We start from the raw sequence: 72089 nt of genomic DNA on the forward strand, positions 1-72089 counted from the left end.
GCTCAACCCTTGGTTACTGCCCCGGGAACAGTAATGTTACAAGTCTGCTCCTTTGCATAAGATATGTGTTGCAGCTATAAAAGAACCTTATTAAAGGCCATTTGTTTACTTTTATGACAGTTGATCCAAATTCCTACAGCGCAAATCTTCTTTATTTGGGGAAGAGTTTCTTAAAGTTGAAGAACAAGGATTTGGCCTTATCGTGGCTGCACAAGGCGAGAGATTATCCCGTACGCACAGAGGAAGATAAGCAGGTAATGGCAATATTTTATTATACTCTTAGAATTACAGTGCACCACACGTTAGAAAAATATTTTTTACTTTTGAAAAAATAATGCTTTTTTCCCTTACCCGCTCCCGGGATTTATTGGACGGTCGTAGTACTTGTACCGCCACTGTCCTTGTTAAGTAGGCTTCCTACTTTATTGCTGTAGACCCAGTGGCGTAGCCAACTGGGGGAGAGACCGCCCACCCAGCTGGAAGTTGACACCTAATTGGTGTGCCAGTCCCAGTGGCATGGGCATACTCACTACACTTTTTTTTTTTTTGCTGCCCCTGTACCATTGGAGCAGTACCTGTTCCAGACGCCTAGATCCAGAGTACCTGGCAATGTCCTAAATGTGATGTAATGACGTTGCAATGCTGCAGGTCAGGATCTGGAAGAGAGCATCAGCAATCGACTGAGGGGCCTGGAGGGTGCAGCTGAGGAGAAGCAGGCAGGACTAGAGAAGCACAAGAGGAAGGCATGTATGCAAAAGGGTGGTGTAGAGAACACAGTACATAACATAGAGGCTGAGGGAGGGGAGAGCGAACAATACAGAACACGCTGATGGGATGTAGAAGCACAGTACTGTACAGGACACACAGATGGGAGTGTGGAGGCATACAGATAAGGGGAGGGAAGGGCAAAATTCAGAACATACAGGTTTTTTTGTGGGGGGGGGATATAGGACATAATACAGATAAAATAGGTGAAGGGTGAGAGCACAGTAGAGGCTATATAAACTGGGGAAGCACAATACAGATGGAGGCACAATTTTGGACATAAAGTACAGATGAAGGGGGCTACGAAACAGCACATACAGATGTGGAGGATCCTAATAAGGATCAGGTGGAAAACACCTGAGGAGCCTATTTTTCCAAGTTCACTCTCCCTAATCTCAAAAGCTGGCTATGCCACTGTGTAGACCCCCAGTTTTAGCTACAGCTAGTGATACTGGGTTGGGTATGGGATGTCGGCACTCAGAAGCCTGGCGGTCAGAAGCCTGATGCCGGCATCTCGACCAGGTTAGAGTGCCTACGCCCCCAGGTAAGTAAGTGTAACCTAACCCCTATCCCTCCCTCCCCGGTACCTAAACCTAACCTCCCCCATAGTGCCTAAATCTAACCCTCCCTTCCCGCAGTCTAAACCTAACCCCCCCCCACCCCCCGCAGCCAATCCCTGTCCCTTCCCCTGGTGCCTAACCCCTTTCCCTAACCCTCCCCCTATCCCCAGTACTTGCCTTCGGGATTCCGGCGGTCAGGATGCCAGCACCAGTATTCTGACAATTGTCAAGATTCCGGCATCTGCATTCTGACCGTCGGAATCCCATCGGTTGGCATTCTGACCGCATCCTGATAGCCTTCGCCAGAAGCAGTCTTTGATAAAATAGGAAAAAAAAATCACTGTTTCAAAAATATACCCCTAAATATTTGTAGACTGGTTAGATAAAACAATGATTGTATTTTCCCTAAATATTTGGGGCCTGATTCAGACCCGCTCGCGAGCGTATAGAGCTCATAAGCGGGTCGATGGCCGGGCAGTACGCACGCGCGACGGGGCGGCTGTCGATGTTGATCGACAGCTCGCCCTGTTTTGTAGGCGGGTCGTGGGAGGTGGCTGAGCAAACGGAGGCATTCCCAAAGGAACGCCTGCTATTTGGGGGCGGCCCTACTGACATCACACATGATGTCTGTAGTGAACTTCCTGCTCTATTAGAGACCAATGTCTCAGTGATGCCCCTGCTTCCTAGTGAAATAATGATTCAAACAATTTTTAATTAGAACAAATTGTATTAGTGTAATAGTGTAATAATGTAAATTATTAAGCAGCTTACAGTAAATACAAATTATCTATTGTATTTTTATTACAGGTTCATAAAGAGGCTACTAAGATGCTGAAGTCGCTGGGTGAAAAAATCTAATTGTGTATATATATATATATATGTGTATATATATATATATATATATATATAATGTATATACACACAGGATACGAGATAATTCTACTTTTCTGGTCGCTAACTGTAAATGACTACAGGTTGAGTCTCTCATATCCAAATATTACGATATACGGAATATTCCGAAATTCTGAATTTTCTTAGCATGACTGAGATAGTGAAACTTTTGTTTTTTGATGGTTCAATGTACACAAACTTTGATTAATGCACAAAATTAATAAACATTGTAAAAAATTACCTTCAGGCTGTATATGAAACAAATGAATTTCATGTATGTACACAAACTTTGTGAGCCACAAAATTATTGAAAATATTGTATAAAATTACCTGCAGGCTGTGTATATAGGGTCAAAAAAGGTATAAGGTGGTCCGCGCTAATGGTAGATGTATCTATTGTTATAATAATAAATGTCAATGTATGATATTAAAAAAATATATTTATTTATATAAACAAATGAAATGTAGTCACAATGCTCCTGTGGTTTAGTAACCGCTGTGGAGTACTAGAATTTAAAAATGACTGGGAGCGTTCATAAGTAAGAGTATCAGGTGGGAGTTGTAGCTAGTGGGGATGCAGGTAAAGTCTTTGCTGAACAAAATTGTAAGATTGGCTGGTGGAATGGGTGAGGTGGGTGAGAAATGAGGGGGGGTTGGTTAAAGTCTTGGTTGTAGCATAAAAAAACAAGTCTTAATAAAGAGTTAGGGTATTCAGCGCTGTGTTTGGTGTGGCGGCGTCCCGTATCCCCCAGGTGCACAACTTACCCTCGATGTCTTTCTTCACTCTCCTCCCGGAGAGTGGTCCACTCCGGTCTTCTCCTCGCCGTCTAACGTCCGCTGTGCCTCTGGGTTGCAGCGTGTGTCTGGCGGTACACGCTGTAGGATGCAGCTGGCTGCCGACTTGCCGTGGAAATTCCGGGATACCCGCGATCCCGCAAGGTCACGCGGTCCCCGGGTCTCAGGCTGGTCTGGCTGCTCACTCGACTGTGTGTCTGATAATAAGCGCTGTGGGTAGGGTGGATATGCAGGGTTCCAACGCGTATCGGCCTTCAGGCTTTCCTCAGGGAATAAAGTGTGTATAAGGTGTATATAATACATAAATGCATTCTGTGTGTATATTTGGGTCCCATTCCCAAGATATTTCATTATATGATATGTAAATATTCCAAAATACGGAATATTCCGATATCCAAAATACCCCTGATCCCAAGCATGTTGGATATGAGAGACTCAACCTGTAATTACTGTAACCTTAATACTTAATTTATAAAGTATACACTAATACATTGATTTAAAACATTAAAATTATAAGACTAAGGGGTAAATTTACTAAGAATCGAGTTTGGTCGAGGTTTTTTTTATTTTAACTCTCTTTGACTCGCTGAAACTCGGGTGAGTTTCCCGTTTGTCAACTCGCAAATTTAGTGAATTTAGCTGAAAGGGAGTTTTCCGATGGGGAAGTTGTAGTTCCACAAGTACCAAACGGCAGGTATGCTGGCACCTGTAGTCCCACTGTAAAAAACAATAGTTTCCTTATATTTCTCACTTTATTACCCCTGTACCCAATGCTCCAAGGGTGCGGGGTAGAGCCCCAGGCTTCAGACCAAGCCTGTGGTTTTGGTGGGGGGGGACCCCTTCTTGAGGGTGTCCCCATCTCCCCTAAGATCCCCGGCTTAGTCTGACCGGCTTGGGCTGATAATGCTTTGGCCACGGAGCCCCGGGTGAAAGGGTCACCAGGCTGTGGCATTACAGCCCAGCCGTTTTTGGGTCCGATGCTGGTTTTAATTATAGGGGGACCCCTACGCAATTTTTTTCCCCTTATAATTAAAACTAGGACTGGCCCTGCAACCTGGTGCTTGTTCCTAAATTACGGTGGAACCCTACTCATTTTGTTCCCCATAATTTTAGGAGCCAGGACTGGCTGGCAAGTCTGGGGCTGGTTCGGCTTTTGGGGGGGGACCCTACGCAGGGGAGTAGCGAGGGTGGTTCCAGTGGAGCATGAGCTCCGGGCGCCAAAATTGACAGAGGGCGCCATCCAGGGTTCCTGAATTCATGGGACACTGCACAGCATGATGGCCATCTGTTAGTTTTTTCTTGGTTTACTCTATATCCTAAATAAGTTACGGATCGGAGATCCATTTCTGCTCCCTCAAACTGCCCAGATTGCCTCCCCTCCAGTCCTCCCTCCTCTGTGATCATCTTCTGTCACCTCCCCTTTCCTGTCAGATTGATTACATTCACTTCTCACCTCTTTATTTCCCTCCCCTCTCTACCCTGTGATCGGCTCTTTGCCCCTCTCCTCTCCTTTCTTATTGGCTTCTGTCACTACCCCTCTCTGATTGGCTTTGCCCCTCTCCTCTCCTTTCTTTTCTTATTGGCTTCTGTCAACTCCCCTCTCCTCTCTTATTGGCTTCTGTCACTTTCCCTCTCCTCTCCTTTCTTATTGGCTTCTGTCACCACCTTCTCCTTTTCTTATTGGCTTCCGTCACCACCCTCTCCTTTCTTATTGGCTTCTGTCACCACCTTCTCCTTTTCTTATTGGCCTCAGTCACCTCCCCTCTCTGATCATCACTTTCCTCTCCCCTCCCCTCTTTGATCCCCTCCCTCCTTCTCTCCTCATTCTGTGCTTTAATTGACTTAAAAGTTACACATCTGAGGTAAAATCCTAAACTTCAATTATAAGGTATGAGTTTAAAAAAAAGTCACTGCTTTGCTATGTAAAGTAATGGTGGTGTTCCCAGGCATGACCACACAGTGTTATTTGAAAGGACCTTTAAAAATTATTAGGAGACCTGAAATAATAATAATGGTGGTAGACAGAACATGACATGGTTAGTAGTACTCACATTAATATAGGTGCAATGTATATTTGTGAAGTAGGAGCGTAGCTGAGAAGGGAGCTTCCCATAGGTGTTCCCACTCCAGTGACAGCTGCTTGGAGCAGTAATTGCTGCATTAGCTGTGCACCCTGTGGTATCTCACTCTAGCACATTTATTCTGTCAGTTTAAGTTAAATGCTCAGTATATATAATATACAATCTCCTCTATTGATTAATAACAATGATTCAAATTAGATAAAAGCTAGATCCTAGGTGCTATACATAAATAAAGCAATGCCAAAGGAGCTACCCCTTAGTGTCAGATAGTGCATCACCGAAGCATTCCATTCCACCAATGGTACCTCCATGCCCAGCGTGAAACTGCCATGGTTTGCTGTTTTCTCTACACTTCAGTATTCCTCCGCAGGCTGGCCATACCCCACTGACACAGTTTAGTACAGGGAGGGGGCTATGACATGCACTTTCTCCGGGCGTCATGGTTCCATGCTACTCCTCTGACCCTACGTAACTTTTTTTTAAAATAAAAAAACACTTTATATTAGGTATTCAGGCAGAAACATACACAAACCACACTGATCTGTGTATGTTTCTGCCAAACTCGTAGCTCAGGAGGTGGTCTATAAAAAAACATCAATTTATCAGTGACTTTGCTGCAAACTCACAACAGATGTAAACTCGATTCTTTGTAAATTTGCGGCTGCAACTTTTTCGTACTTCCTAATGTGGCCGATGGTGAGTTTAGTCGAGTTTGCAAACTCACATGAGTTTTAACAGTGAGAAGAGAAAACTCACTTCCAAACTCACGCCTTTTTGGTCTTAGTAAATTTGCGAGTTGAAAAACAGGCTAAAATCGCATGATTTTGCAAACTCACCCAAACTTGATTCTTAGTAAATTTACCCCTAATACTTTAATACTCACAGCAATGCCTGAAAGCCAAAAAAATATCACTTCAAACAAAAATTTGGTTTTTAGTTACAGTCCCTTCACCCTTTCCAGTGTATAATATACAGTATAAAGTGTATGGCCCAGTGAAGTATCTATAATGGGTGCAGGGTTTGTGGTGTACACAGGCCACAGTTTCCCGGAGAGAGCTGTGCATGCGCAGTACAGAAATTATCGGAACATGGCGCAGGTACCACGTTTCCAGAGTCCTGCACGTGTGCAGTAGACTGTCACAGCACCAGAGTCTACTCACAAGTGCGCCACGGTGAGGGTGTGGGGTCTACGCATGGACCCCCTCTTCCCTAGATCCACCCCTGGTATTGCCACATACGCATTTGCCGTACAGTTAGTAACTAGTAGAATATATAGTTTCGTAATTGGTGGACGGTGGTATGAATAGATGCAATGCAAGGAAACCGGTCATAAACTATTCTAATACCTTGTAACGTGTAAGATTTGCCTCATGTTTGGTGCAGCAGATAGAAAATGAATAGAATATTTGGCTTTCATAAAGTGAGATTATTAAGTGTTAATACATCAGTATGCTATGCTGCAAACATTTTCTTATTTAGAAATACACCAATCAGCAATAATTTGTTCAGTCTAGTAAACACATTATGATGATTATATATATATTTTTTTTAATCCAATAATTTTTTATTGAGTTTTTAAAATATGCAATAAATTTACATTATACAACAATATAAACATTACAATAAAAAAAATAAAAATCTTGTGTGTGGTTTCACTTCTTATTATCCAGATAGCATGTGTACGGTATATCATTCATCGCATGCATGTCAAACAACAAATAAGGTGTTTGGGTACATATGTACATGGTAAAGACATTTTGCACAGCATTATTCAAATAGAATTATTATTGTTATTTAAATATAAAACCTTGGGACTAGATAGTAAACAGGCTGGGTGCCATCAACCTTGAACGACTATATGGAGAATCGAGCCATCTTTCCCAAGTATCATAATACTTCCGTACCGAGCTTCTAGCGGTATAAACATACTTTTCATGTGCAGCAACCGCCCCAACCAAAGATAACCAGGTTTCCATATTTGGCCCAGTGGTTGCCATCCAATCCCCTGCTATGCAGACTTTGGCAAGCGTACAGAGATTAATAGTGTAACGTATGACATGTTTGTCGATTATGTCTGCATCTATCACTGCCAGAATGCATGCCTTAGGGGTAAGAATATCCTGAGGTATACCCGTAGAGACAATAACACGGGATACCCCTTGCCAAAAGGAATTTACCAAGGGACATGACCATATTAGATGCCAAAAGTTCCCCTCAGCTGAATTACATTTCGTACACTTTGAATCCGTCCTACCCCCTATTCTCAGTAATGGAGCGGGTGTCATATATACTCTTATGTATTATGAAATAGTGTATCTGCAGATATCTGACAGACGTGGTGGCAATACGAGGGCTGGCGAGAGCCACTCTCCACTCATCTTCCTCTAGTACCCCAATATAATTTTCCCATTGCTGTTTCAATTATAATTAATCAGACTTATGATGCTTGTTCAATAAATTAGAGTATATCGTAGATATTAAGCGACTAGAACAAGCAGACTGCAATAAGGTTTTAATGGGAGACTCCTGTAACGACAGAGGAACTTTAGAGAACTGAGCATTAACAGCATGTCTAAGCTGAAGATATCTATAGAAGAAGTGGTTGGCGACGTCAAACTCTAGCCGCAGTTGATGAAAGGTCTTTAGAGTGTCTGCCTGAATTATCTGTCCAATAGACATTACACCCCACTGACCCCAGGCTTCTCCGACCTGAAGAGCTGAGAGCTCCCTAAAGCAATTAGCATGAGCAAGAGGAGTATCTGGATCAATGCCCTCCGCTTGTAATAGATGTGAGACAAGTTTCCAAATCGTGATGGCCTGCCTAATTATGGGCATCCTAATTATATGTATATTGTCACTCAATATTAGTCGTAATGGTCACAAGCCTGTCTTAGAATGAGCCATGACCTGGGCATGCAGAGAATTATCAGTTTGATCATGAATCCATTCCCATATATGCGTTAATTGTGCAGCAAAATAATAAAATGTAAACAGGTGTAATGCCAAGCCTCCAACATCACGAGGTCTAGTTAAAGTATCCAATTTGATCCTGACCCTTTCTTTTGTTGGCCCAGATCAGTAAAGATAAGAGGCAATCAATCTGTTTAAAAATTTCTGTGGGATATAGACCGGAGAATGATTGAACGTATACAGGAGTTTAGGTTGGAGAACCATTTTAACAAGATTTACTCTTCCCGTTACCGTTAGTGGCAGTTTACTCCAAATTGGGACACAGGACTTAAGATATTCAATTTGCGGCAACATATTCAGTGGCAGATAATGTTGAGGGATATTGGAGATCCATATTCCTAAATATTTAAATTAGTTTACCCATTTTAGAGGAAGATTAATAATAGGAACATTGGGACAAGTCCCCCTGAAAGGTAAAATACATGATTTATCCCAGTTAATCAATAAACCGGAGTATTTCCCAAATAAATCAATAACCTCAAGAGCCTTAGGCATATAAGTAACATATTGCATGATAAATAATAGTATGTTATCCGCATACAGCGCAATCTTATCTACATGATTATATATTTTAAGCATTGGTAGTAGCCCTGGTACTCTCTCACCTTTCCCAATACAGAACTTATGAGGACCATTTCTTCCTGCAATGATAATTATTGTATGTCCTTTTACTGTCAGTGCAAGACATTTGGTTGTGTTATTGTAAACAGCCAATCAGATACTTCCCCATCAACTCTGAAAATCCACCTAGAGTACTGGTGACAAACTGCAACAACAGCAATCGGACTTCGTTATCCATCTCCTTCACAAACGACATCATGACGAAAGATCTAGGGGCGTATACTGTATATCACAATCCGCATATTTAATGTAGATGTGATAAATATTTTATGAGAAAATTTGCGATGGGAAAATTAATATTTTCATGCAAAATTACTAAATATCTCTCCAGTTGCGGTGAAGAGCTGAAAACAGAGTGATAGTTTACGCTTCGGGTCAGCCGCGCGTGCCTCAGTGAGGGGACGCGGAGAGGGTTCCGGAGGATCTTTGTGGAAAACTAGCCCGTGAGCTGCTATAGGCTCATGCCATCTATATAGACAGCCTCTGCAGATATGTACAATTACTTTACTACTTCATAGAACAATTAAAATGGACTTTCACAGAGGGAAAAGGGACTGACAAAGGATCTATGCTAAACAGTGATGCCTAATCCATTGTCTGTAATTCGCTCTTCCTCCTGAGATGCGGGGAAAGGCGCCTCCTGTGTATTAGTATATCCACCTCTATCACCTACAATCCCTAAGGGTGGCAGCAGCGGTTAGCTGTCCCTCCCCTCTGGACTTCTCCCAGAGGGGGAGAAAATGGATATCAATAGGATCAATTACCTGCCAGAACCAAATGTCCTGTTTGCTGCTCTGATTGTAATGGTGATGGAAAGTGTTCCGCTGCCAGTCTGATAGGTCTATCTCTTTCCTACCGCAGAGCATTACCTGTCACACCAAAGGCCAGTTATAAACGTATTCTGCATGTTCCCCTATTCCCTCTTTTCAATAACCATCAGTGGGGCCGAGTCTGATTAGTACGCTGCTGGCCGCTTTAGCGTCTTTTGGCCCAGGCACATCTGCGACATTATGCTAATGCTAGTGATAGCCCTTCCCCTGGTGTACAAACGTGCGCCTGAATGTGCAAGGGCTGGGATGCCCACTGTGTATGTCTGCAGTCTCAGCCATCGGACACACTATCGGAACTTGCTCCAGTCCAATGTTAGGTGCAGAACCTCGTTCGGAGTATGGACTACAATGTAGGCGATTAAGCATAACCAGTCCTGCGACACTCCCATAGCTCTCCCATCAGACGGAATATCTTAGTGCATCTGTTTAGCCACTTCCCAGGAACTCCCAATACATTGCAGAGTCAGTGCGGCTCTATACACAGTCACTGTGGGACGCATCCGCCATGTGACTTTCTAGTGATTTAGGAGCATGCGCAGTCACAAACAAAACGCTAATTTACCTGAACATCAGCATTGTGTGCGGCTCAGAATCTGCCCCGGTGTGTGGCTTCTGCTAAAACATGGATTATCGCTTGCACACATCTGCCCTATCTAACCACACACTATAAAGGTGGCGTATGAGATGAAAGTATTTGCGGCACAACATAAAATCACTGTCCTAATGTCTAGGACTACAGGACATATTTTTCCTATAAGCTCCATGATTATGTAGTAATAATATTACATCATCATTATAGATTTACACACCACATACAGTATTTGGCTGAATGGGGGTTGGTTGGTTGAATGTCACAGGAAGCCATTTTAAAAACATGGACATACATCTGTAAGCAACTACAGCTGTGTGGAGGGGGTTGCAAAATGGTGAATTAAGAGTGGTGAATCGACAAGAGTCAGTTCAATTTTGGAGACATTATGGGACTAATGTATATAGAAGCACAATTTGTGTAATTTTTCACAAAAAAATTGTGTTTTTATTCAAGTACACCTGTGCATCAAATATTTGGAGGGGTGTGTAAGCATGGGAAAAGTACAGATAGGATGTATTTGTGCAAACTGCATTCTGGGCTGACCACGAGACAAGAGCATATACGCCTGGTAGGAGGCGGATCCCTTGCGGTTTTCTCAATCCCTGTTGCAAAATGCAAATTTATGATGATGACAATCAGCGGTCGCTTCTGACTGGATGAATGAATCTGATTCTATCCCATGTATGCTTTTACTATTGTAATTTTACTTCTGCAATCTATTCACATTATTAATACAGTGATATTTACAATCAGACTGCAACAATAAAGCAAATTCAATTTGATCTGTTAAATGAGAATATGCATATGCTTCTGAGGAAGCCGTGAGTACTTACTAGGGGTGTGCACCGGCCACTTTTCGTGTTTTGGTTTTGGATCTGGATCTTTCTTCGTGTTTTGGATCTGGATTGGTTTTGCCAAAACCACCCTTCCGTGTTTTGGGTTCTGGGTTTTGTGTTTTGGATCTGTATTTTTTTTTTAAAAACAGCTAAAATCACAGAATGTGTTGATTTTTCTGCTCCTATGCTATTATTAACCTCAAAAACCTTAATTTCCACTCATTTCCAGTTTATTCTGAACACCTCACACCTCACAATAGTGTTTTTATGTCCAAAAGGTTGCACCGAGGTAGATGGATGACTATGCTAAGCGACACGAGTGGGCGGCACAAACACGTGGCCCATCTAGGAGTGGCACTGCAGTGGCAGACAGGATGGCAGTTTGAAAAACTAGGCCCCAAACAGTACATAATGCAAAGAAAATAAAGAGGTGCAAGATGGAATTGTCCTTGGGCCCTCCCACCCACCCTTATGTTGTATAAACATGACATGCACACTTTAACAAACCAATCATTTCAGCGCCAGGGTCTGCCACACGACTGTGGCTGAAATGATTGGTTCGTTTGGGCCCCCACAAAACAAGCTGGCAATTAATCTGGCCCTGCACAAACTGGCTCTACGGAGGCAAGATGTCGTCCTCATCCTCCTCATTCACCGATTCCTCACCCTCTTCAGTGTTGTGTACATCCTCATCCTCACAGAGTATTAATTCGTCCCCGCTGGAATCCACCACCACAGGTCCCTCTGTACGTTCTGGAGGCTGGTCTCCCTGGAAAAGTTGATAATTCATTTTTATGAACATCATCTTCTCCACATTTTGTGGAAGCAACCTCCTACACCTTTTGCTGACAAGGTTCCCGGCTGCACTAAACACTCTTTCGGAGTGCACACTGGAGGGGGGGAAACTCAGGTAAAATAGAGCCAGTTTGTACAGGGGCCTCCAAATTGCATCTTTTTCCTGCCAGTACATGTACGCACTGTCTGACATGCCTACTTGGATGCTGTCACCGATGTAATCCTTTAACAGACAGACGCATGCTTGTCGCTGCTGCTTTGAGGATGCAGGTGCGGCTACAGCCCACACATTTCACAAAGACAGGAAAAAAAAGAATTTTTTTATTGTTTGTGGAGCGCACTTTGAGGGTTACACCACCCTTTAACAAACAGACGCACGCTTGTCGCTGCTGCTTTAAGGATGCAGGTGCGGCTACAGCCCACACATTTCACAAAGACTGAAAAAAAAAGAAGAATTTTTTTATTGTTTGTGGAGCGCACTTTGAGGGTTACACCACCCTTTAACAGACAGACGCACGCTTGTCGCTGCTGCTGTGAGGATGCAGGTGGAATCTAGACGGGATTTGGAACCGGGGACACACTACCTCCATCAATTGTCTAAATCCCACTGCACTAATGGTGGATACCGGACGCACGTCTAACACCAACATAGCAGTCAAGGCCTCAGTTATATGTTTTGCTTCAGGATGACTGCTGTTGTACTTCATCCTCATCGCTAGGGACTGTTGGAGGGTCAATTGTTTAGTAAAAGTAGTGGTGTTCCTACTTCCTCTTTGGGATGATGAACAACTCCCAGCAGCAGCAACAGCACTAGGAGGAAGTTGTTGTTGATCTTTCCCTATTTTATTTTTATCGGAGAAAGTTTGGTCTTCCATTTATGTTATATTGATATATACGTGCGGCTAAGGCGCACACAAACACATATTTTTTTATTTTTACTGGAGAGTAGTGCACTTTGTGGGTTACACCACCCTTTAAGAAATGAGCCAGCCGGCTCTTTACTTATGGGACACAGGCGCACGCTTGGCGCTGCTCCTTTGTTGATGCACGTGCAGCCACAGTGCACACAATTCACAAACACAGAAAATATTTTTTTATTTTGTTTGGAGTGTACTTTGGGGGTTACAGCACCCTTTAACGGTCAAGCCAGCCAGCCCTTTACTTATGACACAGGCGCACGCTTGGCGCTGCTCCTTTGTTGATGCACGTGTGGCTACTGCGCACACAATTCACAAACACAGAAAATATTTTTTTATTTTGTTTGGAGTGTACTTTGGGGGTTACAGCACCCTTTAACGGTCAAGCCAGCCGGCCCTTTACTTATGACACAGGCGCACGCTTGGCACTACTTTGTTGATGCACGTGCGGCTACTGCGCACACAATTCACAAACACAGAAAATATTTTTTGATTTTGTTTGGAGTGTACTTTGGGGGTTACAGCACCCTTTAACGGTCAAGCCAGCCGGCCCTTTACTTATGACACAGGCGCACGCTTGGCACTACTTTGTTGATGCACGTGCGGCTACTGCGCACACAATTCACAAACAGAAAATATTTTTTTATTTGGTTTGGAGTGTACTTTGGGGGTTACAGCACCCTTTACTTATGACACAGGCGCACGCTTGCACTACTTTGTTGATGCACATGCGGCTACTGCGAACACAATTCACAAACACAGAAAATATTTTTTTATTTGGTTTGGAGTGTACTTTGGGGGTTACAGCACCCTTTAACGGTCAAGCCAGTCGGCCCTTTACTTATGACACAGGCGCACGCTTGGCACTACTGTGTTGATGCACGTGCGGCTACTGCGCACACAATTCACAAACACAGAAAATATATATTTTTTTTGTTTGGAGTGTACTTTGGGGGTTACAGCACCCTTTAACGGACAAGCCAGCCGGCCCTTTACTAATGGGACACAGGCACACGCTTGGTGCTGCTCCTTTGTTGATGCACGTGCAGCCACAGAGCACACAATTCACAAACACAGAAAAAATATATTTTTTTTTAGCACTTGGGGGGAGCACCCCTGACGGACAGAGCACCCCCTGGACAACACTACAGCACCCCTTTAGGACTGGGACACTGCACTGGACTTTGGAGTGGACACAGTCCCTATGGACAACTGACTGAACAACACAGTCCAGCCAGCCCCTATGGACTTTGAAGTAGTGGACACAGCCCCTATGGACAACAACAGCACAGCACAACAGCCAGCCCCGATGCACTTTGAAGTAGTGGACACAGCCCCTATGGACAACAGCAGCACAGCGCAGCACAGCACAGCACAACACTACTCTGCACTACACTACACTACACAGCCCAGCCAGCCCTAACTCCCACCCTCCTTCTTCACTGTCCACAGCCGAGTGAGAAAATGGCGCCGACGCGGGTACCTTATATAGGATCCAAAACCCGCGAGACCCGGAAGGCGGGGTGATGACGTTTTGCCTCGTTTTCAGATCAGAGTCAGGCGGGAAAAGTCGAGCCTGACTCGGATCGGCCTCGGATCGGGGGGGGTTCGGATTTCAGAAATCCGAACCCGCTCACCCCTAGTACTTACCACAGGGAAAAGCAAGCTAAGCACTTACCTACTCGACCAAGCTCTTTCTCACTGGACCAAGCTCTTTCTCACTGGACCTTGTGCTTCAATCTATATCAGCATCTTTTCAGACCAACGTCCTACCAGCAAGATGTACCATCAGACTCATCACATGCGGGACTCTGGGGCTGATTCACTACCGTACGCAACTGCATATGCAATAGCGATTACACACGCGGTTCAACTGCGATAGTATGCTAATCCATTGCGATCGCTATGCCCTCGCAGCATAACATAAGGATGTCCACTTTACTTACCACACATCAGTAATGTTTAGCATGACTGCAAAACCATCAGTACAATTGAGTACCATCATCCGACCTTACTCGAAATTGCTAACAACCGCGCACACTATGAGACCTCAGACTGCGTAGACCATTGCAGTGGATAATTTATGCACGCCCCTGCAATGGCGTTGAAACACACTGGCATGCCTTCGTTCGCCCGACCACCCCTCCCTCACCACCCACAAATGGCACTTTTGTCAATCACTCTGCGATGGGTCTGCGTAGTCACTGCGATCACGGTCCCAATTGCAATAGCTAGTTTGCGCACGTGCACTGCATGCGCAGAACACTACAATCGGCCGATTACATGCTTAATCGTAGTTGCGTATGGTAGTGAATCAGCCACTCTGTTCGGACTTATTCCCTCAATCAGCTGGGACAACAATACATCTGCCAATTGGATGGTAACATTTGATATTTACACCTTTGAGTCCACAATATAAGAGACTTGTATTATCAAAAGCTGTTTTGTCTTTATCAGTGTTTTTCCATTTGGATTTTATTTTCTGTTCTATATTTGCATCTTTATTCTATTATACACCTTTCACACTGCCAGCAATAACCCGGTTTATTTCACGTGGACATGCAGCAACCTGGGTTACTGTGCAGTGTGAAATGACCCAGTTGAAATAACCCGGGTCTAGCGACCCGGCATTTTAACCTGGGTAACGAGCAGGGTTGAATACGGGTTCAACCTGGCTCACGGTGCAGTGTGAACGGGTAACCCGGGTCGATGTGGCCCGGAACCCATTCACAGCATAGGAAGAGCCGGCGCTTGATCTCATCTCCAAACGCCGGCTCGGCACGTGACAGTGGTGACACTTATTGCCTGGTCGGGGCGCCAGTCTGAGCCGGGTCGCACCCGGGATGGACCTGTGTACAAAATCCCGGGTGCGATCGGCAATGCGGTGTGAAAAGAGATTAACATAATACTTAGGTCTTATAACACCCTCTACCGATGTATCTTTACTGTGTATTATTTTGGATTCATTTATTAAATGTGTTCTAATTTTAGCAAGGCGTTTGACACTTATTAGATTTTTACAGTGCTGTTAACCTTATTTCTATATGGCCGCTTCGGCCTGGAGGCTGACACTCTCCTTTATCAGCTGCTCTTACTACTGCGCAGGCAGCACCTTTTATTTGGGGTTCTCTTTTCTTGCCACTATCACCGATCTGGACGCGTCTTGTGATAAAACTACCTCTGCAAGCTAAAAAGATTGCTCCCTTTTTCAAGGCGCATTTTGTGCTTGTAATGTAGACGCACACTCCGTCCAAACTACGGTCCACAGTTGATTTATGTGACTGATCAGTAAACTATAATTGTGGGATATCAACCCAGTTGTATGTGTAAGGCATGCTTAATATTTAATATGAATAGCAAATTCATGCTTAATGGCTTCCCTTTAAAACCAATTAGTCCATTTGCTACTGATTTTATACTGGAGTATTTTTTTTTTTTTAAAAACACAATATTGTGTGTTGTTTGTTACAGAGAGACTTAATTGGACCAGATGCTGTTTTGTCGGAAATATTCTTTTATTTGAAATAAAATTAGCCTTATCTGCTGAGCCTGACTGTGCCAGCAAACTGAGAACAAAAGTGTACTACAGAACATAACCATCCCCTGCATAAATAAACTGACTGCTGTATTTTATGCGATTCAGCTGGGATTTATCAGAAAAAAAACATCCAGGTGTTCTAAGCCACAGATGTTGGCATACGATGGCTGTGAGATGAAGAACGAATCACGTCATATAGTCTGAAATCTAAACACAAGCCATCCTCTATCACACAAACACAATCCATTGTTTTAAGAGTGTCTGCCAGTTGACTGCATTAAATCCTGACTTTTTTTTTTGTTCAATCTCTTTAAACAAGGATAGAGAATTGTGGTGAGCAGGGCTTCATTTGAGCAGTGATGGCATTCTGAGGGACAATGAAAAATGGCTTGCAAATTGTGAGAGGATATAAACCTCAGGGCATACTTGCCTACTTTCATTTTTCCTCCCCGGGAGAAGCCTGCATATTTAAATAGGGGATGGGGCCAAAATAACCGATTCTTGTAGAAATTGCGTCATTAAGCCCCGCCCCCTACTAAGGGACCCCGATCTCCGTGAAAATTCTCCCCATTCTGTCCACTTCACTAGGAAGTGGGCAGGAATGCGGGAGAAGTGTCTACTCTAACCAGGGGTGCGGGGGGTTACTTCGGCCCACGGGGGGGAACAGCGGGACAGTACTGAAATCGGGATATTGGGGAGGGGTGTGCCCAGCGGCGTCACTAGGGGGGTGCGGGGGGTGCGGCCCACACCTGGTGTCACCCTTCAAGGGGGTGACACCAAGAAGAGCAGCACATCACACCCGCGGGCCGCACACACCCCAGGCACCACCGCCGACCATGCTGCTGGAGACACACACTGGGATCCGCCGCGTGATGTCCGTCCTGGTCTGCCCGCCGCCGCCGGGGTGAGCCGCACTGCACATTCACCGCGGCTGGCGTCCAGAGCCACACACAGGCACAGAGGATCTCTCTGTGCCTGTTTGTGCTTCTGGACGCCGGCCGCGATGACGTCATCGCGCACGCCGGCTCCGCTTGTCTTTCTGGGAGCCGCTCAGCCTGCTGGAGAAGGAGGAGGGACTACGGACCTGAGCGCGCTGCGTGTCAAGAAAGAAGAACTTGGAAGCCAGCCAGGAGTCAAGTGCACACTGCGCTGCGCACCCCAACTGGACACACCCAGAGGTAAGTACACAGGGGGGGTCACAGTATAAGGGGGATTACTGGGGGCCGGGCCACCATTAGAGTTCCATGCTGGGACACCTTATAAGGGCACTACTGGGGGCCATGGGACACAATATAAGGGGGCCATGGGACACAATATAAGGGCACTACTGGGGGCCATGGGACACAATATATGGGCATTACTGGAGGCCTGGCTATGGGACACTGTATAAGGGCACTAATGAGGCTATGGGACACTGTATGAGGGCACTAATGAGGCTATGGGACACTGCATAAGGGCACTACTGAGGCTATGGGACACTGTATAAGGGCACTACTGGAGGCTATGGGACACTGTATAAGGGCACTAATGAGGCTATGGGACACTGTATGAGGGCACTAATGAGGCTACGGGGAGGCACTGTATGAGGGCACTAATGAGGCTATGGGACACTGTATAAGGGCACTAATGAGGCTATGGGACACTGTATAAGGGCACTACTGGAGGCTATGGGACACTGTATAAGGGCACTACTGGAGGCTATGGGACACTGTATAAGGGCACTAATGAGGGTATGGGACACTGTATGAGGGCACTAATGAGGCTATGGGACACTGTATAAGGGCACTACTGAGGCTATGGGACACTGTATAAGGGCACTACTGGAGGCTATGGGACACTGTATAAGGGCACTAATGAGGCTATGGGACACTGTATGAGGGCACTAATGAGGCTATGGGACACTGTATAAGGGCACTACTGGAGGCTATGGGACACTGTATAAGGGCACTAATGAGGCTATGGGACACTGTATAAGGGCACTACTGGAGGCTATGGGACACTGTATAAGGGCACTACTGAGGCTATGGGACACTGTATAAGGGCACTACTGAGGGCTATGGGACACTGTATAAGGGCACTATTGGGGGCACAGCTTAAGGGGCATTGCTGGGGCACTGCATAAGAGATGCAATCCTGGGGGCACTGTATAAGGGCACTATGGGGGTCACAGCTCAAGGGGCATTGCTGGGCCACTGCATAAGGGGTGCTACTGGAGGCACTGTATAAAGCATACTTCTGGGGGTACTGCATAAGGGGCACTACTGGCGATACTGTATGAGGCACTACTAGAGGCACAACATAAGGGGCATTGCTGGGCCACTGCGTAAGGGGTGCTACGGGGAGGCACTGTATAAAGCATACTTCTGGGGGTACTGCATAAGGGGCACTACTGGCGATACTGTATAAGAGGCACTACTGGGGGAACAACATAAGGGGCATTACTGGGGCACTGCATACTGGGCACACTGAATAAGGGGCTCTACTGAGGCACTGCATAAGGAGCGATACTGGTGGTAAAGTATAAGGGGCGCTACTGGGGGAACTGTGTAAGGGGCACTACTGGGGGTACAGCATATGGGGCTCTAATAAAGTGGGCATTGCATAATGGGCTCTAATACAGGGGACATTGCATATTGGCCACATCTACAGGGGGCATTGTCTAAAGGGGCACTACTACAGGGGGAACTGCATAATGGGCACAACTATAGGAGATTGCATAAGGGGCACTAATACGGCATTGAATAAAGGGCATTCCATAGAGGTAATGAGAGTGCTTGTCCATCTGCAAATGGAAACTCTTGCTGCCCATTGATTTAACATATATAATAGTGCTTTATAAATTATCCATATGTTAGAGTTGCTCATTTATTATAAACATATTTTCAGAGAATAAAGTGAGAGTTTTCATAGCAGTCTGGAGGAGACAGCCTAACCCCACTCCTGACGCTATTGGAATTGAGTGCTGCCTAGTTTCTGCTTTCACCTTCAAGAAATCTGCACTGTAAGTCTGAGTATGTTTGCACTGATATTGTATAGTATGCTTATTGTTGTGACTTAAAATACATAATACACATTTATATGTTAAAAGCATTGTACTAGTCTAAATTTTTTTGGGTCAGGTTGGTGGTGTGGGGGGGGGGGGTTCAAGGAAACTTTTGAATAAACACCTGGCTGCAGATAAGGGAGGGAGAGAGGGTCCATTTTGTATTACTGCATAATAGATCATATTTCTTTACATGTAATCAAACTTTGATTTATAATATGATCTTACTGTTATGAGTTTAACATGAGGAGGGAATGAGGTAGTAGAAAATGTCAATGGAGGGTTGGTCATTGGGGACGATTCAATTGTTTTATCGCACCCTATCTCCCGCCTAAAGTGACGGGAGATTGGGGTGCGATATTCAATTGTTTTTGGGCACCCATGCATGTCGTGCCCAAATCGACAGGGCTAAACCCGTAAAGCGGCTAAGTCCTGCTTTGGGCGCCCAAACTCCCATTTAGGTGCCCAAAGTGCCGACTTATTGAACATTTCTGCTCGCCTGCCCTGAGCCTTCAGCCACGGGTGCAAACAATTCAATCGCCCCCACTGTCTCTACCCTAAGGAGTATATTTAAATGGCTCATTTTAAATTATTAATTGGTATTGGTATTGGTCTGTGTATTGCCCTTTATGTTAACATCATTATAGATGTGTACTCATACATCTATCCTCGATATGCTATACAGCGCGAGATGCCGGACATGAGTGAGCCGCCAGGTCCAGTGCAGCTCTGCTAACGTTGGGCATCTTTGTTTGCTAAAAATGAGTCTCAGTCACAATGCAAGGAGACTGTGTTGATTAATTTGATATATGACACTTGTATATTGTGTCAGTATACAGATCAGAGCTTGTATTGGAAGAAAGCTGCAGCTGCTACTACTGCACTTTATATACAGGTTCAGAGATTCAGTTGCACACAGATATACAAGTGTCATAAGAGAGCATTGGTGCCCCCCCCATTTTTTAAATGGGTACATAAAATAGTGCACCTGAAAAAAGGCCATGGCCTCATGGGGAAAGGCCAGGGAAGAGATAGGGGAGGCCAGGAGATGCTGGGGCCAGGGAAGAGATAGGGGAGGCCAGGAGATGCTGGGGATAAAAGAAGAGGAAGCTACAAGTGAGAATGATAATAAACAGGAAAATTGACAGGCCCAAACAGCGCCCCCTGCCCTGCGGTGCCCTGTGCCATGGCACTGGTCGCACTACCCTAGTTACCCTGAGTGTCATGCATCAAATTAATCCTCCTTTTACATCCTAGTCACATTACGTTGCAACTAGGATGCATTTTTAGCTAGAAACAAGCAAAGAAGATGCCTGATGCTAGAAGATTCTTAAGCGACCTGGCGTATGAGGACACATCTGTATACATATATTAACATTACTTTATTTTTGTTTTTCAAAATGTTTTGTTTGCCTTTTCTAAATTTTGCATGTTTTTGATAGGGGTGAGCGGGTTCGGATTTCTGAAATCCGAACCCCCCCGAGCCCCCCCGATCCGAGTCCGATCCGAGTCAGGCTCGACTTTTCCCGCCTGACTCGGATCTGACATCGAGGCAAAACGTCATCATCCCGCCTTCCGAGTCTCGCGGGTTTTGGATCCTATATAAGGTACCCGCGTCGGCGCCATTTTCTCACTCGGCTGTGGACAGTGAAGAGGGAGGGTGGGAGTTAGTGCTGTGTAGTGTAGTGTAGTGTAGTGCTGCTGTTGTCCACTACTTCAAAGTCCATAGGGGCTGGCTGTGTTGTGCTGTGCTGCTGTTGTTAATAGGGGCTGTGTCCACTACTTCAAAGTCCATAGGGGCTGGCTGGACTGTGTTGTGCAGTCAGTTCTCCATAGGGGCTGTGTCCACTCCAAAGTCCTGTGCAGTGTCCCAGTCCTAAAGGGGTGCTGTAGTGTTGTCCAGGGGGTGCTCTGTCCATCAGGGGTGCTCCCCCCAAGTGCTAAAAAAATAATATATTTTCTGTGTTTGTGAATTGTGTGCGCAGTAGCCGCACGTGCATCAACAAAGTAGTGCCAAGCGTGCGCCTGTGTCATAAGTAAAGGGCCGGCTGGCTTGACCGTTAAGGGTGCTGTAACCCCCGAAAGTACACTCCAGTCCAAACCAAAAAAAAAATTATTTTCTGTGTTTGTGAATTGTGTGCGCAGTAGCCGCACGTGCATCAACAAAGTAGTGCCAAGCGTGCGCCTGTGTCATAAGTAAAGGGCCGGCTGGCTTGACCGTTAAGGGTGCTGTAACCCCCGAAAGTACACTCCAGTCCAAACCTAAAAAAAAATTATTTTCTGTGTTTGTGAATTGTGTGCGCAGTAGCCGCACGTGCATCAACAAAGTAGTGCCAAGCGTGCGCCTGTGTCATAAGTAAAGGGCCAGCTGGCTTGACCGTTAAAGGGTGCTGTAACCCCCGAAAGTACACTCCAGTCCAAACCAAAAAAAAATTATTTTCTGTGTTTGTGAATTGTGTGCGCAGTAGCCGCACGTGCATCAACAAAGTAGTGCCAAGCGTGCGCCTGTGTCATAAGTAAAGGGCCGGCTGGCTTGACCGTTAAGGGTGCTGTAACCCCTGAAAGTACACTCCAGTCCAAACCTAAAAAAAAATTATTTTCTGTGTTTGTGAATTGTGTGCGCAGTAGCCGCACGTGCATCAACAAAGTAGTGCCAAGCGTGCGCCTGTGTCATAAGTAAAGGGCCGGCTGGCTTGACCGTTAAGGGTGCTGTAACCCCCGAAAGTACACTCCAGTCCAAACCAAAAAAAAAATTATTTTCTGTGTTTGTGAATTGTGTGCGCAGTAGCCGCACGTGCATCAACAAAGTAGTGCCAAGCGTGCGCCTGTGTCATAAGTAAAGGGCCGGCTGGCTTGACCGTTAAGGGTGCTGTAACCCCCGAAAGTACACTCCAGTCCAAACCAAAAAAAAAATTATTTTCTGTGTTTGTGAATTGTGTGCGCAGTAGCCGCACGTGCATCAACAAAGTAGTGCCAAACGTGCGCCTGTGTCATAAGTAAAGGGCCGGCTGGCTTGACCGTTAAGGGTGCTGTAACCCCCGAAAGTACACTCCAGTCCAAACCAAAAAAAAAATTATTTTCTGTGTTTGTGAATTGTGTGCGCAGTAGCCGCACGTGCATCAACAAAGTAGTGCCAAACGTGCGCCTGTGTCATAAGTAAAGGGCCGGCTGGCTTGACCGTTAAGGGTGCTGTAACCCCCGAAAGTACACTCCAGTCCAAACCAAAAAAAAAATTATTTTCTGTGTTTGTGAATTGTGTGCGCAGTAGCCGCACGTGCATCAACAAAGTAGTGCCAAGCGTGCGCCTGTGTCATAAGTAAAGGGCCGGCTGGCTTGACCGTTAAGGGTGCTGTAACCCCCGAAAGTACACTCCAGTCCAAACCAAAAAAAAAATTATTTTCTGTGTTTGTGAATTGTGTGCGCAGTAGCCGCACGTGCATCAACAAAGTAGTGCCAAGCGTGCGCCTGTGTCATAAGTAAAGGGCCGGCTGGCTTGACCGTTAAGGGTGCTGTAACCCCCGAAAGTACACTCCAGTCCAAACCTAAAAAAAAATTATTTTCTGTTTGTGAATTGTGTGCGCAGTAGCCGCACGTGCATCAACAAAGTAGTGCCAAGAGTGCGCCTGTGTCATAAGTAAAGGGCCGGCTGGCTTGACCGTTAAAGGGTGCTGTAACCCCCGAAAGTACACTCCAGTCCAAACCAAAAAAAAATTATTTTCTGTGTTTGTGAATTGTGTGCGCAGTAGCCGCACGTGCATCAACAAAGTAGTGCCAAGCGTGCGCCTGTGTCATAAGTAAAGGGCCGGCTGGCTTGACCGTTAAAGGGTGCTGTAACCCCTGAAAGTACACTCCAGTCCAAACCAAAAAAAAATTATTTTCTGTGTTTGTGAATTGTGTGCGCAGTAGCCGCACGTGCATCAACAAAGTAGTGCCAAGCGTGCGCCTGTGTCATAAGTAAAGGGCCGGCTGGCTTGACCGTTAAGGGTGCTGTAACCCCCGAAAGTACACTCCAGTCCAAACCAAAAAAAAAATTATTTTCTGTGTTTGTGAATTGTGTGCGCAGTAGCCGCACGTGCATCAACAAAGTAGTGCCAAGCGTGCGCCTGTGTCATAAGTAAAGGGCCGGCTGGCTTGACCGTTAAGGGTGCTGTAACCCCCGAAAGTACACTCCAGTCCAAACCTAAAAAAAAATTATTTTCTGTGTTTGTGAATTGTGTGCGCAGTAGCCGCACGTGCATCAACAAAGTAGTGCCAAGCGTGCGCCTGTGTCATAAGTAAAGGGCCGGCTGGCTTGACCGTTAAAGGGTGCTGTAACCCCCGAAAGTACACTCCAGTCCAAACCAAAAAAAAATTATTTTCTGTGTTTGTGAATTGTGTGCGCAGTAGCCGCACGTGCATCAACAAAGTAGTGCCAAGCGTGCGCCTGTGTCATAAGTAAAGGGCCGGCTGGCTTGACCGTTAAAGGGTGCTGTAACCCCTGAAAGTACACTCCAGTCCAAACCAAAAAAAAAATATTTTCTGTGTTTGTGAATTGTGTGCGCAGTAGCCGCACGTGCATCAACAAAGTAGTGCCAAGCGTGCGCCTGTGTCATAAGTAAAGGGCCGGCTGGCTTGACCGTTAAGGGTGCTGTAACCCCCGAAAGTACACTCCAGTCCAAACCAAAAAAAAAATTATTTTCTGTGTTTGTGAATTGTGTGCGCAGTAGCCGCACGTGCATCAACAAAGTAGTGCCAAGCGTGCGCCTGTGTCATAAGTAAAGGGCCGGCTGGCTTGACCGTTAAGGGTGCTGTAACCCCCGAAAGTACACTCCAGTCCAAACCTAAAAAAAAATTATTTTCTGTGTTTGTGAATTGTGTGCGCAGTAGCCGCACGTGCATCAACAAAGTAGTGCCAAGCGTGCGCCTGTGTCATAAGTAAAGGGCCGGCTGGCTTGACCGTTAAAGGGTGCTGTAACCCCCGAAAGTACACTCCAGTCCAAACCAAAAAAAATTATTTTCTGTGTTTGTGAATTGTGTGCGCAGTAGCCGCACGTGCATCAACAAAGTAGTGCCAAGCGTGCGCCTGTGTCATAAGTAAAGGGCCGGCTGGCTTGACCGTTAAAGGGTGCTGTAACCCCCGAAAGTACACTCCAGTCCAAACCAAAAAAAAATTATTTTCTGTGTTTGTGAATTGTGTGCGCAGTAGCCGCACGTGCATCAACAAAGTAGTGCCAAGCGTGCGCCTGTGTCATAAGTAAAGGGCCGGCTGGCTTGACCGTTAAAGGGTGCTGTAACCCCCAAAGTACACTCCAGTCCAAACCAAAAAAAAATTATTTTCTGTGTTTGTGAATTGTGTGCGCAGTAGCCGCACGTGCATCAACAAAGTAGTGCCAAGAGTGCGCCTGTGTCATAAGTAAAGGGCCGGCTGGCTTGACCGTTAAAGGGTGCTGTAACCCACAAAGTACACTCCAGTCCAAACCAAAAAAAAAATTATTTTCTGTGTTTAGCCGCACGTATATATCAAATCGATATAACATAAATGGAGGACCAAACTTTCTCCGATAAAAATAAAATAGAGAAAGATCAAGAACCACTTCCTCCTAGTGCTGAAGCTGCTGCCACTAGTCATGACATAGACGATAACATGCCATCAACGTCGTCTGCCAAGGCCGATGCCCAATGTCATAGTAGAGGGCACATACAATCCCAAATGGCAAAGTTCAGGAAAATGACCTTGAAAAAGACATTTAAATCAGCTGAAGAGAAACGTAAACTTGCCAATATGCCATTTACGACACGGAGTGGCAAGGAACGGCTAAGGTCGATCCCTAGTATGTTCATGACTAGTGGTTCAGCTTCACATGACGATGGAAGCACTCCTCCCACTAAAAAAATCAAAAGAGTTAAGCTGGCAAAAGCACAGCGAAGAACTGTGCTTTCTAAGAAGATATCACAAATCCCCAAGGAGAGTCCAAGTGTGGTGGTGGTTGCGATGCCTGACCTTCCCAGCACTGGACGGGAAGAGGTGGCTCTTTCCACCATTTGCACGCCCCCTGCAAGTGCTGAAAGGAGCACCCACAGTCCACTTGCTGATATGCAAATTGAAGATGTCACTGTTGAAGTACAACAGGATGAGGATACTGGTGTAGCTGGCGCTGAGGAGGAAGTTGGCGAGGAGGATTCTGATGGTGATGTGGTTTGTTTAAATCAGGCTCCGGGGGAGACAGTTGTTGTCCGTGGGATGAAAAAGCCCATCACGGTCATGCCTGGGCAGAAGACCAAACATTCCACCTCTTTGGTCTGGCAATATTTCTATCCAAATCCGGACAACAACTGTCTTGCCATATGTACCATATGTAAAGGTGAAATAAGTAGGGGTAGGGACGTCAACCACCTAGGAACATCCTCCCTTATACGGCACCTGCAGCGCGTTCATAAAAAGTTACTGTCAAGTTCAGAAACTTTGGCTCAGACCGTAAGCAGTCCAGGGACACCTAAATCCCGTTGTCCTGTTGTATCCAAGCGCCTGCAAACCACACCGTCAACTCCCTCCTCGTCAATTTCCTCCTTAGTCAGGATCGGAAGTAGTCCTGCAGGCCATATCACTGGCATGACTGACTCTCCTATCCGGGATTCCTCCGGAGGATCCTGCATTGCTACGCCTACTGCTGCCGCTACTGCTGTTGCTGCTGCTGCTGGGAGTCGTTCATCATCCCAGAGAGGAAGTAGGAACACCACTACTTTTACTAAACAATTGACCCTCCAACAGTCCTTAGCGAGGAGGATGAAGTACGACAGCAGTCATCCTGAAGCAAAACGTATAACTGAGGCCTTGACTGCTATGTTGGTGTTAGACGTGCGTCCGGTATCCGCCATTAGTGCAGTGGGATTTAGACAATTGATGGAGGTAGTGTGTCCCCGGTTCCAAATCCCGTCTAGATTCCACTTCACTAGGCAGGCGATACCGAGACTGTACAGAAACGTCAGAAAAAGTGTCCTCAGTGTCCTGAAAAATGCCGTTGTACACAATGTCCACTTAACCACGGACATGTGGACAAGTGGAACAGGGCAGACTAAGGACTATATGACTGTGACAGCCCACTGGGTAGATGTATCACCTTACGCAGCAACAGCAGCAGCGTCACCAGTAGCAGCATCTCAGAAACGCCAGCTCGTTACAAGGCAGGCTACGCTGTGTATCACCGGTTTCAGTAAGAGGCACACCGCCGACAACCTCTTAGAGAAACTGAGGGAAATCATCGCCCAGTGGCTTACCCCACTTAGACTCTCCTGGGGATTTGTGATATCTGACAACGCCACCAATATTGTGCGGGCATTACATCTGGGCAAATTCCAGCACGTCCCATGTTTTGCTCACACAATAAACTTGGTGGTGCAGAATTTTCTGAAAAGCGACAGGGGCGTGCAGGAGACGCTTTGGGTGGCCCGAAAAATTTCTGGCCACTTTCGCCATTCAGCGACTGCGTGCCGAAGACTGGAGCGCCAGCAAACACTCTTGAACCTGCCCCGCCATCACCTGAAGCAAGAGGTTGTGACGCGGTGGAACTCAACCCTCTATATGCTTCAGAGGATGGAGGAGCAGCAAAAGGCCATACAAGCCTATACATCCACCTATGACATAGGCAAAGGAGGGGGTATGCACCTGACTCAAGCGCAGTGGAGAATGATTTCCGTGTTGTGCAAGGTTCTTCAGCCCTTCGAACTTGCCACACGTGAAGTCAGTTCAGACACTGCCAGCTTGAGTCAGGTCATTCCCCTCATCAGGCTTTTGCAGAAGCAGCTGGAGAAAGTGAAGGAGGAGCTAAGACGGAGCGATTCCGCTCGGCATGTGGGACTTGTGGATGAAGCCCTTCATTCGCTTTGCCAGGATTCCAGGGTGGTCAATCTGTTGAAATCAGACCACTACATTTTGGCCACCGTGCTCGATCCTAGGTTTAAAGCCTATGTGGTGTCTCTCTTTCCGGCCGACACAAGCCTGCAGAGGTGCAAAGACCTGCTGGTGAACACACTGTCAGCTGAAGCGGAACGTGACACGTCAACGGCTCCTTCTTCATTTTCTCCCGCAACTGGGGCTGCCAGGAAAAAACTTAGGTATCCTAAGCAACCCGCTGGCGGTGATGCAGGGCAGGCAGGACCAAGTTTGGACATCTGGTCCGGACTGAAGGACCTGGCAACAATTTCTGACATGTCTACTGTCACTGCATATGATACTGTCACCATTGACAGAATGGTGGAGGATTACATCGGTGACAGCATCCAAGTAGGCATGTCAGACAGTCCATACCTGTACTGGCAGGAAAAAGAGGCAATTTGGAGGCCCCTGTACAAACTGGCTCTATTTTACCTGAGTTGCCCCCCCTCCAGTGTGTACTCCGAAAGAGTGTTTAGTGCAGCCGGGAACCTTGTCAGCGAAAGGCGTAGGAGGTTGCTTCCACAGAATGTGGAGAAGATGATGTTCATCAAAATGAATTATCAGCTCTTCCAGGGAGACCAGCCTCCAGAACGTACAGAGGGACCTGTGGTGGTGGATTCAAGTGGGGACGAGTTAATACTTTGTGAGGATGAGGATGTACACACTGAAGAGGGTGAGGAATCGGTGGATGAGGAGGATGAGGATGACATCTTGCCTCCGTAGAGCCAGTTTGTGCAGGGACACATTAATTGCCAGCTTGTTTTGTGGGGGCCCAAACGAACCAATCATTTCAGCCACAGTTGTGTGGCAGACCCTGGCGCTGAAATGATTGATTTGTTAAAGTGTGCATGTCCTGTTTATACAACATAAGGGTGGGTGGGAGGGCCCAAGGACAATTCCATCTTGCACCTCTTTTTTTCTTTGCATTATGTACAGTTTGGGGCCTAGTTTTTCTAACTGCCATCCTGTCTGCCACTGCAGTGTCACTCCTAGATGGGTCACGTGTTTGTGCCGCCCACTCGTGTCGCTTAGCATAGTCATCCAGCTACCTCGGTGCAACCTTTTGGACATAAAAACACTATTGTGAGGTGTGAGGTGTTCAGAATAGACTGGAAATGAGTGGAAATTAAGGTTATTGAGGTTAATAATAGCATAGGAGCAGAAAAACCTACAAATTCTGTGATTTTAGCTGTTTTTATGCTTTTTTTCAAAAAAATACAGATCCAAAACACAAAACCCAGAACCCAAAACACGGAAGGGTGGTTTTGGCAAAACCAATCCAGATCCAAAACACGAAGAAAGATCCAGATCCAAAACCAAAACACAAAACACGAAAAGTGGCCTGTGCACACCCCTAGTTTTTGAACCCTGCATTGATTTCAATATTGAATTATTAGGGGTAAAATACACACCTTTTCTCATTGACTAACAGGGTATATTTAAATTAACTTCCCCATGCAGTGTTCTGCACTTGTAATTAACCTGGCAGGGTAACAGCAGAATCACATGGTCCAAGGTTTTCCTTCCTTTGCCTGTACTATTTACAATAGATTTACATATTTTTATTTAATTTTGCAAAAAAAATTCTATTATGCATTTTTACATTGTGCAGTGATATTCAATCATGCTGCATGGTGTAAATAAAGCAAAGAGGCCAAGTGGATGCCAGCAAAGGAAGGCAAAAGAAACAAGAAAAAAAGCACTGAAAACGCAAGCTGGATCCATGCTTCAATTTGTCAAAAGACAGGATGATGGCCAGGGTTCATCAAAAGACACAGCTCCTCCGTGTCAGTCTCCAATTGATAATACTAATTCTTCTGATGATTGCATGCATTCTACAGAAGAGCAAGAAGTGGAAATTGCAGAATTTACAGCAGAAAAACAAGGAGTGGAAATGGAAGAATGTCAAGCAGAAGAAAGTGCTGAAAGTGACTCTAGCCTTGATACTGCAACGGAAATGAGTGATGTTATGGAGAAAGATTTGCAAATTTTCCATGATGTTTCTTTCTGGGAAATACCAGTTCCAGATCACTTTCGGGTTGAAATCATCAAAAAGGGAAGTACTTATTTCCAGAACAAAGATGGTCCTTTCAGTGCAGTGTCAAGGCAAGATTCAGATGGAAAAGCAAAGGGTGGTGTACGTCAGCTTTCAAAAGAGTGGTTTTACAAGATGATGCCAAATGGCGAGAAAATTCTACGGTCTTGGATGATTTACTCAGTTGTCAGCAACAAATTATACTGTTTTTGCTGCCGACTGTTTGCAGTTAGTACTACAAGTATGACATCCAAATTTGTGACTGGGTTTCAGATGTGGTGGAAACTGAACCCTAAAGTATATAACCATGAGACATCTGAAGAGCACCTATGTTGCCTTGAAAAGTGGAAAACATTAGCAGCAGGACTTAGGCTGCACAAAACCATTGATGCCAAAAGTATTTCTTTAATGGAAATGGAGAAGAAAAAGTGGAGGGACATCTTGTACAGATTGCTTGATATAACATTGTTTCTTGCCAAGCAGAATCTAGCATTCCGTGGCCACAAGGAAGATGAAACTTCATTAAATAAAGGGAACTTTCTTGAGATGGTTGAGATGCTGTCAAAATATGATCCAGTGCTGAAAGAGCACCTTATGAGATTAAAACAGAGCACATGTAAACTTAAAGTGTCAGTCTCTTATCTAGCACCAAACACTCAGAATGAGTTTATAAGTGCCTTGGCAAACCATGTGAAGGAGAAGCTTGTCATTGACATAAAGTCTGCAAACTGTTTTGGGATCATGTTTGACAGCACACCTGACATATCACATACTGACCAGATGTCCGAAGTGATCAGATATGTAAAAATCAACAATATGAAAGTTGAAGTAAAAGAGGTATTTCTTGGATTTTTTCCTTTAAAGGGGAAAACCGCTGCTGACCTCAGTTCTGACATTCTTAAAACACTGGAAAATGATGGACTTGACATAATGATGTGCCGCTCTCAAGGCTATGATAATGCTGCCACTATGGCTGGAATCCATGGAGGTGTGCAAGCCATTCTTAAAAAAAAGAACAGGAAGGCTATTTTTAGTGGATGTGTGGACCATTCACTTAATTTGTGTGGTCAGCACTTTTTTGCTGAAAATGCATCATGTGTGACATTTTTTGGGACTCTTGAAAGAATGTTTTCTTTCTTTGCTGCTTCCACCCATCGATGGGATGTGTTAATGGAACATACTGGAGTCTCAGTGAAAAGGCTGTCAACAACACGCTGGAGTGCTCATCATGCTGCTGTTACACCAGTTAAGGAGAAGTTTGATAAGTTTGTGGAGGCGATCGAAGCTCTTTGTGATCTACATGAAAATTTGGATACAAGGGGAGCAGCACAAACTCTTTTGCCTGCTGTCTGTGATTTCACCTTTCTGTGCTACCTATACTTCTGGTGTAATGTACTTCAGGAAGTTAATATAACACAGCAGTACCTGCAGACAACTCTTGACAAGGTGGTGACAAAGTTAGAGGCGCTTAAACTTTTTTTACATGATGAACGCAGTCAACTAGTGGAGCATGCAATTGAACAGGCACTTTCAAAGTCAGAAGAATATGGAATTGCAGTACAGAGAAGAGCCAGGGTCAAGAAGAGGTTGGCAGGGGAACAAGCATGTGATGCTGGACTCTCTCTTCAAGAAGAAAATAGGAGGGCGATGCTTGAGTGCATTGATCGCTTTCATTCTGAGCTTCAGATCAGATCAAGAGCCATCCAGAAAATAGCAGCCATGTTTGAAGCTGTTCAAGCGAAGAGTCTTATATCTGCCACTGATGAACAGTTAAAGGTGTCCATTCCAAAATTGACCACTTTCTATGATGAATTATCTGAAAGTGCTCTTTTAATAGAAATACCAAGGCTAAGAAGACACCAGAAAGCAGCAAAGATTGATCTGGAAAAAGCCAAAGATTGGGTAGTATTAGATATTTTGAAATTCATAGCAGAATGGGACTTTGTAGAATCTCTACCAAACCTTTCAAAAAGTCTAAAATTATTTTTGACGATCTGTGTGTCTGTGGCTTCATGTGAGAGGAGCTTTTCAAAGCTGAAACTTATAAAGAACTATTTGCGATCTACCATGGGACAGTCAAGGCTTTCAGACCTTGCAATTCTATCAGTTGAAAGTGAGATGGCAAAAGGCATTGACTTTGATGAAGTGATTCAAAAGTTTGCAGCTGTGAAGGCCAGAAAAGGAAAGTTTAGATTTTTTTTGTGGAGATGTTCATTAAGTGCTAAAATGCTTTTGTATTTGTTACTGTTTGTATTACTTCAAATTAAATTATCGAGGTGTGCAAATGAATACTTTGTGTGATATACTTTGCTGAATATAATAAATTTAATATGGTTTGGCGTGCTGTTCATGAGAGTTTCTCTTAATGTCTTCATCCCTATGTTGCCCTTCCGAATCTTGGCTAACACATGAAAAACCTCATTGCAATGCAAAACCGTTTTACAGTCTAAGTTTGTGTCCAGTAAGTCATGAAACTGTTGAGTCAAATAATTTAGGCATTGAGTTTAGTTTGCATAACACTTATGTAAATGTTATAATGTTTTACCTGTGATATTGTATTTTAAAGATATAACGTTAGTTTTGTTAGCAGTTTATTTTATTACTATTGCCATTGCATTTAGTGATAGTACAAAAACAGTACTAAGGATGGGGGGGGGTGACACCATGAGCTACCACACCGGGTGACACCAACCCTAGTGATGCCTCTGGGTGTGCCCTCTATGGGTGGCACCCCTATTCGACCGCACTGGTCGAACACCCCTAGAGCCGGCCCTGCCTCCAGCAGCTCATATGCACTGCAGTCAGCATGGCTCCAGATACCTGTGCCAATCTACTAGCACCTTATTCAGTCACTCCCAGACCATCTAGCTGCTGTCCGTGCTGCACACGGTGGTTACTCTGGCTATTAGCTGGTGGTCATAACAATGTGACTCGATTGTGTTGATCTTGAGATATATATATATATATGTATACATACAGTATATAACTGTTTGCATTCAGGATGTGCAAGATATAGTCATTTTGGACTTGAGGAGCATTTGCAAATTCTGATAAAAAATGTTTTTCATAGTTCATAAACAGTCCCTAAAAGTATATTTCTCCCCCCAAAAAATATTTCTATACGTCATTTTTGGCTTGAGGAGCCTGCACGCTGCACTCGCCGAGTTTTAAGCGTCTAGTTTCTCCTCTCCCTGATCTCTCATTGAGATAATACATACCTCAGTTTCTTTCTAGGTGACTAAGCTATACAATATTGAAAATGCAATCCAAATTCATCCCGTAGTTTTTGCATGATGCCGAACAGACAGGCAAACAAAAATTCCGAATTTTGTTTGTACATTTCTCCCATAAAAATTTCTATGTACAGACACAACCATTACAACTGTATTATAAGTATAGGGAATGTACAGTATATTGTTAACATTAATTTTACAGTATACTATATTGATTTAGATGGGTTTACATGGGATTGAAGGCTTTGATATTCCTACTAATCCGTATTTTGCAGAGGGTTCCAGGCCAAGATGTGAGAATTTACTCTTCTGACAGTCTAATGGTGCATGCACACTGGACGATCGTCAACGATAATGATATCGTTGAACGATCTCTTGGGTGTGCTGGATGATCGATATCGATCATTCAGCACACCACAAACCCACCAACGATGGCCAATGACCCAGGTTGGCCTGCAACCATGGGCAATGGACGATATCGTTATCGTCCATGCGTGCCTGCGCATCACAGGTCGTTGGCCACCGAAAAATGCACGATATGAACGATAACGATATGATTGATATCGTTATCATTCAAATCATCCAGTTTAATTGTACCGTGTGTATGCACCATTACATGACTATGAATCACTGCTATTTGTAAGCTCTATGGAGAGATAAACATAATTGTTATTGGTTGGCATATTGAAAACCTGTTCTGGCATAAGCTTAATAAGGGTTCTAATCCAGGCTTCTGTACATGAGAATATTTCCACAGCAGCAGAAAAGCATTTAATTAAATTCCAATCTAGATGGTCTAAAGTAAAAACATATGGACTCATTTATCTACGAGATTTATCATACTCAACAAGTTTTAAAACTCGCTCCAGCCAATCAGCTCCTAACTGTTACCCGTTTGAAAAATGACAGTTGAGAGCTGATTGGCTGGAGCATCATTTATCATACGTAACAAGTTTTAGAACTCATTGCTTATGATAAAACTCGTTGATAAATGGGCCCCATAGTTATCTTTAGCTTTCATATTATGACAACCATTTAAGGTATCAAGCTTAGTTAATGGTTTATACCATGATGTTCCTAACACATATGCTCAGATGTCTAGGGTGTATCTTCCACACTGGCGTCACTAGGGGGGTGTGGACCGCACTGGGTGACACCATCCGAGGGTGTGACACCAAAATAGCAGAGCTGCTCTGCTATTTTGGTGTCACCCCGTCGGATGGTGTCACCTAGAAGCCAGAACACGGGGAGAGACTGTGGGCTGCCCCAGCAGCTGCTGGAGTGCTGGGAAAGCCCACTGTGTGCCGAGAACAGGGGCGGTAACGCCCCAAGAGCGGCACACATAAGGGGGCGTGGCTTTGTGGATTGAGGCCACGCCCTTCAACTAAGCCACTCCCCCTTTACACGCGTGCTCCAGCCGCATCGGGTGTCATCCAGGTAAGTGACGCCTCTGATCTTCCAGTCAATGTATCAGATTAGAATGTCTGTGAGCTGGGAGGCACGAGTAAATTAGTGGTAATTAGACACATATGGAAAGTGACCTCATAGAGGGCCTGATTCAGATATGGTCGCAGCATCAATGGCGCACGCAGTTGGCTGATGTAAGTCTGCGCATGCGTCTGAGTAGTACAGCACATGAGTCGCGATCATTACCGCTGAGAGATGCAGTACGAAGTCGGACGCAAGATCTGTGAATTTTAGTTGCTAAGGGAAGGTAATGGGGCTAAGCCGACACAGGCGTATTGTGGGTGTGTCACAGTTGTGTCACTGAAGATGCACAGGCGCTCACACAGGAGACAATACTCAGATGGAGAAACTACACCTGCCATGGGACCTTATTCAGGTTGGATCTCAAGGCTGCATTTGCACGCAGCCGGTCGACTTTTGCGCTCTGTGAATGCGTATGCAACGCAGTCCGCGTGCGCAAACTGGCCGCTGCGATCGGGAAGCGATCGCAGTAAGCACGCATCACATCTCATAGTTAGTGACATGAAGTGACAGTTTGGGGTGGAGAGGGGGACTGGTTGGCGGAACGCAGGCGTACCTGAACGCCGTTACAGGGGCGTGCATAATTAAGCCCCTGCGATTGCACACGCTGGCAGAGATCTAGATGGCGACAAGAAGTTTAGCAGTTTGTACGGCAGGTCATAGTCAATCACAACTGTGCAACTGATTCCAATGTTATTCGATGTTACCGATGGTTTCGCTGACTTGCAGATGCATGTCATGGGAAGTGAGCATCTTTATATAGTGGTGGGCATCTTGGTATAGTGCTGCGGTTGCGGTGTGTATTCATTCATTAGCATATTTTCGCAGCGAGCAGGTGTGTGCGAACACAGCCTTGCGATCCGTGCTGAATCGGCCCCATAGACTGGTGCAAGTTTCAATTGAGCAATCAATGGTGCCTCTAAAGATGTTCTGAGATGGAAATTCACTGTATCAAGACCCTGCAAGTGGGCGTCTCAGTTTTTGGAAAATCAGCAGCAGCATTAGCATAAGACACAGACACGACTGCATCCAAAGACACATCATCCAGTGACATGACCACCATTGTGTTCTGCATCAGAGAGATTATCTGAGTCTAATAACAGATTATTTCTATTGCAGTGCCTCTAGTGGTTCTGTGCGGTAAGTGTTTACAATAATCAGTGCAAGTTTTTTTTTTTTTTTTTTAAAAAGTGAAAATCACAACAAAGACATTTACACAGTTGTTTTCCATGTAAACAGGTCTCAGGGGTCTATTTACTAAGCAGTGTTAGGAGACAGAGTGAAAAGTGATAATGTGCCAGCCAATCAGCTCCCAACTGTCATTTTTCAAACACAGTCTGTAAGATGGCAGTTGGGAGCTGATTGGCTGGCACCTTATCACTTTTCACTCTGTCTCTTAACACTGCTTAGTAAATAGACCCCTTAGAATGAAAAAAAGTCTATATTTAAAATTTTGTGAAAGTACTGTAGTTATAAACGATACTTAAAAAGGGACATTTATTCACTTTTAATGTCCATAAATAATACAAAAAATATATATATGTGGTACCAGTAGAAAGCTCCATCTGTCCAAAGAGAACAATATAACGTTTGCTTGGGTAGACTAAAAAAGTAATTTTTGGCAAAGTTGATGCAGTGTGGCCTCTTGCTTGGCACAGACCCTTGGTACAGTAGCTTAATATTTATGAGCCAATCAAACATGGAGATGCCCATCAATCAAAGGGCAGCACAGACGGTGTAATGGTTAGCGTTACTGCCTCACAGCAATGAGGTCATGGGTTCAATTCCCACCATGGCCCTAACTGTGTGGAGTTTGTATATTCTCCCTGTGCTTGCGTGGGTTTCCTCCAGGTACTCCGGTTTCCTCCCACACCACAAAAATGCACTGGTAGGTTAATTGGCTCCCAACACAAATTAACCTGTGTGTATGTATGTGCACATGTGGTAGGGAATATAGATTGTAAGTTCCACTGGGGCAGGGACTGATGTGAATGGTCAAATATTCTCTCTGTAAAGCGCTGCGGAATATGTGTGCGCTATATAAATAACTGGTAATAAATAAATAAATCACATGTGGGAAGGAGCTGTAGAACGGCCATTACCGCAGAACTTGTTACAGTCTCACTATGACAATAAAAACTCCAGCGAGAGGAAGCAAGAAGATTCTCATGGTGCCTGTGATGCATTGGTGCCCTTTGGGAGTTATTCACTCAGGGCTATGTTGCTAAGGCTTTGATACTAGTGTTTGAGCCAACTAGGAAAGGAATGTGAGATACAATTTGCAGACGATCCTCTATCATAGTGTACTGTTTTATTGAGAGCCTGGTTAAACATCTTCAGCGATCCTCACACCTGGTAAGGTATAACCTGGTTACAAAGCATTCTAGATTCTCTATATGGTATCATGCATACTTCTTTTAATAATTAAGGAACAGGGAAAATGGGAAACAGATCCTGCACAGGATTGGTATTGATAATATATATAATGTGTTATGACCAACTGTAAATTATTCTTGGTTCATATCCATATCAATAATGAAATGTTGATGGTGCTCCCAGGAATATATATGTTCACATACTGAAATTGTTTTTTTGCAGAAGCAAAAGAAGAAAGAACTAAATTCCTTTTTTGGGGCACTCTTCTGTAACTAATGTATAGTAATGTTGTTTAAAACGTAACTTTTAATTCCACCTACTTATCTAAAATATTATTGAAAAAATGACACAATAAATGGCGAAAAATATTTAAATTATACATGCAATATTCTTGGATCATATGTATCACAATGTATATAATCAGCATATAATCAGAGATGACAATAAATGCACATTGAATGCTGCTAACAATTAGGATATGTGGAATCATTAATATGCTGTTACCCGAGGGAATATTATAACAATCTGAACTACTGTGTAAACATCAAATTAGCAGATATTCTCATTCCTGCAATACTGGATGGCAACACTTACTATATCTTCACCCATATTGTATTCTGTATACCAGATTCTGTTTACTTAGACAGATTTCTTTGTGGTTTAGGACCATATTAGAACCCATATTACAATTTGATTGAATTCTTATTTAGTTGTGACCGGATTCCTTGGATACATTGTGATACATATGATCCAAGAATATTGCATGCATACTTCTGTAAGCTTTTACCGACCAAATCATTTGTGGTCTACTCATTTTCTTGTCCTCTACAAAAATGAAATGTTAAATATCATTAGTATTATCAATCAAATCATTTTACATTGACCTTACCAATATTATTAATGTTCTTGTAAAGCTTAGACAGATGATCAGTAGATACGGTACACCCAGAACTGGCACCAGTAACTTCAACATTATGCGCATATTACATATCATTTTATTTTATTTAATTTGTTACTATTTATTTACCATTTCTTATAATAAGATAATTGATGTATAGTATGTGTACTGTATTCTATGCTATGCTGTATGTGCCAACTCTCACATCTGGTTAGTTATAAGCAGCAGGTGCTCAGGTGTTCAACCCTCTAGTGCCTTACCTTCTGCCCCTTAACCAGAAGCAGTTATTACTCCAATTGCACCTATTTGTAGTGATTCTAAAGTTAAAAAGCCATCAAGGCCGACAAACATCACAGTAATGTTCTGCGGAGCTCATTACCATCTATTACGGCAGCAAGCATTCCTGAGGCACTACGTGCACATCACCTATAATTGTATAGACCCCTATGTGTCTGTAATCTAGGTTGGGACAGCCCTCTGGATTGATAATAGTGTTCCCGTTTGCTTGCTTTAGCGGGGCACAGCGCCCTGCCCGATTTTAAGAGGGCAAAATGCACCCTGCCCTTTTAACGGCTCCCCACTAGTAGTAATCCCCTCCCCCCTATGCAGTGCCCCTAGTAGTCGTCCCCTCCCCTTGTAGTGCCCCTAGTAGTAGTGCCCCCCTTGTAGTGCCCCTAGTAAGTCCCCCCTTGTAGTGCCCCCAGTAGTAGTCCCCCACCCTTGTAGTGCCCCCAGTAGTGGTTTCCCCTCTTGTAGGGCCACCAGTAGTGGTCTCCCCCCTTGTAGTGCCCCCCCCCAGTAGACTCACGTAATAAAAAAAAAAACACCTGAATCCCCGCTCCCGCTCCTCTGTCTGTCCTCCCAGGCCGGCCTGCTCTGCATTATGGGAGAGACGTCATGACGTCTCTCCCATTACCCACTGCAGGAGCCGGAAGATGGAGCGGCTCCGGCAGTGGGCACAGCAGCAGTCAGTGAGAGTCTGACAGACTCTCATTGGCTGCTACTTAAAACAAACACACAGCTGCCGGCGCCGCCGGCTGTGTGTTTGTCAGTCACTATGTAGCGCTGACCGAACTCCAGTCAGCGCTACACATGCGGTGCAGGCAGCTGTGTCACAGGGGCACAGACTGCCCGGGGCCCGCATAGCGCTGCGGCCCGGGGGGGGGACATGGCACCCTGCCCCCCAGCCCAGCCCGCCTCTGGGCGCAGTGTCCCGTGGGTGGGAAAAGTTGAGGTGACCGTTCACCACCAGGTGAATAAACACAGTGCGCACGCGCACGGTAGCTATTCACCGTGAGAGGAGAGCTTCGGAGAAGTCCAGCACTTACATAAGGTCACGCCCCTCCCCAGCCTGCCATGCCCCCTTTTCGGGAGTGTGCATGCACCAAAGGCACATACAGAGACTCCCGACCGGCCCACCAGAGCCCTGCCATTCCCGCAGCCTAGCGGGAACACTAGTTAACTCTCATGACTGTCCACTCTGCATCTTCCTAGTATGTCTCTGTCATTTCTCATGCTGAAATTTACCTGTGTGCTATACCATTGGCGTATCTAATGGATGCAGGGTGTGGGGTGCACACCGTACACCCTGCACCCTTGTAATTATACTCACCTCCCATGAGTCCTGCATCGGCCAGTGCTGTAGAATGAAATCACCAATAGATCCATTTATTTTTATGCTTACTAGTGACCAATGGTACATTTGCCAGAATTATGAAATATAAAAATACATTCATCCATATAATGACAATACACTTGAAGTAGCATATTTATCAAAAATATTTAGTGGTTATCCGCAAAAATGAAGTACCACCCATATATATGTAAGTGGAACCTCAGATATCTGCTGCGATTCACTGTTTTCGGACACAAAAGCAGCCCCCTTACTGTAGATTCTAGAGATGAGCGGGTTCGGTTTTCAGAGATCCGAACCCATCCGAATTTTGTAGATCCGAGTAGGATCCAAGCTGGCTCGGATGTTCCCGCCTTACTCGGATCTCTCAAATCGAGGCAAAACCATAGAGACGAAATCTCGTGGCTCGCGAGCTTTCATCTCTATATATAAGGGACGCGGCGGGCGCCTTTTCACTCCGGCTGTGGAGACTGAACAGGGAGGGTGAGTAGTGTAGGGCTGGGGAGAGGTGCTGTGCTGTTCTGTCTGCTGTGTCCTGGGGTGATCCATTCTGGGCTGGTGTTGTTGTGCTGTCTGCTGTGTCCATCTGGGCTGTTGCTGATCCATCTGGGCTGGTGCTGTCTGCTGCGTCCATCTGGGCCCAAGTTCTGGCTCCCCCAAAAAATAAAAATAAATTTTTTTTGTGTAATATATATTTATCTGTGTGCGTGTTAGGCTTAACCGCACAAGATCTAGCAAGTCGGCAATGCAACCTAGTGCTGCCCGACTCCAGTCGTCATCATTCTGGGCTCTGGGCCCAAGTTCTGGAGCTGGAAAAAAAATAAAAACATATTGTCTTTTTTTTCAAATAATTGTCTGTGTGTCTGTACGTGTTAGGCTTAGCTGCACAAGATCTAGCAAGTCGGCAACGCAACCTAGTGCTGCCCGACTCCAGTCGTCATCATTCTGTGCTCTGGGCCCAAGTTGAGAACCGGCAAAAAAAACCCCATAACCATAGTGTATTTTTTTGCCAATTTTTTTTCTGTGTTCGCACAACTGCACATGTGTGAATTTTGTAACCGCACCTTGGCTACACTATTGGTGCTTGTGACACTGCTTCAAGACCGCAGAAAATATGGAGGGCTGTCACATGACAGGAGAGCAAGGCCAAGAACCACAAGTTGTAGCTGCCGCCAGCAGTGCAAGGCCATCAACTTCCTTGTCCTCTATGAAGGCCCATGCCCCAGGGCTTAAGTCATGCCATCGATATGGTAAAGCTACTTTTACTAAAGTAAAAAAAAAATTGAAAGGAAATTTGCCTTTAGATAAACAAAAAATTGGCAATATGCCATTCATTACACGAAGTGGCAAGGAAAGGATAAGGCCTTGGCCTTTCTTTATGAAGACTGCTGGTTCTGATTCTGATAGCCCTTCGGAAAAAACAACTGTGTGCCCTGAGAAATTGAAATCACAAATCCCCGAGGAGAGTGCAAGTGTGTCCGCGGATGAAGATGCCACCACCAGTGGCAGCAGTTCTTGCTAACGATAAAAAGAAAGCCAGAAAAGCAACGTCATGAGTGTGGAATTATTTTAATCTAAATTCTGACGACAGTTGTGAAGGCATCTGTTCCATTTGTAAAGCCAAATTAGCAGAGGAAGGGACGTTAACCATCAGAGCACCTCCTCCCTGTTACGTCATTTGCAGCGAGTTCATGCAATTTGTTTAACAAAATTATAATTTGTTCAATAATAACAAGCAGTCCAGTATCAGCTACCAGCAGTTTGGACCAGCACATGCAATCTCCACCACCAACACCCTCATCATCAACCTCCTCCTTAATAATTGAAGGTAGTCCATCAAAAAAAATTTTGTGGGGGTCCAAACAAACCAAGGAGTTCAGCCACGAAAGTGTCAGTCCTAGTGGCTACAGTGCTTAGTTTGTTAAACTGTGCATGTCCTTTTTAATATCCCACATAAGAGTGGGAGGGAGGGACAATTCCATCTTGCACCTCTTTCCTTTACATTTGGCACAATTTGGGGCATTGCCGACTGACATTATTATGGTTTATTAAACTGCCATCCTGTCTGCCACTGCTGTGTGGCAATGTTTCATAGATGTCCAATATTTTTTTAAACTGCCGTGCGTTTGTGCCACTGCTCTGTTGCTTACGTTAGACAGCCAGCTCGCTACAGCCTTTGGCCTATATTGGTGAAAAATAGTGAAATCAATATTGTGAGCTGTGAGGTGGTTCAAAATGCCTAGAAAATGCCTGAAAATGATTATTAAGGTTAATAATACTGTAGGAACAAAAACAGGCCCAAATTATGTGGTTTTAGCTGTTTATATCATTTTTTGGAAAAAATACAGATCCAAAACCAAAAACAAAACCTAAAAACAAAACCCCAAGGAAAAAAATCCAAAACCAGATTCAGATCCAAAACCAGGGGAGATGCAGATCCAAAACCAAAACACGGGGGTCGGTGCACTTCTCCAGTAGATTCTATGGGGGTGGCTGAAATGCCAGACTTACCAAGCTCATGAATGCAAAGTGTTATATTAGCCTATGCATTACCTATTGGCGTTAACCAATGTAGCCTAGATGTTTCTAGGAGACCCTTCCGAAAGGACCTCAATTCCCATTTTTATCTCCCCCATTCTGCCCACTTCTCTAGGAAGTGGTCGGGATGCAAGACATCCACCCACTCTTTTTGGGGTTCCAGTAGTTTTACTGTGTTTACATAAGTGGGCATGTTTTTAATGTTTGGGACCATCAGATGCAGTCATCGTCAGTGAGCTACTTACACCAGGGTTGTAGAACAATTAGGTCAGAACCCCCCAGGATGCTGCATTTGTGACATGTCATTGACCAGTTTTAAACCTGAACTCTTCCATCAATAAGCCTTTGTGAACAGATTATTTGCTACAAAGCCATAAAAAAACATTATACCTATTTCCTACTATTACTAATACTCAGTTTTGTGAATTAGTAAATTTGAGGGAAATCTATGCCTGCATGAAAACCAGAACAGAATCCATGTGTGACATTTTTCTTGTATGTCATTTTTATATTAGTATGGTATGTCCGTACTAGACTTTTTGCATGTACTATACAGACATACTGTAGACTGACACAAGGTGGCAGTATTTGCATATTTTTGTGCTTCATAAACATCAGTTAGAACTATTTATTTAATACTATGGATTAAGGAGAGAGAGTTAGTTTATAATTTTTCAGTACATCAGTCATTAAAACACGATACAAATAAATACAGTATTTCTAATTGATATTTTTAAAATGTGATGATTTATTAAAAAAAAATGTAGTTTAGTTTGATAAAAAAAATACATATAAAATAAATTATTTTCTTCCTATATCTAAAAATTATCCCAATTTAAAGTATTTCTTTATGGTCAACATTCATGAAGTAGAAACAACACATTGTGCAAAATTTAGTAAGCGGCGGGTTCTAAACCCCTGCGGTTTGATGTCGGTTTGACGGCGGGTTCTAAACCCCGGGGGTTTGGTGGCGGTTTTTCAGCGGTTTCTAAATGACAGCCCTGTTCTATACTATTCTAAAATGTGTTTTGACTGTGGTTTTGCAGTGGTTTTGGCCTTAGTAAATCTGCAGATAGCAAAACCACCGCCAAACCGCTACCAAACCGCCGGGATTTAGAACCGCCGCTTAGTAAATTTTGCCCTCAGGGCCTGATTCAGCAAGGATTGCAAGTGCAAAAACGCACGCACCCGGTCGATTGTTGTCCTCTGCGCATGCGTGCGCGAACCAGCTACTGCGATCGGGACTGCGATCACAGTGACTATGCAGACTCATCGCAGAGTGATTGTCAGGAAGTACCGTTTGGGGGTGGTGACGGGGGGTGGTTGGAGAAATGCAGGTGTGCCAGTGCGTTTGAACGTCGTTGCAGGGACGTGCATAAATTACCCACAGCATTTGCATATGCAGCCTGAGCTCTAGCTGCGTACAGGAAGTTTAGCAATTTCTGGGTATGGTCTGACCTGCCTTAATTGCGCGTGAGGCTCCGATGGTACTCAATGGTACCGATGTTTTCGCAGACTTGCAAGGTATTATGGATGTGAGTAAACGGAAGTGGGCGTCTTTATGTTATGCTACAGCGGCATTGCGATCGCAGTCATCTGCATAATTTTGCAGCATAACTGCGTACGCCCTTGCTGCTGCGATCGCATCAGCGATCTTTGCTGAATCAAGCCCTTAATTTGGAGGGCAAAAGCAGGCAATCACAAATTTGTACATTCATCAAGGCCGTATACCCAGGTAATCTGGTGACTGGGACAAGGTGAGACTGTTGTCTAAAGTCGGGTACAAACCCCACACCAGTGCGACGCAGCGACCATTGTAACGATACGTTGCGCACTGTATGATCCGGCGTACGCCGCCGCAATGTAACGCTACATGCTGCATGTAACTGCACAGCGTCATTCATTGCATCGTCCTATCTGCAGCGCAGGACAGCAGATGGGACGAAGTGTGGAACGACAGATCGGGCATACGCACTATATAATGTGTACGATATACTGTATCATTCCAATTTGTGTCGGGACAATACATTGTATAGTGTATATATGCGATACATCATATAGTGTGTACCTAGCCCATTACAGTTGCCTCCCACCTAGGCTCGAACCAAATCTTTCTCTCCCACAGTATTTCAATATGTTTGTTCACTTTGCCTTCCCCTTCACCACAGCTGTGTGAGCTGACATTAGTGTGCTTATATGCATATATCTGTGTAGACTGACCCATATTCTGTCCAGGAATGGCTCATTACCACATGGAAAGTAGGCCAAAACTGTACAGTCCTGCTAACCTGTACAAGTGCTGTTACAGAATGTAGACAGTGGTGTCTATAGTGCAATGTTTGGCTGCAGACAGCAGTGAGAATTACGGTAGGTCAACCTCACTCATTTTTCTAGGCACCCTAAATTCTTTTAAAATACAGTACAGTGGGCCTCATTTACTAACGATTTTTATCACCAAAACGAAATGTTAGAAAAATGACAGTTGGGAGCTGATTGGCTGGAGCACCATTCATCATACACAGTGACATTTATCACTTGTTTTGGTGATAAAACTCGTTAGTAAATGAGGCCCTAAGCATGGGCACATTGCAGTCGCTTCTCACCGACAGATGAATGGGCGTTACTGGCCAGCAACAGACCTTTCTCTGGTAGGAGAAGCATTACATGGGCGTGCTTTGGGTATGTAGACAGTTTCGACTTATTTTGAGTTGAGCATAAGCAGAGTTCACTCCATTTTCAGTTCCATCTTTTGCACCAGGCTTGGGTTAGGTGTAAGTGCCGTTAGTAGTGACCGGGGTCTGCACTTACAACTGGAGAGCTGGGGACAATGCAAACGGACAGATGCCTCTGACTCAGGTGGAATTTTTGTGTAGGTCTTCCGTTCAGCAGGGGATGGAATTGCAATCACTATACGTACAACTCAGAATTAGCACCAATGTCTTTTGAGTAGATTTTTTTGGGGGGAGAATCATAAGTACTTTCTTACTGACTATTGAACTAGAAAATATATAATACTGTTTATAAACAAGCAAAATCCAAATAACTTCACGGTGATTATACCTCCTCACTATTAAACAAATATGGCTGTTATCAAACCCACACATGTTCTAGTGTTGTAGTTCTGTGAGAGTATGGAAATCTTCCTTCATATAAGAACATATGAATGTTAATTACAACCTACTGTATCTCCAACTATCTGAACTATTACTCCCACTCGCAGAACATTGTTTAACATAGATTATACAGGAATAAATACAAATGTAGCCATCATGGTAATGCACAAAATAAATCACTTAGTAGGATGCCGGATTAAAACGTGCGTCCGGTACAGTCTGTGTGCGCTATGACATTAAGGAGCTCATTCAGACCCGTTTGCAAGCGGCTGCTCGCTCGTACACGGCCGATGTTAAGCGACCGCGCATGCGCACTCTTCATACTGCACTTGCGCGAACTACTCAGCGATTGGAATCCGCTCGCTCGCCAAGCAAAGACAGCCCAGTGTAATGAGTGACAGGAGAGGCCGTTTGTGGGTGGTAACAGGGGCAGGGCACTAATAACGGAGGAGTAGAGGTGCGAACGCAGGCGTGCCTGAGTGTTGCAACGCTGTTTCTAAGGCATGCATAATTAACAGACAGCGTCATAGTACACGTCACCAGCCTTTTTTTTACACTGAAGTCCTCGCAGTGCTTGCGGTAAGGTAAGGCGACCACAAGCGCTGCGAGCTCGTCCAATGGTCCTCAATGTACCAATGTTTTAATACACTTCCTTTTAGATGACGTGCGCTAGTGGGGGTCTCTACATACACTAATGGGCGTCTGCATACACAAAACGATCATTCAATACCATCAAGTAGCATTGACCTTACTCTCATCTAGGAAAATGTGCCCCACAATATTATGGAACCACTGAAACTGTGAACTGTTGGAAACAAGTAGAGGTGTGGAGTTATTTAGGTTGGCACCACAAGTGCGCTCATCAATTTGTACAGACTATGGTGAAGGATGAATCATCTGACTGTGTAACTTTACTCCACTGCTTGGTAGTCATTGCCTGTGTGATTGTTCTCATTTTTACCTTGTACCTCCAAATAATGTACCAATATCCTGGAGTATGTGCTTCCTCCCACCTTGGATGATGATGTGTTTCCCTGTTGATGATGTGCCATGCTGAATTTGCATTACAAAGAAATAGTAGATTTCCTAAGAAGTTTTGCCTTTCAAAGAAAATAAAGAGAGCGTTGTGCATCTAACAGGAATGATAATTAATCAATATATTAAAAAAATGAATCATTGCATAATATCCGACATATAAAATATCACATAAAACCTGAACACATATAGGGCTCTATTTATTACAATCCGCATATTGAATGCCGATTGTAGTGTGATATTAACGACTGAATTAGCATTGCAAATTCAGGCAATATCACAGGGATTTACTACAAATCCCTGCGAATCCCCTTCGGAGCCTTATCACGGTATTTTCGCAAAAAATACAGTGACAAAGTGCCCGCGCATGCGCCGACCTGCTGCCGCTGCTACCCCCCTTGGCACTAAGCCCCGCCCCCGGTGCTAAGCCCCGCCCCCACGATCGTGGGCCCCCCCCCCCGCGACCCCCCTCCCTTAATTACACTTACCTGCATGATCCGGGTCTCCGGTGATGTTCTCCCTGTCTCTGGTCAGGTGATCTCCCATATTGCACTGGGACCCGATCACCTGATGACCGGGCAGCAGTGCACTATGGGAGACCAGCTGACCGGAGGGGAGACATCACCGGAGCCCTGATCATCGGTCCCTGGAGTCAGGTAAGTCATTTTTTTCATTTTTTTACAGTAATCAGCTTGCGGTCTGTTTAGATCACACAGCTGATTACTGGGGCCAACTCTCGGCTCTGCTCTCCCCGTTAGAGCAGGACAGGAGTCCGGTAACCGGGGGAGACCCTGGATAACGCCACCTCCAGAGGTGTTATTATCACAGGGCTTTCCCCGATATTTTTTTCACATTTATTTTTAGTAACTTTGGCCAGATCACATTTCCCATTACAATTATAGGAAATGCGATCTGATTACTAAAAATAAGTGATACTTAGGGGTTGGAGTAGAATTTTACGAATTATACTCCAATTGCCCTGTAATAACTATAGGTGATACTAAAATAATGTGAACACCCTTTTTCACTTTATTTTAGTCAAAATAATGTTAATAAATAGAGCCCATAGTCTTACTTAGCAGGATGTATAACTGCAGCTAAAAAAACAAAACAAAAAACTTGCAAAATTATTTAAATAGCACTATTGCGCATCATGTAGGAATATATTAGTTCTACCTATTGGTGCTCAAATGATAAATGGCCCGGTAACCATGTTGAAACGCTAGTTTCCGCATATTTAAGTTACCGGGCCATTCATCATGAGGGGTCCCTTAGGACACCTTTAGTATTCAGCAAACTCTGAAAACTGAAAGTTTCCGGAGTTTGCTGCTGAGAACAAGCGCCCAGGGCCATCTCTTCCTATAGGCTAAATGGGCAGCTGCCCTAGTGCCCCAGGATTCCAAGAGCCCGTGGCCGATAGCACCCCTACCCCCCATCGCATAGCTGCCACCACTGATAGTCCTGCATGGGGAGGAGGCAGAGGTGGGTACCGGCTCAGTGGGGGAACTAGCGGAGGTGCAGCCGATGCATTGCACAGGGGCCCGCTGTGGTGCAGGGGCCCATAGCTGCCACTGCACCCCCGCTAGTGTCCACCGGGCCCCAAAGCAGTGGCAGATCTAGACTTTTCTTTTAGGGGGGCGATTTACTGTTTAGCAGAGACTCTTCCCCTTTCCAGTCCTGACTTCTCCCCTCCAGTTAATTTAATTAACACCTTGCCTTGCCAGCCAATGAGGTGGGTGTGATAGTGGTACAGTGCCCGATATATCTGTGCCCTAGTTTGAAACCATGAGAAAGCTATATTCACCATTTCCAATAAACCTTTAAATATTACAAACAGGACATATAAGACTTTGTCAAAGCATACACACACATAACCACACATATACACACAGCCACATATGCACACAGATAGCCAAATATATACACACAGCCACATATGCACACAGATAGCCAAATATATACACACAGCCACATATGCACACACAGATAACCACATATATATACATACACACAGATAGCCACATATATACACATACACACAGATAGCCACATATATACACATACACAGATAGCCAAATATATACACACATATACACACAGCCACATATGCACACACATAACCACATATATACACACACACACACACACACACACACACAGATAAGCACATATATACACACAGATAGCCATATATATATATATGCAACACAGATAGCCACATATATACACACACAGATAGCCGCATATATACACACAGCCACATATATACACACAGATAACCACATATATACACACACAGATAGACAAATATATACACACACAGATAGACAAATATATACACACAGCCACATATGCACACACATAGCCACATATATACACACAGCCACTTATATACACACAGTCACATATGCACACACACACAGCCACATATATACACACACAGTTAGCCACATATATACACACAGCCACATATGCACACACAGATAGCCACATATATTATATTATACACACACAGATAGCAACATATATTATATTATACACACACAGATAGCCACATATGCACACACAGCCACATATATACACATATACAAACATTGAAATATAAGAAACTTATGTGCTGTTATTACCTTGTTATGGTACCACTTTATGCCTGTGCCGGGTGCTCTCCTGTGATTACAGCTTCTGCAGCCTGCACTCTGCTTGTCTTCCCCGGCACTCTCCCCCATCAGTCCCCTCTTCCAGTCTCACCAGTCGCTCACTCCCCACAGCCCCTGGACCTAACCAACTATAGCAGAGATGAAGGAAGGTGGTTGATGCGGCGTGCAGGACTCGGGAGCCCAGCATGCTACCCTGGGGGCTGGTCCTTGAGAAAATGGCCGCCACTCCTATTATCTTGCACACAGGCACAGCCAGGGAACACCTGTTACTACTGTATGTTGCACTGTAGTGCCCAAATATCCCCCTGGTGCCTGTAGCAGCGTGACATGAGAGGTTGGTGGATGCTATGGGGATGCGGAGCGCTGTCATGCAGCAGCAGAGTTTGTGCTGTCCTGCTGCAGTGGAGTCTGACTTCTAGGGGGGCGATCGCCACAATCGCCCCTCCTGGATCCGCCAGTGGCCCCAAGTGTAGCAGACCACAGTGAATAGCAGTCTGCCCTACACAGTTTACAAACACACAGCCACCAGCGGCGGCTGTGTGTTTGTTATAGCAGCCAATGAGAGTCAGACAGACTCTCATTGGCTGCTGCGTCGTCCATGGAGGGAGCCGGTTGGAGCTCACTCATGAGCTCCGCCTTCCGGATCCCCCTGCAGCGGGTGATGGGAGAGACGTCATGATGTCTCTCCCATCCCATAGTGCAGAGAGAGTGGGCCCGGAGGAGAGGACAGCGGTGGTCATCGGCAGGAGCGGGGATCAAGTAAGTTGATTTTTTTGGGGGGGGAAGGGTGTGTGTAGGGGGGCACGGAGACTCGCAGAGCATGGGGGGGCGCTACTGGGGGCACTATCGGGGGGGGTCGCCACTGGGGCCACTGTATGGGGATGGTGGCCGCTACTGGGGGCATTGCATAGGGGGGACTAATACTGGGGGCAATACATAGGGGGGATTACTACTGGGGGCACTGTGTAGGGGGGATTACTGCATAGGGGGACTACTACTGGGGGCAATGCATAGGGGGGACTACTACTGGGGGCACTGCATAAGGGGGACTACTACTGGTGGCACTGCATAAGGGGATTACTACTGGGGCACTGCATATGGGGGACTACTACTGGGGGCAATGCATAGGAGGGCTACTACTGGGGGCACTGCATAGGGGGACTACTACTGGGGGCACTGCATAGGGGAACTACTACTGGGGACACTGCATAGGGGGACTACTACTGGGGGCACTGCATAGGGAGACTACTACTGGGGGCACTGCGTAGGGGGACTACTACTGGGGGCACTGCGTAGGGGGGACTACTACTGGGGGCACTGTATAAGGGGCACTACATAGGAAACTGTATAAGGGGCACTACATAGGAAATTTGTCGTACAGACTGTGGGCCTGATTCAGAGCTGAACGCTGTGAGCAGAACACTCGCTCTCAATCAGGGCCCTCCTCCATGAAAATGGAGCGTCCTCCTGGACGCTCGTATAGCTGCGGGTGACCACCCACAGCTATAGCGAGCGTCCATGATGATGGTCGCGATGGTCAAGACCATTGCGACCATCGGGCTTGCGACGGAGACCCTGCGGTAGGGTCTCGCTGCCGCAAGCCCTGGAGTGATTTTGGCTCTATCAGAGCCAAAATCACTCCCACTGGGGTCGGCTTCAGACGGTAGGCGTTCCCATGGGAACGCCTCCGTCTGGCAGGCACGCCCCCGGCACGCCCACCAAAGGGGGCGTGCTGTCAATCAACATCGACAGCACGCCCCCTTTGGTGCGAGACCCGGAGCGATGGAGAGCCCGTCGCTCGCCAGGTCTCGCGCATGCGCACGACGGAGCTCCCTCCGTCGTGCGCATGCGCAGTGGGGGAACATCGACCCGCTTGCGAGCGTACTGCCGCTCACGAGCGGGTCTGAATGACCCCCTGTGACTTGTGTTTTTTTCCTGTAAATGACTTCTGTTCTTCTGCCGATAGCCAACACCCGCCCCCTCCCCCGGCACAGCCTCCTCCAATAGCATCCCATCCCCGTCAGAGGATTGTTTAATAGGGGCCCCAGTGCATTGCTTTGCCCAGGAGCCTGCACTGCTGTTAAGACAGCGCTGCAAGTGCCATCTTCAGACGGCGCTTGTTCTTGGATCCCCACTCCTTCCTATGAGAAAGAGTTCAGGGGATGCGAAGATCACCAGCTCCCTGGCGGCTTTGTGCATGCCCGAGGTCACGCATCCGTAGCCGGGATGACAGGGAACAGGTAAGTAAAGCAGCTACTTCTGTAGCTGCTATACTAACCATGGGGATAAACAGCTTTTTGGAGCAGTTGTCCCCTTATTGGAGCAATGATGAATTGCTCCGGGGTCACTTTTCCCTCACTGCGAATTCAAAACGTCATCATAGGAGGCCATACGCATTCGATGATGAATAGGCCCCATATCTTACTTATTACTGAAGCAGGTGAATGTTCCTCATATGAGCTTAGGCTATTGGGACACCCTGTACTTTGAAGAATTGCCAGACAAGATTGTGGTTACTATGGCTGGCCTGCCATCCAGCATACCTTTCCGCAGCTGCGATATTCAATTTTCATGGGTGAAGCATCAAACCACAGCCACTAACCATTACATCTTTCTTAATGGTACAGATCGGTAAGGAATCAGTATGAAATACCGCCGACCACAGCAGAGTTCCCGGCAGCGGAAGCTCCGACAGCGCTGGAAATCCCGATCGTCGATAAATAAGCATTGACTAACCTAACTCCCTAACCCTCCTTAGGGGTGCCTAACCCTAACCTCCCCCCCAATTGCCTAACCCTAATCCCCCTCTAAGTGCCTAACCCTAACCCCCCCTCCCCGCTGCCTAACCCTAAGTCCCCCCCGGGGGTGCCTAACTCTCCCTCCCCCTAGCCTAACCCTAACCCTCCCGGGGGGGTGCCTAGTCCCCCCCGGGTGCCCTAAACCTAACCCTCCCCCCCTGCGGCTGTCCGCTCGCGGCGCCTGGCATCCTTCGATTGGGATGCCGGGCGCCAGTCTCCCGACGTCGGGGAAATGTCAGGCGTCTACATCTAGACGCCCGGCATTTCACCCTTGCCGGGATATGACAGTCGGGAAGCCGGCTGCCGATATTAAGGCAGCCGGCTTCCCGATTGTATACCATCGGTAAGAATTGGCTGACAAAAAGAAGATGGTTACAATCGTTACCTGTCATAGAGAAAACAAAACGTTTTTATTTACTCTTCAACACATAGTGGAATATTTATGAAGAGGTGAAGAGATATTTTGCCAGTCGCAAATGACTCTACTTTGGATTTTACCACCACCCTATCTACAGTATGGGGACAGAGGCTTAACTGTATTTACCAAGAGGCGATAAGCCACGCTTCTCGCTGGTTATCTTGAGATAACATTACCTATATCTAGGGGTATATTTACTAAAGTGCTGGTTTTGAGAAGTGAAGATGTTGCCCATAGCAACCAATCAGATTCCAGTTATTTTCTTCTAGAAGGTGCTAGATAAATGTTAAGTAGAACCTGACTGGTTGCTATGGGCAACATCTCCACTTCTCAAAACTCACACTTTTGTAAATATACCCTCTAATATAGTCAGCAATGGTGACCAGCAAATCTTCACCGACTTCACTGAATCCCTCTGGGTCTAACAGCTAATGTACATGGGTATATGGCTTCTGCACATGCAGACATAATTTACAATGTAAAATATAATTAAATACATATTAAATACAATCATATTTAAGTCTAATGAAATACAAATAATTGTCCTTTTTCTGCTAAAAATAATTTCCTTCTACAGTCAAAATGGAAATATCACTTAAGTAATGTGAATAGACACATGAGACTTTATATAATATAGCAGCCACATTAATTATCAGCATCCAATTGCCATCATCATCAAGGCATCTGTGTGGGACCAGACTTACATCACCGACAGCACCTGTATATGTGTCTGCATGCAGGTCTACTTCAGTCGTAATTCCGTGAACACCCCTTTGCTCGTCGCCCATTCCCCTGCCTGATTCAGTCTCTCCATCCTTAAGTAGTCACACACATATTGCATGCACAATGGGTGGTGCACATCTGTAGTACAGGAATTTGAGTTTTACACTAATAAAAATACCTCTACATGAACACAACCTTTAATTGTTCCATGAAACAGAACACTTCCATAGCAGATTTTAATAGCAGTAAATAGTATTTGTCCCTAACAGCATTAGAAAGAGCACATTATGATGGAATCCTTATGTATGACCGCTGGCCGCATGGAAGACCGGCAGCAGTGAGGATCCCAACAGGGGATTTAGGTAAGTAAAAGTAACCCTGTCCCCTCCTAACCCTCCCTTAGGGGTGCCTAACCCTAACCTCCCCCCAGTGCCTAACCCTAACCCCCCATAAGTGCCTAAACCTAACTCCCCCGTCCCCGCAGCCTGAACCTATGTCTCCCAGGGGGGTGCCTATCCCTAACCCTAAGTCCTCCCCGGGAGCCCCTAACTTAACCATTCCCCTCCGCGGCTGTCTGCTCCCGCCGGATGGCTTAACTTAGTTCGGTATGCCGGACGTCGGGCTCCCGGCGCAGGGATAATGATAGGCGTCAGGATGTCGACACCTATCATTAGACCCCTGCCGGGATTAGACAGTCGGGAAACTGGCGGTCAGCATTTCGACCGTCGGCTTCCTGATTGCATCCCATTTTGATGCCAGTAATAGGGTAACAGTTAGGTTCCAGTGCATGTAGCTCATCATGGAATGTATTTATTATTCACAGCTCCTGATATTAAAGATTCCTTGTTACCACAATTCATGGCAAAGAAAATCTTTGATCACTGTCTGAAATGTATCACTCCTGAGTTGCTGTGACAGCATCTCCGAAAGGAGCTTGTTCCTGTGATCAGTAATAAGTAATGTAATCTAAACCTTTGAATCCAATACTCTTGCTGCAAAAACATCAGTCAAGTGTCTTGTGTAGCCCATTATTGGCAGGGCCGTAGCTAGGGTAGTGCGGCCGGTGCCATCGCACAGGGCACCACAGGTCAGGGGGCGCTGTTTGGGCCTGTCAAATTTCTGTTTATTATCATTCTTGCTTGTAGCGTCCTCTTATTTCATCCCCAGCATCTCCTGGCCTCTCCTATCTCTTCCCTGCCCCTTCCCCATGAAGCCATGGCCCTTTTTTGGGTGCATTATGTCAATTTGAAAAATGAGGGGGGCGCCAATGCTCTTTCTGGCACAGGGCACCAAAAAGTCTAGTTACGGCTCTGATTATTGGCATTCATAATGTGGTACCTGTCTTAAAAGAATAAAACTCTCAGATATCCAACCCTCTCTCTGACTGGTACTTGACCCCTGCACTATCCCTTTCATTGTGTCATCATTATTTTCTGGTACCTTAAAAAAAAAAAAGTACATTAATGAGAATGTGGACATTTTTATCCACAAATCTATTTGCCCGGCCTATGTTATTATTTTTCTTTGTTGTTATAAGAACCTGCGTTTATTGCAAGACCCAAACAAAATTACCATTTACATCCTCTTCCACTGAAGTCTTCGGTCAAAGTCATGAAGCCTCAGGGCCTGATTCAGACCCGCTCGCAAGCGCATTGCGCTCGCAAGCAGGTCGATGGTGGCCCACTGCGCACGAGCGGTGCTCGAGCCCCGTAGCGAGTGAGACCTTCACTCGCTCCGGTGCTCGCAGCAAAACGGGGCGGCTGTTGATTATGATCGACAGCTCACCCCGTTTTGTAGATGGGTAGGGGGGCGGCTGAACAAACGGAGGCGTTCCCGAAAGAACGCCTGCCGTTTGTGGGCGTCCCTACTGACATCACTCGTGAAGTCAGTAGTGGACTTCCGGCTATATTAGAGCAGGAAGTCCACTCGGCATTGCGAGTGCTGAGACCCTACCTTAGGGTCTCCTCGCAATGGCGATGGTCGCGATAATCACGACCATCTCCTGCCGCTCACACTAGTTGTGGGTGGGCACCCACAGCTTAGCGAGCGGACAGGAAAAAAAAAACAAATAGCGAGCTGCTCTGAATCAGGCCCTCAGTCTTTTCTAAATTACATTTTTGTGTGGCAGAATCTCATCTATATCAAAGAAGGATAGAAGTGGAAGATATCATTTAGTTCATGAGAGGCTCTGGGGCTGATTCTAAATCGGATGGATCACCTTGTACAGATGCAAAAAATGAGTTTTAGCAAATAGCCATGAGCAGAAGCAAATGTACCCATTTTTGTGCATTGCCGAATCATGCTTGTGAAATGGGCATTTCTGGGTGGGAAATGAGCGGCCACAGGGCCTGATTTGCATATGGAGGCAAAGCCCATTGCGACTGCTATTCCGTACACATCGGACTTGCGAAAATACGCTAATGACTTAGCAGATGTCTTGTGCACTGAGATGGGCGTCTCCTATCCGATGCTTGCGTACAAAAGCGGATACTTCAGAGTAAGCCTATGCCTCCAAAGATGCCAGGGCCTCTCCAGCGGTGAACAAATTCACAGAGGATTACAGAAAACGGTCCTGGCACGCCTGCATTTTTCCAATAACCCCCATTATCTCCCCCAAATGATGACTAGCTGTCACTCACTTTGCAAATAAACCGCTGTCACTAATCCATTGTTGCGGCTTTGGTAAAAATCAGTGGCAAAAATCACTCCACTGTGTCCAACATAAACAATGAATCAGGCCCACAATGCAACAGCATGGAACTGATCTATCTGCGAGAGTGTCATGGGTGTTTTGTGGCGTGTGGCTAGAGGCCCGTGCGTATGGCGAAGGGAAGACTGTATGAGACGGATCTCTTGCACCTAGCATGGGTGCTAGATGAAGCAGCATGGATCCTCGCATTAGCCTTATGGAAACTTCGATAAGCATAACATAGTAAAACGGGATTTCGCGGCATCACGCAAACACAGCCACTTTGCACCCGAACCAGGATGAGCCCCTCTGTGAACATTCTGTCACACATTTCAGGCTAAAAAATACCCCAGCAGTCATCTCACTATTTAGATTTTCTGGCATTACCTCTATCAACTAGTTATTGACCACTTATATGATATTTTGAATTACTCTTAGGGGTAAATTTACTAAGATTCGAGTCTGATCTAGTTTTTTTTTTCAACTCGATTAGCATCGCTGAAACTCGGGTGATTTGAGGCTCCTGAAACTCACAAATTTACAAAGAAGTGAACTTAGCTGAGAGTAAGATGGCCGATTGTGAAGTAGATCGAGATATCTCCCCCGGGTAGCAAGTTTTGAAGGAGATTACTCACCCGTGATTGCAGTGTTTTCTCTCTGCCTAACTCTCCCGAGCAAGCAGCATGCACAGATTAGTGAGATATGTGAAGGCGCTTGTGTGTTATACCTGTAAAAATAAGGGTTAAATGTAAAAAAAAATAACGCAGGGTCCCCCCCCAAAAGCATAACCAGCCCCAGACTGCACAGCCAGTCTGGTTCCTAAAATTACGGAGAATTAACGTGCAGGGTTCCCCCATAATTTGGGAGCCAGCACCTGGCTGCAGGGCCTATCCTGGTTTTAAATATAGATGGAGAAAAAATGCGTAGGGGTCCCCCTATATTTAAAACCAGCACCGGACCCAAACTGATCGGGCTGTAATGCCACAACCAGGAGACCCTATCTCCGGGTCTCCATGGCCAAAGCATTCGCACCCCAAGCTGGTCAGCCCAAGCCGGGAATCTCAGGGGAGGCAGGGACCCCACAAGAATTGGTCCCCTCTCTCCCGAAACCCCAGGCTTGTGCTGAAGCCCGGGGCTCTTTCCTGCACCCCTGGGCTGTGGGTATGGGGTTAATAATGTGTTAAATAGCTCAAAACTATTGTATTTTACAGTGGTACTACAGATGCCATGCATGCCTGCAAATCAGCATCAGGAGCCGGTAGCCAATTAGTGGCCGCTAACTGTAGAGCGCCTGCTGACTGCCTCCAGCTCCTGACTCACTGACCAGCCCACGTAGGACCTTTCAGGAGCTGGACCCAATCAGCAGCCACTCTACAGTTAGCGGCCGCTGATTGGCTGCCGGCTCCTGGCAGTTCACACTGATCAGTCAGGAGCCGGGTAGCGTTGTATGTGGTCACAAGGATGAAGGTGAGTATAGGACCTTTATGCCAGGTATTCCAAATGTATTCTACGGGATAAGGGGACAGACCAGCTGGCACAGGTAAGTATGTATGAGTGAGGTAGGTAGGTAGGTGTGTAATAAAGTTTTACTATATACGGTGTGTGTGTACTATGTTTTTTTACTATTTATTGTGGAGGTACAGGTGCCGGCCGCCTGCTGGCACTTGTAGTTCTTGTAGTTCTTGTAGTTCCACAAGTGCCAAATGGCAGGCATAATGGCACCTGTAGTTCCACTGTAAAATACCTTCTTGGGGGGGTCCCCACCTTCCCTGAGATCCCCGGCTTGGGGTGTGGCATTACATCCCGGTGGTTTTGGGTCTGGTGCTGGTTTTAAATATAGGTGGACCCCTACGCATTTTTCCCCCCTATATTTAAAACCAGCACTGGCCCTACAGCCAGGTGCTGGTTCCTAAGTTACGGTGGAACCCTACTCGTTTTGTTACCCATAATTTTAGGAACCAGGACTGGCTCAGCAGTCCGGGGCTGTTTGTGCTTTTGTGGGGGGGACCCTACATCATTTTTTTTTATTATTTAACCCTTTTTTTTTTTACTATATACAGGCAGAAACATACATGGATCACACTGATCTGTGTATGTTTCTACCAAACTCGCAGCTCACAGAGAGGTGAATTGATTTCCCAAATTTTTACAGGAGTGTTGTCCGTTCTCATGAGAGTTTATAAACTTTCCTCTTGGTAAGTTCCCGAATCCTATCTTCACTAACGAAAAGTTACTCGAGTTTAGCCGAGGGTGAAGTGAAGAGATTTTGCTAATGGGGGGTATCCACTAAGCGATTTAAACAAGCGATTGCACAATAACGATGTCGTTATTGTGCAATCGCTTGCAAATCGCGCATGCATCGGGCATATTGTGGATGGAAGCGACCCGCTTTGCGCATGCCTGCGGGTCGCTTCCGGCATCGCCCGTACATGCAGGTCAACCTGTTGATCTCGTCAGGTTCTGCATGTGCGGGGATGAGGGATGTGCCGGGACTGAATGAGTGAACGTTCAGTCTAGGCATATCACTAGCTATACAAACGACAGCACGATTACAATGTCGCAATCGTGCTGTCATTTGTATATCGCTAAGTGGATACCCTCTTTAACTCTCCAGTATTTCTTTCCCGTAGCAAAGGAGATTTCTCTCCCGAGTTTGTAATTAGTAAATTTGCGAGTGGAAAAAAATGCCCAAACTCTCCAGAGATTGCAAACTCGACCAAACTGGAATCTTAGTTCCTTAAAATCTAAGTACCCTAACCCTCCCCTCCCCCCCATAACGCTAACCCTCTCTTAGTGGTGCCTAACCCTTATCCTCCCTCCAGTGGTGCCTAAGCCTAACCTCCCCCCAGAGGTGCCTAACCCTAACCTCCCCACGGTGATGCCTAACCCCCTCTTCCCGCACTCTAAACCTAACCCTCCCGGGGAAGTGCCCAGCCCTAACTTCCCCCCAGTGGTGCCTAAAACTACCTTAACCCTAACCCCCCCTTTCCCCTAGCCCCTTGGTGGCCAACCTTGACACTCCAGATGTTGTGGAACTACATATCCCAGCATGCACTGCTACCATTTTGCTATTAGGGCATGCTAAAACTGTGGCAAGGCATGCTGGGATATGTAGTTCCACAACATCTGGAGTGTCAAGGTTAGCCACCACTGCCCTAGCCTAACCCAAAGTCACCCCAGGGGTTCCTAAAACTACCTTAACTGTGGAAAAAATGCACTGTTAGGGGTGCACTGCTATAGATCATCAATAGGGTTAATTATTATTATAATAATAATATATATAATATAATAATACACTATCCAGTACATAAGGAGACCAATATGTACATATATGTCCAGGACAGTGCTAGGTTCTTCTGCTGCTACCCGGACTTGCTCCAATGCTCTTGAATGATGCCCACATATGAAAAAAACCATTCTGCTCAGACAGGATGGACCTACTGCCACATCTAATGGCTTACTGTGATCGCTGGTCCTGTATATTATTATTATTATTATTATCCTTTATTTATATGGCGCCACAAAGGTTCCGCAGCGCCTTACACAGTACATAAATGAGCACACAAGAAAAACAGTTAATAGTAATACAAAACAATGCAGGACAAGGACAAGGTTATAAACTCAGCTGCAAAACACAAGCAGCAGGACATGAGCAACCAGGTGTTAGGTGCCGTTGTGGGGAGTTAGGAGTAAATGATACTATAAGTAGGGGGAGGAGAAACACGTGAGGATGAGGGCCCTGCTCGTGAGAGCTTACATTCTAAAGGGGAAGGGCAGACAGACAGGGGCGACACAGAGGGGTAGATAGTGAAGAAGGAGCATGGAGCAGTGGGTTAGGATATGTGTTGCGGAATGTGTGTGTATAAGATGACCTGATGTTATGTAAAAATTAAGTCATTCATACATCTATCTCTATGATAGAAAATAGATTGTTTGTGTTATTTACTTGAGAGATGTACAAAGTAAAGTAGAAGCACTTTAATTTGTGTGTTACATTTTAGCATCTATATACAGCCTGACAAGAAATGCAGCTATTATGGGACTGTCCCGCCATCCTAATACAGTAGTGACTACTTTAGTTCCAGCTGCTGGGTGCTATGCCATGCTCCTGTGAGTGGGTGCATCTCACATGCTAGACCCACTCACAAATGGGTGCAGCCATACATGATGTGGTCCCACAGGATGTTGCAGTACCCGGGCCCAGAATTTCTCTTGGCAGCCCAGGAGGTGACAGACAGAACGAGGAGGGAATGGGGCTTAGTAGTGGGGTAACAAGACCATGGAGGGAGGTGGTTGAGAGTGGAGGTATAGGAGAGGTGGGGGAAAGAAGCAGAGGGTTGGAAGCAGACTGATGAGAGAAAAAAAGGAAGAACAGCAAGTGGAGGAAACAGGAGGGGGAAGAGAGGGATGGATAAAGTAGAGGATTATGTGGACATAGAATATGGGGGTTGTGTGAAGTAAGGGTGTTCATGCTGTGGACAAGGTAATAATTGAGATGTAAACTGGAGTGGAGTCAGTGTGGATTAAAGTTGTTAAATGTTCAAAAATACATGTAAAGAACAGTGCTGCTAATGTATGAGCACAGCTCCAAAAGTGATATATAAAGGAGAGGTATGTGAGTAGTGGGTGCAGGAATTAGTTTTTAAACAAATGATTAAAGTGGATAGATGTGACACAATTGGAAAAGGCAATACAAATGAATGAGGACAAAATTACAATGTACCCGAGCTGATCCAGTCTGAAGTGTTCTGATCAACAAAGATCAATCAACAAGAGCAGCACACAGACAGGGGAGCACTTGCAGTGTCCAAGCAGTGAGTGCAGTAAGTAGTTGCCTGGATATGCATACAGCAGAAGATGTTGATTTTGTTCATTCACATAAGTGTGTTGCTTCTTGTTGTGCAGAAATTGTGCTGGTTTTGAGTTTCTTTTCACTTAGTTTTCCTCCAGTTTAACTCCAGCGTAACTCCGACTTAGTTATCAAATTGTATTTACACTTATAATCAGAACACTTAGAATCTTAACACAGACTATGGCAGCCACCGGCTATGCAGCCTGTGGGAGCAGTAATATCTAAAGTTACAAACATGTGTCTCTGTGCTCACTGATTGGGACCCCACCCCGAAAGCTCTAACACACACTAAATTGGGATGCAATAAAGTCTAAGATAAACAATTTGTGAGAAGGGGGGAGGCCAACAAAGATTCACAATACATTCCTAACTTCCTTTAGATAAATTGCTCTTAGTATAGCAGTAGTTGTAATTTACCCAGTATAAATTTTCAAAACTGTGCTGAGGCAATCACTAAAACAGCATCTGATGGGAGCAGTAGTTGTAATTTACCTGTGGAATGCAGAGAAGAAGTCACATCAGTCTTTGCATGGTGCGCATATGACAAATTATACAACACAATATACTTTGTATGACGCATATTAAAGCTGGATAAGTGCTAATTCTGCCCTCTTCATGGACTGTCCACACTCGCTCTAAAATCAAGCATTTGGAAACCCCCCTCTAGAAATCCTGCGTTTGCCACTGGTTTACCTTCTTTTGGGATGCCGGGCGTCGGGATTTCGGCGCCTGGCTAAAGATAGGTGTGTCGGTTGGGCTTCTAGCACCGGGATTCCGACGTTCGGGATTCCGGACGCCGGTAAATGAACTGCATCCCCCTTAAAATATGCCATCAGGTAGTGACAGGTCAGAGAGGCATGCAATGTTTTATGAGATCTGCTAATAACTATTCATCAACAATTACTCCTTCATCAGCATCATTACCTGGTCTTACTTTCCACCCTCAGTGGCATTAGCCGGTCTTACTTTTTTCTGCCCTCAGTGGCATTACCTGGTCTGGCTTTCAGACCTCAGTGGCATTACCAGAATCGGTATGCTATCCCTGCGGCCACATGGCCGGGAGTTCGAATCCCAGCAGCCTAACAAACCAGCAGAAGCCCGACAGCGCTGGAAATCCCGATCGTCCTAAGGTAAGTATCTACGATCCTAACCCCCCTAACCCTCCTACGGGGTGCCTAACCCTAACCTCACCCCCAAGTGCCTAACCCTAAACCCCTTCTAAGTGCCTAACCCCCCCCCCTTCCCCACTGCCTAAACCTAAGTCTCCCGGGGGGGTGCCTAACCCTAAGTCCCCCCCGGGTGCCCTAAACCTAACCCTCCCCACCCCACTGCTGTCTGCTCGCGGCACCCAGCATCCCTTCGATCGGGATGCTGGGCGCCTGTCTTCCGGCGTCGGGGAAATGACAGGCGTCTAGATATAGACGCCCGGCATTTCACCCTCGCTGCCACGATATGACAGTTGGGAAGCCGGCTGCCGGTATTAAGGCAGCCGGCTTCCCGATTGTATACCGCATTACCTGGTCTGGCTTTCAGGCCTCAGTGGCATTACCTGGTCTGGCTTTCCTGCCTTAGCGGTATTACCCTGTCTGGCATATAGGCCTCAGCGGCATTACCTGGTTCTACTTTCTGGCATCAGCGGAATTACCTGGTCTGGTTTTCCGGGCTCACCGGCATTACCTAGTCTGGTTTTTCGCCTGCTGTCCTTTTTTGCCTTGTTCTCAATTCTACCTTTTTATTCTATTCTATCCAGATTAAAAAGTCGCTCAGATCACATTCCAGTCAATGCATATGGTTCTGTCTGTCAGCATGTATTTTTGTATCTGTACTACTTTCAACATGCATTTCTCATAGCCATTTCTGACCTCGCAAGCACCTGACTGCCCTTGGGTCTGCTGTCTGTTTGCTTTTTTGATGACTTGTTACTGAGTAGGCATGTTCTGTCCATCCCAGTCTGACATTCACTTTGTATTCTGACCATGTACAGTACATGTGCTGCCCATCCTGACCACTGACCTGGACTACATCTATGTTCCATCCAGGGTACGTGTGGTGAGGTCAATGAATGGGGAGGCAATGGCTAGTATCAGATCCAGATTTACACACTACTTGCACAGATCTCCCCATCACACAAATCCCCCCCCCACATACACACTCCCCATAGCAGATTCCTCACACATATTTACCACTAGCACTAAAGATTTCCCCCACACACACACAGATCTTCCCCTAGCAGCAGACCCTCCTCACCCTTTTCTCCTTTGTGTGTTTCCTCCATCTGCATATTCCAATTTCCTTCCCTTCTCTGCTGCTGCTGAGCTCGATGGCTGAGTATTCCTGGACTGGTCACCTGATTGTCAGAGGTGTCCATCAAAGCTCAAGGCACCCCCCCTCACAATGAGGCATGCCTCCATTAGCTCTTTTTCTCTGTTTTATTAGCTGCTTTGTGTCCAAGCCCCCAGCTCCAGGCAGTGTCTGAGCTATCAGAGGTGAGGCTGAGCTCTTACTGCCTTATCTCTCGTCTGAGTCTCACCCTGTATTTCAAGGGAGTGCTGCAATTTTGGTGAGTTTTGTCTATAAAAATGATCAGAATAATACAAAGAGGATGTTTATATATTATAAATATCTTCTTTGTATTATTCTAATCATTTTTATAATCAAAACTCTGCAGTCTGACAGGGAGTATGACAGGGGAGGCTCTGCCTACCCTGCCTACCCTGACTGCACGTCCATGGTTTCATCATGCTATATACTGTAGTTAATTAATTGTCAACAACCACCTATTGGGTTAGACAGGGGCTTTTGTCAAGTAGAAACTTTTTAACTGGGATCACTCCTAAATAAGAGAATGATGTCAATATGACTAACATCTAATTATATATGTCACCGCTTTACCCCTAGGCCACATACTTTGCTGTGACACTTGTACATCTAGGTTTCTTAGAGTCATTGTTTTTATTCATCAACTTTCTGTGTCATGGTGACAGTAAATCATGTAAGGAAGTATGCGTGGGAAGTAAAGGGTTATGTTATGCAATACACTGCTGAAAAGTGACACAGTAAATGAGTTGGACAACAATGGCAGGTATATTATTTATACTGTAGTATTTGCCCAGCAAGCAGGTTTTCATAATAGGCTGATGTGTCTGCAGAAGTCAATGAAATGACAGCCAAGACGGGCTCCCGCAGTAGGGTCTATTTACTAATATCACATTTAGGTGCAAAGGGCTCTATGCTCTAATGTACAGTAGATAGACAGGGGAGATGATGACAGGAGGAAGTGAGGCCTAATTTGCCAGGCCTGGGCTTCTTTAAGGGGCCCTGGGGATGCTGTGCAGAGGGAAGAACGGCCCCCCACTCGGCACGCACCCACAGTGCACACTACTGTAGTTTTCATTTTTTCCCCCGCAGTGGGCATGACCACGCCCTCATGATTTGGCCACGCCTCCCCCATTACCCAGGCCGTCATTGCTCTCTACAACTTTGAAGATAGAGCCCCAGTGCTCTGTTTTTTTGGAGCAGAGCAATGCTATATGTAATTTTGAGTTATTATAAATATAAATTACATAGTTCTGTTCATTACAGGAGCAGATTTGCTTCCACCAACTCAGACGTAACAGGGGATTTCAGTGTGAGGATGATGGCAGGGAGCGATGTAACATGCCAAATGGTAATGATTAAACTCCCTAAGTGTGCACCATTGCCTTGCCCTGACTATGTCTCTGGCCACCACCCTCAGTGGGGAAGAAGTGTTGCACAGTCATCTAGAGGAAAAAATGTGTTGAAAAAGTAAAATATAATTTAATGCTAAAAGGGAACTTTGTTGAGGAGTAATTTACACATGTGTTATGAGAAGTGGTCAGCGTTCCTCATTTTTCTCATCCTTATCTGGTGTCCTGGAACCCACATTGAATATTCTTGATAGATTAACGGGTAAACGAAAGAAGTTTAAAAAAAAATGATATTAGTCTCAAACCTTGCACATCTGTTTTTGAGCAGCCACAATAGGGCTAACTAAATCCATGCTTCAAGGAGAATCCTTTAGTTTAGACCAGGGATGAGGAACCTCAGGTCCGGGGGCCGTATAAGGCCCCCGAAATCATATGGTCTGGCCCTCGGAGCTTGTTTCTGCTAGCCTCATCCAGCTAGCAGGGTGCCTAGAATGGCACCCTGCAGCCAGAATCTATGCAGTAGTGCAGCCTGGAGCTTCCTTAGGACGCTTCAGAAAGTCACACCGCTGCCCTTACAGCTCCCCAAAGTATACTCAGGATGCTCTGGGCATTGCTGTAATCACCAGCGATTGTGGCCCCGCCCCTTGTGACATCACACGGAGGGGGTGTGGCATGCGAGTAATGTTATATACAGGTTGAGTCTCCCATATCCAAAATGCTTGGGACCAGGGGTATTTTGGATAACGGAATATTCCGTATTTTGGAATAATTGCATATCATAATGAACTATCTTGGGAATGGGACCCCAATATACACACAGAATGTATATATGTGTTATATGCACCTTATACACATAGCCTGCAGCTCATTTTATACAATATTTTCAATAATTTTGTGGCTCAAGCAAAGTTTGTGTACATACATGAAATAAATTTATGTTTCATTTACACCCTATACACACAGCCTGAAGGTAATTTTATACCATATTTTTAATAATTTGTGCCTTAGACAAAGTTTGTGTACATTGAACCATCAAAAATCAAAGGTTTTATTATCTCAGTCATGCCAAAATTATTCCGTAATTCGGAATATTCCGTATTTCGGAATATTTGGATATGGGAGACTCAACCTGTATATCTAAATGGTCCTAGGCAGAAAAAAGGTTCCCCACCCATGGTTTAGTCCCATGGAATAAAGAATTTACTTCGGCTGATAGATTTTTTGAACAGCTACAGTTGCTCTGCTGATAGCGCACAATTATTATACTTTAACAAAGGCCATAATGAGTAGAAAATTACCTGCCTCATGGTAGTATTTTTTTCACGGGCAGAGTTCACCTGCAATAATATAACAGTCTCTTCCTCCAACCTGTCACTGTTCTTTTGTATCCATGACTCTCACCCAAAGTTATCCGGCTTCCCTGGTGGTCGTCCGACTCGTCCTTCAGATGACCCTGAATTGGAACATTTTTCAGATCATTAAAAGTGGATTTGGAATAAAGCACAATATTCCCTTAACCCTGCGTCAGGCGCACCTCTGGGACTCCCAGGCGCCTGTTATAAAATCGTCGTAAGTACCTAATTAACTCAATTCTAACTAGGGGTGTGCATCGGCCACTTTTCGTGTTTTGTGTTTTCGTTTTGGATCTGGATCTTTCTTCGTGTTTTGGATCTAGATTGGTTTTGCCAAAACCACCCTTCCGTGTTTTGGGTTCTGGGTTTTGTGTTTTGGATCTGTATTTTTTTTTAAAAAAGCATAAAAACAGCTAAAATCACAGAATTTGTAGGTTTTTCTGCTCCTATGCTATTATTAACCTCAATAACCTTAATTTCCACTCATTTCCAGTCTATTCTGAACACCTCACACCTCACAATAGTGTTTTTATGTCCAAAAGGTTGCACCGAGGTAGCTGGATGACTATGCTAAGCGACACGAGTGGGCGGCACAAACACGTGACCCATCTAGGCGTGAAACTGCAGTGGCAGACAGGATGGCAGTTTGAAAAACTAGGCCCCAAACTGTACATAATGCAAAGAAAAAAAAGAGGTGCAAGATAGAATTGTCCTTGGGCCCTCCCACCCACCGTTATGTTGTATAAACAGGACATGCACACTTTAACAAACCAATCATTTCAGCGCCAGGGTCTGCCACACAACTGTGGCTGAAATGATTGGTTCATTTGGGCCCCCACAAAACAAGCTGGCAATTAATCTGTCCCTGCACAAACTGGCTCTACGGAGGCAAGATGTCATCCTCATCCTCCTCATCCACCGATTCCTCACCCTCTTCAGTGTGTACATCCTCATCCTCACAGAGTATTAATTCGTCCCCGCTGGAACCACAGGTCCCTCTGTACGTTCTGGAGGCTGGTCTCCCTGGAAGAGTTGATAATTCATATTATGAACATCATCTTCTCCACATTTTGTGGAAGCAACCTCCTACGCCTTTCGCTGACAAGGTTCCCGGCTGCACTAAACACTCTTTCGGAGTACACACTGGAGGGGGGGCAACTCAGGTAAAATAGAGCCAGTTTGTACAGGGACCTCCAAATTGCTTCTTTTTCCTGCCAGTACAGGTACGGACTGTCTGACATGCCTACTTGGATGCTGTCACCGATGTAATCCTTTAACAGACAGACGCACGCTTGTCGCTGCTGCTTTGAGGATGCAAGTGCGGGTACAGCTCACACAATTCACAAAGACAGAAAAAAAAAGAACAATATTTTTATTGTTTGTGTAGCACACTTTGAGGGTGTCACCAACCTTTAACAGACAGACGCACGCTTGTCGCTGCTGCTTTGAGGATGCAAGTGCGGCTACAGCCCACACAATTCACAAAGACAGAAAAAAAAAGAACAATATTTTTATTGTTTGTGTAGCACACTTTGAGGGTGTCACCACCCTTTAACAGACAGACGCACGCTTGTCGCTGCTGCTTTAAGGATGCAGGTGCGGCTACAGCCCACACATTTCACAAAGACTGAAAAAAAAAGAACAATATTTTAATTGTTTGTGTAGCACACTTTGAGGGTGTCACCACCCTTTAACAGACAGACGCACGCTTGTCGCTGCTGCTTTGAGGATGCAGGTGGAATCTAGATGGGATTTGGAACCGGGGACACACTACCTCCATCAATTGTCTAAATCCCACTGCACTAATGGCGGAAACCGGACGCACGTCTAACACCAACATAGCAGTCAAGGCCTCAGTTATACGTTTTGCTTCAGGATGACTGCTGTCGTACTTCATCCTCATCGCTAGGGACTGTTGGAGGGTCAATTGTTTAGTAAAAGTAGTGATGTTCCTACTTCCTCTCTGGGATGATGAACAACTCCCAGCAGCAGCAATAGCACTAGGAGGAAGTGGTTCTTGATCTTTCCCTATTTTATTTTTATCGGAGAAAGTTTGGTCCTCCATTTATGTTATATTGATATATACGTGCGGCTAAAGCGCACACAAACACAGAAAATATTTTTTTATTTTTGCTGGAGAGTTGTGCACTTTGTGGGTTACACCACCCTTTAAGAAATGAGCTTGGCGCTGCTCCTTTGTTGATGCACGTGCAGCCACAGTGCACACAAGTCACAAACACAGAAAATATATATTTTTTTGGTTTGGAGTGTACTTTGGGGGTTACAGCACCCTTTAACGGTCAAGCCAGCCGGCCCTTTACTTATGACACAGGCGCACGCTTGGCACTACTTTGTTGATGCACGTGCGGCTACTGCACACACAATTCACAAACACAGAAAATATTTTTTTTTTTGGTTTGGACTGGAGTGTACTTTGGGGGTTACAGCACCCTTTAACGGTCAAGCCAGCTGGCCCTTTACTTATGACACAGGCGCACGCTTGGCACTACTTTGTTGATGCACGTGCGGCTACTGCGCACACAATTCACAAACACACAAAAAATATTATTTTTTTAGCACTTGGGGGGAGCACCCCTGATGGACAGAGCACCCCCTGGACAACACTACAGCACCCCTTTAGGACTAGGACACTGCACAGGACTTTGGAGTGGACACAGCCCCTATGGAGAACTGACTGCACAACACAGTCCAGCCAGCCCCTATGGACTTTGAAGTAGTGGACACAGCCCCTATTAACAACAGCAGCACAGCACAACACAGCCAGCCCCTATGGACTTTGAAGTAGTGGACAACAGCAGCACAGCACAGCACAACACTACTCTGCACTACACTACACTACACTACACAGCCCAGCCAGCCCTAACTCCCATCCTCCCTCTTCACTGTCCACAGCCGAGTGAGAAAATGGCGCCGACACGGGTACCTTATATAGGATCCAAAACCCGCGAGACTCGGAAGGCGGGATGATGACGTTTTGCCTCGATTTCAAATCCGAGTCAGGCGGGAAAAGTCGAGCCTGACTCGGATCGGCCTCGGATCGGGGGGGCTCGGGGGGGTTCGGATTTCAGAAATCCGAACCCGCTCACCCCTAATTCTAACGCTCTTAAAGTGATTAGTGACCTTCATTAGGATATACAAAGAGAGAATATATGGAAATCTGATTCACAAAACCACATTTATTAACCTTAAAGCAAGTAAAACAAAAAATACTAAATTTTAAGAGGCGCAGTGTGTCTAAGAGGCCACCCTGGACAAACCTACATATTTCCGCAAAATACCCACAACCTTTGTTATTTTCATTCATAAAATGAGCAATATACACAAAATTGTGAGAAAATAAAAAGAAATACGCACCATCAAAAGTTGGACGAGTTCGGGCGCAATGAGCCTGAGAGGCCAGGAAGGTCAGTACTGCACTCCACGCAGGCGGCGGGAAAACTGACTGGGGGGGTTTCAAACAGCAACTACAGATAGGAAGGTACTAGGTGGGGCCAGGGGCGCCGAGAGGGGGGGGGAGCGGGTACAGTTTACCCGGGCCCGGGCTTCCAGAGGGGCCCGGCGGGGGCCCGGGTCTGGCGCTGCCCCCCCCTCACTTCCTCCCTCCCTCCCTCTGCAGCAGCCCAGCACACAGCGTGTGCTGGGCTGCAGCGGGAGATTGCTTGCGGCTGCTAAGTAGCAGCCACAGCAATCTCCTATGCCCGAAGGGGGGAGCGATCACACTGATCGCGCCCCCCACTGGCTTTGCGCCGGGCTGAGGGGCTCACAGCGCCCCCTCCCCAGCGCCGCTGCAATAACTCTTTTATTTTTACAAGGGGGCGTGGCCACGCCTTCTGAAATTAAGCCACGCCCCCTCTTTACCGGGGCCCCGCGTGGCTCTCTACGCCCCTGGGTAGGGCAGGCGGTGGGGCAGGCCCCTGCGCCCCGTTGCGGCAGAGAGGTGAGCGAGAACAGCTTTGTGGCACCTATCAGGCCAGCTGCGCCTGACGCAGGGTTAATTACTGTACTGTATTTCTGACAAAATAAATTTTCCAATAGAAATAAAAAATAGATTACTAGGAATATAAGGCAATTAGACAACCTCTGTCAAGTTTATATTAATAAGGCATATTTGTCCTTTTAACATTTCTAGAATTATATAAATCCAGTGTCAGTCCAATTAAAGCTACCTCCTTCCATGAGAATCCCGAGAACATTTCATGTCCCATTATTGAAACCCATTGTCAAGCCCGATTTTGGGAAGGTTTCTTTTAAAATAACCAATATTATAGCGTATGGCAAAGAAAAAACTATTGTTCTTTGCACAATATTTAGCAAATTGGAAGGGTATGGTCCTGAGGAAAGGCCATGGATAAATAACAGAGGAATGACAAATATTCCAAGATAAATGTCCCAGGAGACCACAGTTTAGTGATTATCTGAACACTCGTCCAGGGGATTACTGCTAGGAGTAATGTCAGACTTACTAGACACATGAACAACAATGTAGGTTTTATTGAGTTAAATCACAATATTAGATAAATTTGCTTTAGAGGTGTAAATAAATACTTGTGTCCAACTGAAAATAAAAGTAAGTCTAATTGGCCAGTTCTGTCACTTTAAGTAATACATTTTGATAAAAAAAACTTGACAGTATATACATATACCTGCTACAAAGTTGTTTAGAAACGTGTTGCCAATATTTGCATTCTATAAGTCACCTATAGGTTTTATTGCTCCCACTTCACTTACTTCATTAATTAAATAAAGACACAGACAAGTCTAAATGTCTATTAATTGCTATTTACCTTCTAAACCATATAAAATAACGACACGGACAGGTGAGTACATTTGCAAAAAGGGAGGTCTCAGTGAAATTTATTAATCAAATTGAATTATTGATTGAATTATTGAATATTGCTTAACCTATTAGCAGTGGTGGCGAAAGGCAGTGCACCTCGGCCGAGCTGTATGAGTACATTATTAAATAACCGCTGGGGGTGGAAATCCCACCCCTTGCGCACAACCGACCTGGGTAGAACCAGTTCCCCCTAATTGGCCCAGGACTGGTCCCTCCATGAGATGGTGATCTCTTTTAAGGTAGTGACCGACTCGCCGTTCGCACAGGAGAAATGCTAATCAAGCCCTGTTGTGCAATATATTAGCTGCCGAGAACCACAGCCTTCCGCCTAACGTTCCTCCCATGCTGGAAGTAAACAAACTTTGAACTTCCAACGAATCTATCAAAAACATCAAAAGGTATAACAACCATTCATCGGGTGGGTGGGAGGGATCACAAAACTGGAAAGAGGACAGTCACTCCTCTACCAGCAATTATATATCACCTACAGTACCCGCCTACTAAGAACTATCTATTGGCTAGACTACTCCCTACCAACCCAGCAAACCAATCTGCAACTGGAGCACAACAACCAATCACTGTCCGTTTTGCTCCCATAAAAACCCAGGTGCTTATATTCTCTCCAGCTTATCCAAGCACTCGAGTGTATTATACAGTAATAAAATAAATTTTATTTTATTACCAAATCAAATGTGATTTAGCCTGTGTGCAACTAAATCTGCACAAACTCACTAACATGTATTTTTCGTTTACCCTTATAATACCTTATACGTAATGCAACTTAACTCCTAAAATAAAGACACAGACAACAGTGTTGGCGTTTAAAATCTTTGTCAATTTTATTTTTGGACAAATACTAGATTTTTGACTATAAGTTAATACTAAAATTGTTGACGGCACAAAGAGAACCAGAACGCACATGAGAATAACAACAAACAGATCAAACAAACACACACACACACAAGCCAAGCATTGGTGATCAACTCTCTCTAGCCATTTCCCGTCCAGGACAATTAGCTGACACCTTACTCCACTTTCAAGGAGAGCACACCCACTAGGCATAACTATAAACATAACTAGCCAAGTGCCATTCTTTTCAACAACACACAACAAACACCAAACATACAAAACAAGCCAAAAAGAAGGAGGGAGGGTGGGAAAACTGGAACAAAGAGACAGATTTACATGCAGCTCTCCCTTAAATACCCCTGTGCCACCCCCCATGAACGTTCATTGGCTGCCTAAGACCAGCTAAACTTAAAAGGGCAATAATCAACACCGTATTATTAAACTGGCAACACTCAAAACACTCATGGTTTAATGTCCCTCATGCTTAATTGTTAGGCTTCGGGTTTACTAATCTTTGCAACTGTAATTTCCAGATTCCATTTACTGTACCTGTGTGTGTGTCATTAATCCAAAAAATCTCAAAATTATTTTGTTAGTATTTTCATTCATTTTGGTTTTATTTGCTTGGTGGCATATTATGGAAGCATATTTTCTTTTTTATTTTTTCTTTGGATTTGTTTTAAGTTTCATAATCTGCTTTTATTAAAGTTTCACCTCCTGCTTGTCTATAATGTTTTTTAGACATTTTTACTACTATAATGTTGCAGCAGTAAATGATCTTGTGGGCGGCAGTAATGTCCTCACTCCTCTAATTGTGCAAGTGAGAGCAGGACTTCATGTGACCAGGACAGTGCTGTCATTTGTGTTGTGCAATGGTGTAAATCTCCATTCAACACACACATAATTTTACAGTGGCAGGTGCACATTACTAATTCGTTATGACTCATTACACTCCTACCAAATGAATGCAGTGAGTTAAGCATGTGTGTAAAGAGTTCCACAGTAACATAAAACAAAATATACAAGTTTCACCGCCTTGGGGCTTTCACAATATAATAATTATGACGGTATAGTAGCCTAGAAGAAAATATGCAATTGAAACAGAACTTGAAATTACATTTTAAATACACCATAATGATGTCATATTTTATTCATGCAGTGACTTTTATCAAAGCTTCCACAAGTTACTGGATTGCAAACTATGAGCCTGATTCACTACGGATCGCTATTGTGATCACAGCTGCGATTACGCATGCAGGTCTTCTGCGAAAATATGCTAATGAATATAATTGCAAAGCCGTCGCACAGCCAACATAGAGACGCCCACTACTGACAACTTCCGCTATCTCACATCCGTAATACCCTGCAGTCCTGCGTATACATCGGGAACATCGAGTAACATCGGCCCGTCACTCACAATTACAACAGGCCTGACCTTACTCAGTAATCGCTAACCTTGTCTCACGCAGTGAGTACACAAGCTGCTTATGCCGCTGCAGTGGCTAATTGCTGCACGCCCATGCAATGGTGTTCAAACGGACTGGCACGCCTGCGTTTCTCCGACAACTCCCCCATCACCACCCCCAAGGCTGATGCCAGTCCCTCGGTCTGCGATGGCTTTGAATCTGCATAGGTGATCGCAGTGCGATCACAATGCCAACTCAAGCACGCACACTGTGGTGCATGCGCAGCACGCACCATCTGCCTATCTGCGTACACTGCAGTTGCGA

The 72089-nt window shown here is 45.3% G+C and overlaps 2 protein-coding genes across 2 annotated transcripts in view; both read left to right on the plus strand.

Annotated features, from left to right (window-relative positions):
• LOC148524935 (regulator of microtubule dynamics protein 1-like) overlaps positions 1-2802 on the plus strand; it is a 58417-nt gene extending 55615 nt beyond the window's left edge. Inside the window, exons 9-10 of the mRNA XM_088471525.1 lie at positions 121-254; positions 2133-2802. Of these exons, the coding sequence (XP_088327651.1) occupies positions 121-254; positions 2133-2183 (185 nt within the window). The 3' untranslated portion in view covers positions 2184-2802. The remainder of the gene's footprint in view (positions 1-120; positions 255-2132) is intronic.
• Positions 2803-28770: 25968 nt separating this feature from the next.
• LOC148524936 (zinc finger MYM-type protein 1-like) lies at positions 28771-32727 on the plus strand. The gene is made up of 2 exons (XM_088471352.1): positions 28771-31353; positions 32635-32727. Exons 1-2 carry the CDS (start codon positions 28771-28773, stop codon positions 32725-32727), a joined length of 2676 nt encoding a protein of 891 aa, XP_088327478.1.
• Positions 32728-72089: the final 39362 nt, after the last annotated feature.

The sequence above is a fragment of the Taudactylus pleione genome, unplaced genomic scaffold, assembly GCF_031769625.1.
Source record: "Taudactylus pleione unplaced genomic scaffold, aTauple2 ptg000114l, whole genome shotgun sequence".
Taxonomy (NCBI): Eukaryota; Metazoa; Chordata; class Amphibia; order Anura; family Myobatrachidae; genus Taudactylus; species Taudactylus pleione.

What these genes read in the sequence shown, in the direction of transcription:
- LOC148524936 (XM_088471352.1), top strand. Translation starts at nt 28,771, where the DNA reads ATGCTGCATGGTGTAAATAAAGCAAAGAGGCCAAGTGGATGCCAGCAA. An exon ending in AAAAGTTTGCAGCTGTGAAG is followed by an intron (nt 31,354 to 32,634) that starts GCCAGAAAAGGA and finishes ATATTGATTTAG; the next exon opens with ATGGGTTTACATGGGATTGA.